The sequence below is a fragment of the Hypanus sabinus genome, chromosome 12, assembly GCF_030144855.1.
Source record: "Hypanus sabinus isolate sHypSab1 chromosome 12, sHypSab1.hap1, whole genome shotgun sequence".
Lineage (NCBI taxonomy): Eukaryota > Metazoa > Chordata > Chondrichthyes > Myliobatiformes > Dasyatidae > Hypanus > Hypanus sabinus.
Genome location: NC_082717.1, coordinates 77,184,021 through 77,256,109, shown reverse-complemented (window position 1 = coordinate 77,256,109; position 72,089 = coordinate 77,184,021).

The window sequence follows — 72,089 nt, the reverse complement described above, 5'->3', positions numbered from 1 at the left end:
GTCACCTTTTTGTCCATATTTCTGATCTGTCTAGGTTCATCTGCAGATTCCCTGCTTCTTCAGCATACCTGCCCCTCCACCCATCTCTGTATCATCTGAAAACATGGCCACAAAGACATCAGTTTTATCATTCAGCTTCTTTCCTTGAAAACTCTGCTACACAGCATGGTAACAGAGTGGTTAACACAACGCTTTACAGTACCCCCAACCTGGGTTCAATTCCCACCACCATCTGTAAAGCGCAAGTACATTCTTCCCCTGACCATGTGGGGCTCCTCCGGGTGCTTCTGTTTCCTCCCACTGTCCGAAGACGTACCAGTTGGTAGGTTAATTGGTCACTGTAAATTTTCCTGTGATTAGGCTAGGATTAATTTAGGGGTTGCTGGACAATGCATCTTGAAGGGGTAGAAGGGTAGACCCACGCTGTAGGTCAATAAAATAAATAAATAAAACAACCTGTTTAGCAACAGAAGGCAACCACAAAGAAAGGATCTGGATTTATTTAGTGGCTCTCCGGACAAGAATAGCTGATGGAACTGACCTCAGGGGTTGAAATATGATATTGACCAGCTGTTCTGTGGTTTTAGTAGCTTAATTTTGCATTGGAAGATTATCCTCACTGCTGCCCTGATAAAATAATCTTGTTTCTGCAAAGTCTGTTTGTAAATGAAGCCTCCGTTGCTTTAAATGAAGTTTAATATATTTATATTGGATTCAGATTTGGGGTGTATGGGGTGCCCAGAGAGGGGTAGCTCCTCTGATGAATGGGCTTGTCTTGTCCATTCCAGGGCAGTTCACTCAACTTTGTCTCCACCGGACGCTCAGCTCTCACCTGTGGCTCTAAGCAACCAAATGCATATGACAGCAGCCTAGTAAACCGCTTTGACAAGCAGGCTAAAACAGCTGAGTGCAGTCGGTGACCTCATATCCCAGTGAGAAAGGGACATGCCTATCCTAGCATGCTGGCTGGATGAGATCTACAGTTAGATCCAATGACCAGTAACGTGGTTTTGTAATGCTTTGTGGAGAGAGCAAACAGTGTAACGAGGCACAGGAGAAGTCACAGTCATCCACTGTAGCCAAGGAAGTTCCCAGTTGTGATGCTTGTTCATATCACTGGATGTGAACTTCCGAGGTTGAGTGGAACAGCCCCAAATGTAATGGTTTTGCCACTTTAAAAGCTCTCCCGCACATTTCCTGTCATCGTTGGACATGATGGATAGCCATAATCATTTGTTTCGAAGCATTCATTTTTGCTTTGATGCCCGCTGCCACTTGGGTGAAATGTATTGCTTGTGGAGAGACTGGATGCAAAATAATGAGTATTCCAAGTGTGATTTATCTGGAGCTTTACAGAGCTACAGCATTACCTATTGGCTCTTGAAATCAGTCCCTTGACTAATGATGGCCAAACCACCATGCACCTTCTTAATCAGACTATAAACTTGCGTGGCAACTTTGAGGGACATGGACCCAAGATGTTGATGATTTCTATCTATTATAAAGCTCGTAGCCCTCCATGATAGAAAAAAAACTGAATTTGTAGATGAGGTCACACTTGGAGTATTGCATACAGTTTTGGTCACCCTTTTATAGGAAATTCATTGTCAAGCTGGAGAAGGAACAGAAGAGATTTATGAAGATACTGTCTGGACTAGAGGGCCCATATTACAAAAGTAAACACACGTATGAAAGTGATGGAATTATTTCTTTCTCATGTGGGATTTTGCAACCTTCAATATTACTTTGTAAACCATGTATCTATATGGGCTTATGAAGTATAATGGTAAATGAATCCTCTGTTTCCTTCTTAGGTAAGAAATTCAGATAGCTCCCTGTAGAGCATTGTTCTGAAAGAGAGTAATGAATCCATGATTAAAACAATATTCACTTTTGTCATTGCAGGAACAACATATTTAATTAATCTTTTCTATTAAGATTACATCAGTGGCCACTTCATTAGGTATACCTGTACAGCTACTCGTTAATGCAAATATCTAATCAGCCAATCATGTGGCAGCAAATCAATGCATAAAAGCATGTGGACATGGTCAAGAGGTTCAGTTGTTGTTCAAACCAAATGTCATAATGGGGAAGAAATGACTTTGACTGTGTAATGATTGTTGGTGCCAGATGGGGTGGTTTGACTGTCTCAGAAAATGCTGATCTCCTGGGATTTTCACAAACAACAGTTTTTCCGAGTTTACAGTGAATGATGCGAGAAACAATAAACACCCAGTGAGCGGAAGTTCTGTGGGTGAAAATGCCTTGTTAATGAGAGAAGTCAGAGGGGAAAGGCCAGACTAATTCAAGCTGAGAGGGAGGTGACAGTAACTCAAATAACCATGCACTACAACAGTGATATGCAGAAGAGAATCTCTGAATACACAAAATGTTGACCTTTTAAGTGGATGGACAACAGCAGCAGAAGACCTCACCTGACTCGACTCCTGTGGACACATTCCTATACATAATAAAGCGGCCACTGAGAGTATAAAAATAATTGTGTGGTTTATATGGAAGCAACTGCTGTGATGCTTTTAAATGAGCCTATTTAATATCACTCTTTAATATTTTAGTAGAGGCAGAACCAATTATTTTCAATGAGTTAACATTTTCTATAAAATAGCAGTAATTGAAATGATACAGGCCATATTCAGGGCTTTATTAGTAAAAGGAATGAAAAGAGTAAATAATTTAGCTGGCCTATCTTTCTTTTCTCCATCTTTTTTAGCCTTGGTTCTACTCTGATTTGAGCTTTGATCCATCAACTTTGTTTCTAAATTGTGCTATATTTATGTTCATTATTAGAATTTCATAGCATATGTGATGGCCATTTGTGGTGCATTCCATGGCACACACATAGACAGTGCAATCACTTGACCAAAAAATGACTTTTCCTATTTAAAAGATTCTATTTAATGTTACAAAAAGAATACCTGCATTATGTAGGCTGAGATCTCAATTGGATTGGAATCTTTTGTTCCATAAACTTTGCACATTGTTAAGAAAATATTTCAATGACTGCTCCATAGCCTTGTAAAAATATTAAACTAAAATTCTTTCTTTTTGCAATCTAGTTGGTATTTTCTCGTCCCTACTATTTTCTAGCCAATGTGAATTTTTTATTTGATAGATTATGGAGTAAAATGTAGTTGGGGAAATTTGGTAAAGATCAAGAGTACTGAGATCCTTTGGGAATTCTCCTGTGGTACTCTAAGACTCCAGTTCATGATGTTTTTACAAGACGTTCTATTGGATGCCAGGTGGTAAATGGTTATATTGTGCTTTCTAAGTGGCTGGGTCACTCTTGGCTGGCTTGCGTGGGAAAGGATTTTCTTGATCCACATATGCTAAATTCATTCCCTGTTAAAATATTATTCTGCTTTTTCAAACTCTTGACCTTGCTGAAATATTTACACATTATTTTCTTCCTTTTCTAGTGTCACCTTCCCTCATTTGGTAACACTCTCACTTCTGTGACTCAGAGTTTAAGTTTAAGTCCTCCCCTCAAAATTTGAGCATTAAAATGCAGAATGATCTGATATCCACCATGGAAAAGAACTGCCAGTAGAAGGTAATGTCTTCCAGAGGAAATATTAAACCCAGGTCATTTCTGCTCTCTCAGGTGGATGAGAGACAATTAAAGGGCAATTGTTTGAGCAAAAACTAACAGGGATGTTTCTGCTCTGGTTTCCTGGCTCTTATTTAAATCTCACTCGAGATTACCATGATAATCATATGCTCTTTTGTCTTATGGACTTGGTCTTCATGACTTTCCTGTTTGTGAGGGCTTGTTGTGCACAAAATGGTTACCAGATTCCCGTGTAATTACAATGACTACACTTCAAAAGTTCTTCATTTTGAGGCAGAATACTTGCAGACAATTGAAAGTACCATGAAAATTGCTATTTATTTGCACAATTTCTGTCGCATCTAGTTCCTCTTTAAGCAAAATTAGAGTAGATTCAGTCCTGATGAAGGGTCTCAGCCCGAAAAGTCGACTATTTACTCTTTTTCACAGACACTTACTGACCTGCTGAGCTCCCTTATCATTTTGTGTGTGTTGCTTAGAGCAGATTGAGATTTGTTCTTGCACCATTGCCAAAATTAGTTTGAATAATTTTACATGGGGACATCTTTAATTAAGCCACGGGTTCCTAGTTATTCTTAGGTTCCTCCTGTTTTCCTTTTAAAGAAGAACATGTGACTAATAGAACATAGAACATAGAACAATACAGCACAGTACAGGCCCTTCTGTGCCATATAACCCTGCTTCCCATATAACCTTCCACCTTAAATTCCTCCATAAACCTGACTAATAGTCTCTTAAATTTCACTCGTGTATCTGTCTCCACCACTGACTCAGGCAGTGCATTCCACACACCAACCACTCTCTGAGTAAGAAACCTTCCTCTAATAGCCCCCTTGAACTTCCCTCCCCTTACCTTAAAGCCATGTCCTCTTGTATTGAGCAGTGGTGTCCTGGGGAAGAGGTGCTGGCTGTCCACTCTGTCTATTCCTCTTAATATCTTGTATACCTCTATCATGTCTCCTCTCATCCTCCTTCTCTCCAGAGAGTAAAGCCCTACCTCCCTTTATCCCTGATCAAACTAGGCAGCATCCTGGTAAATCTCCTCTGTACGCTTTCCAATGCTTCCACATTCTTCCTATAGTGAGGCGACCAGAACTGGACACAGTACTCCAAGTGTGGCGGAACCAGAGTTTTAGAGAGCTGCATCATTACCCCGCAGCTCTTAAACTCTATCCCTCGACTCACGAAAGCTAACACTCCATAAGCTTTCTTAACTATCCTATCTAACTGTGAGGCAACTTTCAGGGATCTGCGGACATGTACCCCCAGATCCCACTGCTCCTCCACATTTCCAAGTATCCTGCCATGTGCCCATGTATCCTAATGTGCCTACATTAATGTAAATGCAGCTGGAAGTGGAACCTGGGAATAAACGAGACTTGAATTTTACCAAATGCAATATGATGGTCAGTATCTGCACTTCCCCTTTTCTCAATGGGACCATTACAGTGAATGCCTATTAAATAGATAACATGGGCAAAGTTTTGGGTCTGCCTGCTGTAGCTTTGAGACCCAAACAAAATAAGTATTCTTCTGCAATATTTTCTGTAATTTCTCCTCTCCTCAATTTTACCTTATTTGTGTTATGCAAATAAATTTATTCCCTTTGAACTGTTCTAATCCATAGATGTTGTAATCCCATTTTATGGCAATCTCAGGAGGCAACAGCATTAGGTATAAATGACATTGAGATAGAAAGATGAGACACCAAATCTAGTTTACCCTTGGATGAACATTGAACGAAGCAAAGTGATCTAAGTTGGAAGTGGTGGAGGTGTAGGTTTCGCAAATAAAATGGAATGAGGCATCCTATGTTTAAGAAAGAACCACAACAACTCATTATTGAACTCCACAAAGCTGAACCTGAAATGCGATAATTATGTAATCATGTCAGACCCACCTGTTAAAGTGAAGCCCAACTCAATGTCGGTGGTTGTAAATTATGTAAGCTTTTATTGCATGCCCCCCCGCCGCCCAGAATTCACTAAGACCAGCATTGTGAACCTGTCTGGAGTTCGGACTTTTGGGTGGCAGCCCCCATCAGGCCTGGGACCATAGAGAGGGGTGAAACCCAGGGGCTATTTGACCAGCATACAACTCCACATCTTTCCATGTTGGCAAACTCAGCGCTTGTGGTTGCCAGCTTTTTAGGGTCCAATCTACGTGTACAGGCATGGACTGGCAGGTCAGTTGTAGGAATGTGGTGCTCAACCCCATGTTTTGGGACTGCAGTGGAGAATGAGTGCTTGGTGAGGTCTGGCAATTTGCCCAGCAGTTGAGTAAACACACTCGTGGTGGTGCATGCTCTTGACAGTGTCATTGTCGGGAACTTACTGGAAGAGCAGGGTCACGACCCAAAGTCTTTGGCATCCATGAGCCAACAGGTTTTTAAATCAACTAACTCTGCAACATGCAGAGGTCTAGCCCATTTAGCCAGGACAAAGTCCCATGTGTAAACTTGCCCTCTGAAGCAGGGCATCACCTGTCCTGTTAGAGGTATTGTTAGAACTCTAGGAAGTTACAAGGGTGCCAGGAAGGAGCCCAAGAATGAAATTAGGAGAGCTAGAAGGGGCCATGAAAAGGCCTTGGTGAGCAGGATTAAGGAAAACCCCAAGTTATTCTACAAGTATGTGAAGAGCAAGAAAATGAGCCGTGTGACAATAGGACCAATCAGGTGCGAGTGTGGAAACATGCGAGTGGAGCTGGAGGAGGTAGCAAAGGAACTTAATGAATATTTTGCTACAGTATTCACCAGTGAAAAGGACCTTGGAAATTGTGGGGATAACTCAAAGTGGACTGAAACGCTTGAGTGTATAGACATTAAGAAAGAGGAAAAAAACAAAAAGTTTAGACATTAAGCTGGAGCTTTTGAAAGGTACTAAGTTAGATAGGTCATCAGGACCGGACAAGATATACCCCGGGCTACGGTGGGAGGTGAGCAAGGAGATTGCTGAACCTTTGGAATCATCAATAGGGACGGGAGAAGTACCAGAGAATTGGAAAATTGCAAATGTTTTTCAAGAAAGGGAGTAGAGATAACCGAGGAAATTATATACCAGTGAGTCTTACTTCAGTGGTCGGCAAGTTGTTGGAGAAGATCCTGAAAGGCTGGATTTATGAGCATTTGGAGAGATATAACCTGCTTACGGATAGTCAGCATGGCTTTGTTAAGGGCAGGTCATGCCTTAAAATCCTGATTGAATTCTTTGAGGATGTAACAAAACACATTGATGAAGCAGTGGATGTAATGTATATAGATTTCAGTAAGGCATTTGATAAGGTTTCCCTATGCGATACTCATTCAGAAAGTAAGGAGGCATGGGATCCAAGGAGACCATGCTTTGTGGATCCAGAATAGGCTTGAGCACAGAATGCAAAGAGTGGCTGTGGATGGTTCATATTCTGCACTGAGGTCGGAGACCAGTGGTGTTCCACAGTGATCTGTTCTGGGAACCCTCATCTTTGTGCTTTTTATAAATGACCTGGATAAAGAAGTAGAATGGTTGGTTAGTAAGTTTGCTGATGATACAAAAGTTGGGGATGTTGTGGCTAGTCTGGAGGGTTGTCAGAGGTAACCACGAGAAATTGATAGGATGCAAAACTGGGCTGAGAAGTGGTAGATGGAATTCATCCCAGGTAAGTGTGAGGTGGTTCATTTTGGTAAGTCAAATATGATGGCAGAATATAGTATTAATGGTAAGACTCTTGGCGGTGTGAAGGATCAGAGGGATCTTGGGATCCAAGTCCATAGGACACTCAAAGTTGCTGCACAGGTTGACTCTGTGGTTAAGAAGGCATACAGTGCATTGGCCTTCATCAATCGTGAGATTGAGTTTAAGAGCTGAGAGGTAATGTTACAGCTATATAGGACCCTGGTCAAACCCCACTTGGAGTACTGTGCTCAGATCTGGTCATTTCACTACAGAAATGATGTGGAAACTATAGAAGGGGTGCAGAGATTTACAAGGACGTTGCCTGGATTAGGGAACATGCCTTATGAGAATAGATTGAGTGAACTTGGCCTTTTCTCCTTGGAGCGACGGAGGATGAGAGGTGACCTGCTAGAGGTGTATAAGATGAGGAGGGGCATTGATCGTGACCATGTGGATAGCCAGAGACTTTTTCCCAGGGCTGTGTATAATTGAGGAGATTGCTGAGCCTCTGGTGAGGATCTTTGCATCATGAATGGGGATGGGAAAGGCTCTGGAGGATTGGAGGGCTGCAGATGTTGTTCCCTTATTCACGAAAGGGAGTAGAGATAGCCCAGGAAATTATAGACCAGTGTGTCTTACTTCAGTGGTTGGTAAGTTGATGGAGAAGATCCTGAGAGCCAGGATTTAAGAACACTTGGAGAGGCATAATATGATTAGGAATAGTCAGCATGGCTTTGTCAAAGGCAGGTTGTGCCTTACGAGCCTAATAGAATTTTTTGAGGATGTGACTAAACACGTTGATGAAGGTAGAGCCGTAGATGTAGTGTATATGGATTTCAGCAAGGCATTTGACAAGGTACCGCATGCAAGCCTTATTGATAAAGTAAGAAGGCATGGGATCTAAGGGGACCTTGCTTTGTGGATCCAGAACTAGCTTGCCCACAGAAGGCAAAGAGTGGTTGTAGACGGGTCATATTCTGCATGGAGGTCGGTGACCAGTGGTGTGCCTCAGGGATCTGTTCTAGGACCCCTTCGTGTTTTTCATAAATGACCTGGATGAGGAAGTGGAGGGATGGATTGGTAAATTTGCTGATGACACAAAGGTTGGAGGTGTTGTGGATAGTGTGGAAGGCTGTCAGAGGTTACAACGGGACATTGATAGATGCAAAATTGGGCTGAGTAGTAGTAGATGAAATTCAACCCAGAGAAGTGTGAAGTGGTTCGTTTCGGTAGGTCAAATTTGAAGTCAGAATATAATATTAATGATAAGACTTGGCAGTGTGGAGGATCAGTGCGATTTTGGGGTCCATGTCCATAGGACACTCAAAGCTGCTGTGCAACTTGGCAGCATTGTTAAGAAATTGTATGGTGTGTTGGCCTTCAATTGTGGGATTGAGTTCAAAAGCTGTGAAGTAATGTTACAGCTATATAAGACCTTAGTTAGACCCCCCCTTGGAAGAGTACAGTGTTCAATTCTGGTCACCTCTTTACAGGAAGGATGTGAATGCTATAGAGAGAGTGTGGAGGAGATTTACGAGGATGTTGCATGGATTGGAGAGCATGCCATATGGGAACAGGTTGAGTGAACTTGGCCCTTTCTCCTTGGAGCGACAGAGGATGGGAGGTGACCTGATAGAGGTATATAAGAAGATGAGAGGCATTGATTGTGTGGATAGCCAGAGGCTTTTTCCCAGGGCTGAAATGGCTAGCACAAGGGGGCATAGTTTTAAGATGCGTGGAAGTAGGTACAAGGGGGAAGTCAGAGGTAAGTTTTTCACACAGAGAGTGGTGGGTGCGTGGAATGCACTGCTAGCGAAGATGGTAGAGGTGGATGCGATGGGGTCTTTTAAGAGACTCTTAGATAGGTACACCAAGCTTAGAAAAATAGAGTACTATGTGGAAGATAAATTCTAGGCAGCTTCTAGAGTAGGTTACTTGTTCTAGGCAGCTTCTAGATTAAGTTACATGGTCAGCCCAATATTGTGGGCTGAAGGGCCTATAATGTGCTGTAGATTTTCTATGTTCTGCAGAGGTTTGAAGGAACTGGGAATGGTTCAGTTCTATGTGGCTTAGTTGCAGACAGTGCAGCAATATAATTTTTAAAAAAATATTCTGGAAATAGTAAAATAAAACTCTGATAATCTAGCATCCGATTGTTCAGAAATTCTGATGGTTTCACATTTGATTCACTCATAGCGCAGACTGTGAACTGGGTGGAGCCAGAAGTGCAGAGTTCTGCTGAATTCAGGTACAGTACCATGGGTATATGGCCAGGGCCAAGGTTAGAGTCAGAAACGCTGAGGGGGGGGGGGGGGGGGGTCATCTGAAACGTGCAAGCTAAAGATTGCAACTTGAAATTCATTATGTTCTACTTTCTGCTGTCCCTAAACTCACCGCTTTTATTGGGAAATTTATTCCACTACTGCATAATATGTAATGAAAAATCACAAAATAAAATTTTGTTGGGTATTATTAGAAGTAAAATTGTGTAGTCCAGGAAAATTTCTAGTCCAACATTTTGTAGACTCAAGCATGCCAGATTATCTGAGTTTTAATCTATACGTTAACGGTACAGTCACAGACTGCCTATTGCAATTGTCTGTGTTCATAGGTGGAAGGAAATAATTAAATTAGGGGTGTTTGTCGAGGTAGTAGGTCTTGAGTGTGATCCAAAGAATGATGAAGCCCATGACATTTGTTCTCCAGAGAATTCTGATGTTTTCATTCTAAATTGAGTTTAGGATTGGAATTCAGTAGACTGCAAATAAAAAATATTATCAAGGGAATAATCGTAAGCTATGATTTCATAAGGTGAACATTTCTCTCACATTTTATCCACCAGTCTTTTATTGGATATTAAAAATTAAAATTTTGATATCAACTCAAGCCGAGATCCAAATAAGCTCTTAACATTAAAATTATTACTGCTTTAAACCAGCTATATTTAGCAAATATTGGTCCACACATTTCTGTAAAAGTAACTACTTTTACCACGAGAGCTTGCCAAAATCCATTTTTTTTAAAAGAGCTAATGGCTGGATTTATTGTAAGTTCTTCAGAATCTCCTTTCCAAATGTTGTTCTCTTCAGAAGCCTGCTTAATGCTCAGGTCATGAAGAAATATGGGTTGCATTTTATATTGTTTTTGAAGTAGGACCTTAGTTAAAATCAAATGACTGAAAAAGATGTCAGCTGAAAATTTCCATTATCATTGTTGATGGGCACACAGTTATATGTATTCCAGTGACATTCTTCTGCTGGCTGCTAATAGTGGCATGCTAGTCAAATATGTTAAGTCCCCCAAAAGTACTTTTAACAGTCGTTTCCTGTTTTGTGCCTCCTGTAACTAAGGAGCAAATTCCTACTCAAAATACTGAATTCAGTTTATTGCATAATCAAAATACGTGTATTTTTATAGCACTTTCCACAGCTTCATGAAGTCTTAAAGTGCTTTGCAATCAATGAGCCACTTTGAAAATGTAGTCACTTGTTATTAAGATGGTCTCTTAAATCCTTTATTCAATACTGGTAGAATTACAGCGGATTCCAGTTAATTGGGACACATTGGGACCAATACATTTTGCCCCAATTAAGCAACTGCCAAAGTTTCAAGGAAATAGTAAAAAAGATATAAAAAATACAAACTACAGTTTAACTGGGTTACAAATTATGTAATTAAATGAAATACAGAACAAATTAGAACATTGCCAGTACTACTACAGTACTATAAAGCTGTATCAGTTCCTGATTGTTATCGACAGAGGAATTCAGCTAGTGTACCTGAATGCTGCCACGTATTTTTGATTGACTGTAACTGAACAAAATTAGTACAGACACCTAGTGTAGATAATGGATTGCCTTCATAGAATGCTATCGATGATTGCATCCCAAAATCTTTAGTTTCATGGTAACATTCAAGATGATTATCAATACCTTCAAATTCTTCGTAGGTCATAACTTGTTAAAGGAGTAAAATCGTTTCATTTTTCACTCCCGGCCATTTCTGGCATCTCCAAGCAACTGCAGTAAGCAAATCCATTCAGAATTGCCTTACTGGTTATTTCTCGCCAACTTTCGAGGAGAGAAAACACTGCTTTTTGAGCACAAGCACACACAATTGACAACATTTTAAAACTATTTGCTCGCAGCAAGATGTAGTGTCTAATGGCCACACAAGTGTACATGTCTGACACTAGTTATAAACTGTTTGGCAACAATCCCCAGTCCCAGTTGAGCAGCATTGTGTCCCAAATAAATGACAATAATCCTGGCTTCTTTCTAACTTGTTCTTTAAGAGTTTTCCAAAGTAACCAGCTGCCCTGATTAGCCATTAGCTAAATTAACCAGAATCCACAATATATTTAATTATTCTAGGGATGGAGGTCTTGAATATCAATGCCCCAGTTACTGGTTAGCCTATTCAGCTGCATGGTTTCAACAGTCTTCATCTTCTGGTGTTTCTAGCTCTCAGATGATGCAAATTTGGAACCAATCCCGAATTTGCCTCAAGCAAGCTTCCCAATTTCAAGCACATTTTGTTAAGTGCTTAGTTATTGGATTCCTTCCATGAGCTCAATTTAATTAGTTTTGTAGGACATTCTGCACTTGCCAGAATTAAAATCTTAGTAAGACAAAGTAGCTAATGCTTTGTCACAATATCACCAAATCACAATATGGGTAAATATTGTGTGTAGGGAGTGGCTTCTTGTGTCTCCAGTTATATTTCTATATACTAATGGAAACTTTATAAATTATGCACAGTATGTGGGATTAAATCAAAAATGTTTTGAAGTATAATTTGAACAAAATCAAAAAAGGGAGAATAACTATTAATGGCAATCTGAATCTTTAATTGTTTTCACAATTGCTTAATTTAGTACAGTCTATTTTGCAACTGACTGGAATTTTGCTTTGTTTCTAGGTTATGGTCACATTGTAGAAGCTAATGATTCTATTGATCTTCTCTTAGGGATCACTGTGGTCTATAACACTTACTTATCCTGTAAAAGTAGATTAAAGCATTCCACTGCAGTTGCTTATCCGACAACGATAGATTAAAACAATTTGTAATACTTTTGTGTTACTGTGCCAGAGAGCTGCAGTACAAAATACTTTAAGATTGCTGTGATTTCACACTTTGACACTTCAGGTAAGTATTAACTCTTTACAATGTACTGTGCTATGCAGCAGGGAGTAAGCACAAAAAGAAAATGGTGGTTGTAATCTTGGTAGCTGTTTAGATATCTGGTACTTAAGGGGTGAAGTTAACAGAGAACAAAACTCACGAAGACTCCAGATAAGAAAACTGTCCACACAGTGTTTCATGGGCCTTACTGTAGTCTACAGTTCTCCACGTGAGCAGTCTCCTTCCCAGTCAGCTCAGCTCTTTGATTTCAGTAACTACAGTTCATAGACAGGAAAGGTTAAGAGTGATATCGGCCGAAGCCTAGAAGAACAGGCCTAGCTTAAATGGTGCAGACAAGTTGGGCCAAAAGGCCTGTTTCCATGCTGAATTACTCTAAGTAAATTGTGTACTTTCATTTCAGTCCAAGTTGAATAAGAAGAACCAGGGGTGAGTGGAAGCAGTGCAGCAAGCTTAGGATTTGTAATTCTAATGAAGCTGGCTGAAATTAAATCTTACGTATATTTTGTGCAGGTAGCAGAGGTAACATTTCTCCTGTCTGTTCGTGCTCGGTTTCCAACAAGATGACCGAGTGATTTTATCCCAACGAAAGCTATGAAGTGGACTTTATAGCTAAATATGTTTAGAAGCAAATAATAAGCCGAATGGTCCATATAGTTAACCATTGGTCCATACATATATATGCCAAGACAAAACAGAATGACAAAGCAGAAACTCCGTTTTGAAATAGTAATTGGTACAAATGATCCAGAGATCATTCTAAATACAGAATTGGTGAACAAAAATATATTTTAAGAGGCCAGATAAGTTATAGTTGTTAGCCAATAGGTGTGCTCTTTCAGCAGTGATTTGAGTTGGCATCCTGTTGAACGGATCAATAAAGATAGACTCAGAACGGATTTGGCATCTAAAAACATTTATGTTTCTGTGGGCCATCAGCAGCAGCAGATATATGCAATGCCAGAATCTGTGACCTCAAAGTCTAAAATATCGTGCACACCACCAATACAATTAAGCAACACTTATTTGTGATGAGTGTAACAGGGCATAGCAGGAGCTGCACCAGGCATACATGAAAATGAGGTACGGACTACATCCAGGCTAAGTAGCACAAAGAATATGCAATAGAGTAAGATAAGCAATTCCACAATGAGCAGATCGGATCAAAGCTCTGCTCTCCTGCTACATTTAGTGGTGGGCAATTTACCAGCTAATGGAAGGAAGAGGCTCCTCACTGATAACGTGAGTGCTAGAGAAAAGTCTGAAGTGTTTGCTGCTATGTTCAGCCCAGCGAATTAAGCAATTCAGCCCTCCTCTAAAACTCTCACCAACACTTAGGTCAGGGAACAGAATATAAATGTTGGGATGTTAAATTGCTACTTTGTGAAATACAAGTTCGGCCTCACTCGGAGGGTGTGATTGCACTGAAGAGAATACAGCGAAGAGTCAATGGGATGCTGCTTGGACTGCAGTCTTTTGAGACTGCAAGAGATTAGATAGACTGGATATGCTTTCCCTATTATGAACAAGAACTGAGGATCTGATGGTGCTATAAAATTGTACCACACAGAAACAGGTCCTTTGACTCACCTCAGCTATGCTGTGTGATACCTATCTATACCAACCCCATTAGGTCCACATCACTTTATGCCCTTGTTAAAGTGCTTTTTAAACATTACAGTTATGTCTGCCTCTACCACTTCCTCTGACAGCTAGTTCTTTGTGTGAACTGCCATTTTCATTTTTATTTAGGGAGATACAGCCCGGAATAGCCATGCCACCCAGCAATCCTCCTACTTAATCCTAGCATAATCATGGGACAGCTTACAGTGACCAATTAACCTGCCAAATGGTATGTCTTTGGACCCACACGGCCCTCAGAGGTTATTCTGTAAACCTCTATCAAGTCACCCTCGCAGTGTCCTGTGTTCCAGTGAAGATGAACCCAGCCTTTCCTTTGGCATAGAGAGGTTAGATGCTCAGACTCTTTTGCCCATGGTAGAGATATCAAAAGCAAAAAGAGTGAATCTAGTCCTGGCACCATTCTTATTTGATTTACTTCATGTCCTCTGCCAATTTAGGAGTACATCGCCTCAGTTCTTACCATGCTATTAAATCCATCAGCCACATGCTCACTAGTAAAACATTCACCACTAACCATCTATCTGATGGGTCTTTAGAACCACTAAGTAAATACCAGGCAATAATGTCAACAGGCTCAGGAAATGGAGAAAGTGGAACAGTAACATATCCAAGCCCCTTGAAGACATAGTTTCTTCCTGTGAAAAATCAGTATATTCCCACCTCACTCCAGAACTGTATTGAAGGACAGATTCTGAATCCTATACTTAGTCTTGCTTAAATTAAGGTGTCCGCCTCTGTCTGCCTATTCAGACAGGACCTGCCAAATGATATGACCCTCAAATCAATGCCATCATGGAATTACACAACAAGAAATAGATCCTTTCTTTTTCAATCTTTTTATTAATATCAACATCTTGAGGTAACAAAAATTAATACATAATTAGTGGGATTACAAAATTAAAATGAACATAGAAGGGTACATAAACAATAAGTACAATAAAATTAAGTCTCCCAAGATCATACATGATACGAACATAATATGAGCAAGACAAAAAAAAAACAAGCTAGGTATAACAATATGAAAAAAAACAGAAAAAGAAGGGAAAAAAATTTACCCCCAAAAAAAGAACTAATCTAACAAACTAACCACTAACTAAAAGAAAAGAAACATGGGCTGTTTATAATATCTAGCAAGAAATAGATCCTTTGGCCCACAATGTCTGGACTAACAATCTAAAATTCATTGTGCAATAATCCAATGCCAATCTGATTTTATTCTCCTCTATTGCCCCTCACTCCTTTCACCTACACATTCGGGGCAATTTACTGTGGCTGGTCAGCCTAATAACCGTCACACCTTTGCGATGTGGAGAAGAACAGAGCACTCGGAGGAAATTCCACAATCACGGGTATAACATGAAAAACTCCAGAGAGCAGGACTAAATACAGGTGATCAGAGCCATGAAGGAATGGCCCCGCTGGCTGGCCACTGTCTTGTAGTCAATCAATAACAACCACGAATCCCCTCATTGTTCCATCAATTTCCAGATAACATCCTTTAAATTGGCCTCACTGGAAGCCAGAAAACCCTTTGCTTGTATTGGTTGAGGCAGTTCCCATCTGGATGAAGCTCTGCCTGCTTTCTGTCTTCTAGCTTATTGGCAATGCACAAAGTGAATGGGCTTATAGACACACAGACTTACCGTGTGCAAGTTGGAATTTTGCGTTTAGGAGTACAAAGTATATGCACATTGGGAGAATATTTCCCCTTAAAAGAGAATTTTCTTCTGTTAACTATTTCATTTATATTCCTAAGAAAACATAGTATGATTGTTGATGATGTGCTGTGTTAGGAAACCAGCCTCGTGATTTATTGCCCCCGCAATTATAATGTGTAAGTTGTGCATTGTTTCAGATGGGTAAGCAAGGCTGTTTTGATGGGTGGTTATGTGTGATCTGGTATTAAACAGACCAGGATCTGGAACTTAGCATATTCTCTTCAGTTGAAGGAGACAGCAATCAGAATATTTCAAAGCCCACATTTATTTATCATTAATAACGAAGCTAAACTACTCAGGGTGTGACATAAAAGAGGTGGGCAAGCAGTATCTAACCATACTTTGTAGAGTGAGCAAATGCTTACTCAAGCTGTCGGTTGTAATAAGTATCTAAATAGAAGGGGGAGAAAAGGTGTAGAGGTGGACAATCATGTGTTTTGGAACACCAGGTCCAGGCTGCTGAAAGCATACGAGCCAGTGATTGACCGTGTAATTAAAATCATTGATGTTCTGACTTGTCCTGCTCCTAGTCTGAAAGAAGCCAGACTTCAGTCAATGCCTTGTCATTGCCAATCCCACCAAAGGGTTCGTCCATTTGGTTCCTGTCAGCCTGGAATTTTGAACAATATCCTCCCAGTGTGCACAAAAAAGGTTACTCAATAAATTAAATGGCAAGCATTGTTAACAGCTTTGATTTGTGTTTTCCCAATATATTTGCCAATCCACTGCTGCCTCTGGAAGTCTTGAACTTTGACCTCAAATAAGCATGTTTCACAACTCTGGCTCTGGAGAAGAATTGTAACTCTTTTCCCACAGCTTTTGGGGATATATTTTAGTAATCTCCATCTCCTTAAAGTTGACATGCATACCGTTTTCACTACTATTGCAGTGTTAGCTCCCTCCTGTTTATACAGACATGCACAACAGCTGGAAAGCTTGAAGTGGTAGTTCTCATCGAGAATGGCTGCCCTTCCTAGTGTGCCAGCTTGAGCTGGGATTTGGTAAGGTGGGCCATGCTGTTCTCAGGATGTGCTTCTCTGATGCCAGGTATGGCAATCAGGATGGGGTCAACTCCAACGAAAATCCAGCAGGCCTCGTCAACCTAATGTCCAAATAAATATAAGTGTAATAAAAATATGAAATATCCTGATTGCTCTCTCCTTCTCCATGCTGAATTCTAAGAGGTACATCCTGTCTGATCCAGTTAATCCCAAAGTCACCCATCAAAAAAGTCTGGTTTACTCACGTGAAACAAAGTACACTTTCTGCATTGCTATATGGAATCGGAATCTATTGATATCATCTTCAGTGGTAGCCCCCAGAATAATGGTTAGGTTTATCATTTCAAGCTACAGTCAGACAGGCTTGCTTCTTTCTGCTGGGGCCTGTTTTTCAGCCTCTGACCCACACCGTGTCTTCATTGCATTCTTGCATTCCATTGTTGTAGAAATAACATTGAACAGACATTGCACAATGATCAGCAAGCACTGCCTCACCGCCTCATACTGAGGCAGTACGATGCTCAGAAGCAGTATTCTAAAATGACATTATGTACTCTGCAGGTCAAGCAGCATCCACGGAAATGGAGTTGAAGCTTCTGGAGGAAGATGCTTTGTCCGAACCTTCAGTAACTCTAAGGTATTTATTTATTGAGATAGAGCAGACTAGGCCTTTCCAGCCCTTTGAGCCATGCTGCCCAGCAACCCCCTGCCCCCCAACCAATTTAATCCCAGCCTAATCACGGGACAATTTACCATTACCAGTTAACCTACCAATTAGTACGCCTTTGGACTGTGAGAGGAAACCGGAGTACCTGGAGGAAATCCACACGGTCACGGGGAGAAGGTACAAACTGTTTACAGGCAGGGGTGGGAATTGATCCGCAGTCGCCTCTACTGAAAAAGCATTGTGCTAACCACTATGCTGTTAGTGCTGACAAAGAGTTGTAGATCCAAAACTTTGTTTCCTTTTCTTTCCACAGATAACGTGGAAGGGAACGTGCTTAGTTATTTTATAGTTTCTGTTTATATTTCAGATGTCCAGCATTCTGTACATTTGTTTGACTTTCACTCTATGATTAAATCAAAATGCACATAATGAAGAAACATGGGTTATGTGACTGAAGTTATAGCCCATCATCTTTACTAGCTAAATCAAGTAATACTTTAATGCGTCAATTCTGCAGGCACAGATGCAGAGCATCAACACTTTGCAGGTGCTAGAATGGATGTATCAAAACTAAATTATACTAGAAATACAATTAAAAAATAGGCAACCGTTAGTCTCGAGTGACCATGGATTTGCGCCTTGGAAAGTTTCCAGGCAACAGACCTGGTCAAGGTTATATGGGAGACCAGCAGCTGCCCAAGCTGCAAGTCTCCCCTCTCCACGCCACTGATATTGTCCAAGGGAAGGGCAAGGACCGATATAGCTTGGCACCGGTGTTGTCGCAGAGCAATGTGTGGTTAAGTGCCTTGCTCAAGGACACAACATGTTGCTTTAGCTGAGGCTCGCACTAGCATCCTTCAGATCACTAGACCAATGCTTTAACCACTTGGCCACGCACTAACACTATTAGAAATATAAATTCTAATAAAAAAGAATGCTGAATAAGGAATGACACAAAAAAACAGAATGGAATAGATGGATTAAGCCTTCAATTGACTTTACCTGTCAGTACTGTGTGATGCAACAGTGTGGTGGGTTGGAGGTCCCTAGGTCAGCAGTTGTGGCACTCCATCCTCACCAGCTCTAACTACATCAATACCCTCTGCAAGCTTTCTAGAAGTGACCACCCTAAACCACACGGCACATTCTCAAACCCAGAATTGCCATGATGGGGAAATTAGAAGGGCATCTGTGCAGTGGGGAGCAAACATTACACAACTGGGCATCACACTAATGCAGCGTTAGCCAACAATGCCCAATTTCCTGCTTGCTCTACAAAGGCATGCCGATTTAGGTGCAGGATTTCCCTGTTTCCTTGCACTAGTTCGATGGAGTCCTGTTTCTACTCCATTAAGCAGTAGTGCAATGCCTACAACTCACCCCCAGTCATGTTTTCAAGCACAGTGGCGCTGCTCACTCATACACCCGCAGATGCAGAAGGGCCACCCCAAGGCAATCTATTTAATGGGCTAATCACATTCGCCCTGCATTCACAGTCCCTGTGCAGCACAGCACTCTACACGCTCATAGCTTACCTTGCACAACTGCTCACACTCAACACTGACCCTTCCTGGGATATCCCAACATTTCGCTGCAATAAAAACCCGCCTTCCAATGACCATTTCAAAATACACCCTGTACCTAACATTCCTCTTCATGGGTTATGTGGGCATGCGGTAGGAGAGTCCCAGATAACACAGGCATCCAAGGGGTTCAAATCACCTCAGTTCTCTGCCTCTCAGTCATGGGATTATTCCAGCCTGAATCAGCCATTGTATTCCACAATCCCACAGTTAATTGATCCGTTGCTCTAGGGAACTCATTGGTGTTTCACCAGACCCCACTTCAGGCATTTCCTTGTCCGATGGCAATTTCTTCACACACAAGGTTTGTGTATACAGTGAATGAGCTCCACAAGGAAGTGGTTGGGGCAGGTGCGGTAACAACATGTAAGAGACACTGAAACGGGTACATGGTTAGGAAAGATGTAGAAGGCTATGGGTCAGAGTGGGACCTGGTTAGATGGACATCCTGCTTGGAGTGTGCAAGGAGGGCTGAAGGCCCTGGTTATGTGCTGTTTTCTCTGTGACTCTGTGACAAAGTACAGGAGCAGGCAGGGTAGAATTGGACACTTGCAGGCATTCAGAGATTGCTTATTTGTCATTAAAGTCACTCCTCTGGTAACTTACTGATAGAGGCACCATATTGAGTCCTCGGAGACTGGGAACCAGAACTGCTACTGGGTGCTATACTTGACAGGATTTCCATGCTCCAGTGGAAAATTGTCTGCCCTAAAACAAATTCCATTTCCTGCCCTTTATCTTTGATTTACTATTTTGAAAGCTGACCCACCGCCTTTCTCCTCTCATAACCCCCACCTTGAGCAGAGGACATCCCTCCTGCAGGTTTTGTGGTCCTTCAGCCTCTCAGGGTCATATAACCTTGGGAAGATTGCCCCTGCCATTGGAAATCGCGAGAGCGTGAATGGTGAAGTGAACAACTATCTGCAGCATCTGGAAGAACGCTGATAGCATTGACGCCTAGATCCAAATGGTCTAGCTGATGAGCAGTGTGTCTAAGCTCTGGCAGCATTTGGAAATGCCACTAGCAATGTCTACTATTTCTGATGCAATATAGAGACACCAAATCCTGTTTGTCACCCAAGTCCGGTGAATTTTGCATTCTTTTTTATCCTTTAAAAACAGCTTTAGAGAGCCAATATGGAAGCCTTAAATCCAAAACATGCCACCAATGGACTCCTAGTCCCAGTTGTTCTACTCCTTGGGAGGAATGGGCAAAGACCGGAGATCCTAACAACCTTAGGCTATCTTTATGCATTTCCTAAGCAGCTCAGGATTGAGTCGGAAGCCTGACCTTCTCATTTAGGGTTTGGTCCTTCAAGAAAAAGGATGAGGAGGTTCTACAAATGGATATCTTACAAGAAAACAATCCACCTCTTTCTGCCAAGACAGAATAAGACAGTAACGTCCATTGATGGAAGGCTAGATAGAAAAGTTTAGAACCAATAAGAAAGGAAAGCGAATCTTTAAGTTATTATTCATGCAGCATTATATCAAATTACAGCCAGTTTCCTGTCCTTTTTTTTTTCAGTAAGCTGACTATACACTATGATTAAACCAAAACCTGATGTTGGATGGCCCACGGCTTCACATCACAGTGATAATGGACTCTGAGAACACATCGCTGGTGAATAAAGCACAATTTTCCATCATTGCTCAACTGGTGTCTAAAGCAACTTTATTAAAAATGTTTACAATGTGCATTCAAAAAAATCCCCAGAGTTTATTGGAAGTTGCACAATAACAGATGGTGGCCAGTGTTCTGACTTTTAATGATATGAAATACGCTCCGACACATTTTGCTCATTAAAGCTCTGCTTGGACCAAGTCTCTGTTGTATTTTGCCTGCTGGAAGTCATTTTGCCATATGATCTTTACACAGGAGCAAGCCACTGTATTGCACTTTTTCGAACACTTCTGTGTTTTTTTAGGGCTCAGTATTATTATTCTGATGGATTCCTGAAGCAATTATGGCCATGTTCATTCTATTGGGTGACATCTATTCTGGAGAGTTCATGGTCAACTGTCTAATAGTATTCTTTGCATAGTGCAAGTGCACCCCACAGCCAGGTTATTTTAGAACAAAACCTTTCTTCATGTGAATGTAAATATTGCACAAAACATTGCTACTCCAATATCTGATTAGAAATGATTAATAACTGCACCTCTTGCTCTGCCACTCTCAGATGTGCTTGAAATCCAATGCCATGATATTATATTACAAATGTCAGAAAGATTGCTCCAAAAAAGGGAAAACAGCCAAATATTATATTTATTATCATAATTGTGGTTAACTTAAAAATTGTTCAGGTCCAGTCTGCTTTGAAAAATATCAGCTTTTATCAGGTTTTATATCAGTAATTACAGCTTCCAAAAAGGGAATATAAGTGGCTATTATAAATGTAATACATAATGTAGCTTTGACCACCAGTCCCGCCTTTATGCTGCACAAGTTGGTTTGCACAGAGAAGCACCATAATATGTGTGTGTGTGCGGATGGAGGAAGAGAGGCTTGGCACGAGGAGACAACTCAGTATATTTATACTGTTTGTTATTTTAAAAGCATTTTAAATACAGTTCAACACACACACAAGGTTTCATTGTATTGAACTAGGAAGAGAGGAGGAACAGGAAACAAAAAATGTGAAATCCATCTGCAGGGTGCACGACTGTTGGCTTTTCCTGCACCCTGAGGGTAACTTCTCTGTGTATGACCATTAAGCAACAAATAATATTTATGAGTTCTCTGGCCGCCGCTTTCTAATAGTATGAACTGGATTCAAACATGTTCTGCCCCTAATCCACAGTCTCTGCTTTCTCTGCATCAAGGTTCAAACCAAGCAACAATTACAACAGTATCAACAGCCCTTTAATCCCCTTATTCTAAGTGGTATAAACCCGCAAAGAGGAAATAAAATATTTAGATGAATATTGCACCCTTCACAATTTCATGCCCCTTTCACAATTTTCTAAAGCCCTTTCTCCAGATGGCAGCTCTCTGCCTGAAAGGTTGACCATCTACTTTCCTCCACAGATGCTGCCTGATGCATTGAGATCCTTCAGCATCATGTTTGCTGCTCCAGTTTCCATCATCTGCAGTCTCTCGTTTCTTGCAAAGCCAAGGAAGTATTATTGAAACAGGCACAGTGGGCTGGCATGGATGTTCAGCTAGCAGAGCCTCTACCTCAAAGTCCCAGAAGCCCAGGTTCAATCACGGCCTCAGATGCTACCTGTGTGGAATGTGCATATTCTCCCTGTGAATTGGAGGCTCTAGTTTCCCTCCAAACGTGCGTGGGTTCGTATGTTGTTAATCACGGTAAACTGCCTCAAAAACCTGGCTGAGCGGTAGAACCTGGACGCAATTGGTGAAATTGTGGGGAAAATTAAATAAATGGAGTCCATCAGTTAATGCAAATAAGTAGGGCAGCAGTTAGCATAACGCTATTTCAGTACCAGTGATTACTGATTGCGATTCAATTCCCCCTGATGCCTGCAAGGAGTTTGTAGTTTGTAAGATCTCCCTGTGACCACTTGGGTTTCCTCCAATCTGCCCCCACATTTCACAGATGTATGGTTAGAGTTAGTGAGTTGTGGGCATGCTACACTGGCGTCGGAAACATGCAACACTTGTAGGCTGCCCAATACATTCCTGGGATTCAAAGCAAACGAGGTATTTACTGTATGCTTCCATGTACATGTGACATATAAAACTAACCTTTAATGTAAGTGGCAGATGTTCAGCTCCGACTCAGTGGGCCAAAGGGCCTGCTTTCATGATCAGAGTTGCAAAAGCCACAAATAGCAATTCCCAGAAACAGCAGTTTGACGAGGGCCAGATAAACTGTATTTTTTGGGGGGTGGGGGTGGATATATCACATTAGCAGCAAAAAATTGATACCACTCTTGCTCTTTTTCAAAATAGAATATTTTATGTGCATTCCACCTAAAAGGCGGACTTTGAAACAATACAGGACTCTCATTACTGTACTGGAGTGTCAGCCTAGATCGCACAGCCTCTGACTCAGAAACAAGCAAACCTACTGAGCCACTTTTCATCAAATTGGCTAGCTAATGGACACTTCACACAAGACTGCTTCTGTACTTGCCAGGCATCAGTAATTGTGTCTTTTAGTGGGAATCTATAGATAGCAATCAGAAGGAAAAGTCTGAGGTAACAATATTCAGGATATCTGAGGCATGGATATACTGATCCACACCCACTGTTACCAGATCAGTATCAGCAGAGAACCGAGATTTCACCTACAACTCCCTTACTCCAAAGGATGCTTAATGCATCACCAACAGCCTATTGAAACACTTTGAGCAAAATTTCTGATACTGGACTACAAGTTGAGATATGAAAATCTGCCGGTATTTCAATATCAGAAATGAATTTGAATTGAATGGCAGAAAGCTGCAGATGCTGGAATCTGGACTAAAACACCAAAAGTGCTGGAGATGCTTAATGGGTTAGGCAGCATCTGTAAGAAGAGAAACAGAATTAATATTTCAAGTCAATGTGCTTTCATCAGAAAAGCCACTGAACTTTCTTTTAATTACTTGCAAACCCTGCTACTTAATGTTTCCTGCTAGGTGTTTTGGTTCATCCCAGGTGGTGTGTAGAGATGGCTGTCAACCTTTCTCTAAGATTAGGGCACCAGAATTAGAATGAATCACAACCAACCCTCCTCATCTGGAGCACCCTTTTCCCCTCACAACTGGCATCTCACCATAGCAACAAACCTCAGACAGAGTATCCAGCAACCTGGGGTAAGCTATGGGATCCGACTTACAAGCCAGAGAGTAATTCAGCACCAATACAGATCGTACAGCCCAACAAGTCCATGCCAACCACCATGGCCATATCCCTCTAATCCCTGCCCTTCTATGTACTATTCCAAGTACTTCTTGTGTGATACCTGCCTCAAACACTTCCTCCAGCATTTCACTCCATATACTCACCGCCCTCTACCGCATAAAAAAGTTGCAACTCAGGTTCCTTTTGAATGTCTCCCACCTCATCCTAACCTATGTTCCCTAGTTCTGGACTCCTCTACCCTGGCGAAAAGATTGTTTGCATCCTCCTTATTGAGTTCCCTCATAATCTTACACATAATTTTAAAGTCCTGCTGGCCTTCTGTTACTCAGGCTTAAGCACAAGTCCCCTTTGAAGCGAAGAGAACAGAATTTCTTCCCCTATCCTGATTAATGTTGATCTTTAATTCATCAGCAAAGAACCAGATTATCTGGTCATCATCACATCACTGCTCACAAGAAACTTGCTGGACACAAATTTGGCTGGTGCATTATCTACATTCCAGCAGGGAATACACTTCAAAAGTACTTCACTGCCAGTAAAGCATTTTGGACAACCTGCCATTGAGAAAGGCACTCAAGTTTTCTTTCTCAGTACATTGATTATTATGTTAAAGAGACACAGAAAATATTGCTTTTAAACAAATGTGTCAAAGTTTTGTGTAGATAGCAACAAATTAAATCATTAAAGTATACTGTATGTTTCTATAGGTGCAGTAATGCCATGAATTAACTTGCATGATATCTATTTTATTGCTACGCTCATTTTTTTTTAAGCACCTAAATCAAAGATGGGAGGCAATAACATAAAAATAGTCTAGGAATCTCTAGTCACTGAAAGATGCTGGGTGTTCAACTTTATCAGTTAATTTTTCCAGTCAGATAGGCAAAGCTTTGGCTGTTTAGTCCAACCTCCCACACTTTATTTGGTCAGAGATAAGGCAATTAGCTATGTACTCCCCTGAACACTGAGGCATTTGGGGAGGTTGACTCCCTCGAAAGTCAGAGAACCATGTAATAATCTTTCAATTTTACAAGACAGTGTCGAACATTACAGATTTACCTCTAAAAGGTCACTATTCGTTGATTTATTGGCACAAAATCCATTAATTAAGGTTGATGGGAAACTGATATGCTTAAAACTACAGGACACAAGAAGCATTCAGCATTACAGGGTATAAGACAAAATGGACTGTGTTATCTTGTTAGGAAGCACAGAGAATGACCTTGCTGCCTTGTAATTCATTGTTTTTACATTTGTAACTGAAAGCTGTAATAAATACAGAAAATGGGAAATAAATTAAATGCGCTGCCAACTATAACAGTTAAAGAATTTCTAGCATTGACCAAGCGTATCCTGTTGCTTTATATGTTAGACACATCCTGTCTGTCAAGTCAAATCAATCTTCAAATAGTGTATGATGCAACCAAAAGAAAGGTATGCAAATAATCGTGAATTCAAATCAACGCAAAATATATTTTTCAAGGCAATGGCACTCTTGGAACCTGAACCATTCTGAATACCTCAGTTAAATACTTGCTTTTGAGGAAAAAATACAAACAATTAGATGTAAAATACAGACAACACATCTAATATATTTATTTAGAGATACAGCACAGAACAGGCCCTTCCGGCCCAATTAACTCATGCCGCCCAGAAATCCGCGTTTTTAAACTTAGTCTAATCACAGGACAATTTACGATGACCAATTAACTTACTAAATGGTATGTCTTTGCACTCTGGGAGGAAACTGGAAAACCTGGAGTAAACCCATTGTATGGGGAGAGCATACAGCCTCCTTATAGTCGGCATCAGAAATAGACTCAAGAGCTGTAATACTGTCGTGCTAATCACTACACTACCAATGGCTTAGAAGTATTTTAGAAATATTCTGGAAAAACCCTATCAACTGGTCATAATTTATTATGCTGTGGAAAAACATGCAAATCCAATTTTAATATGTTGCTCTGTGGGCTTAGCAGCAGGAGATGTGTGTAGCACAAGCCAACTTTTACTAAACCCACCTGCGCTGATCCTTCAATTTATTGTCTCAGTTTTCATCTTGATAACTGTGAAGAATTCTTCCCCTTTTACAGAACTCCCATGCAGTGCACTGCATGTATCCTCTTTGCCTTGGAAATGTCCTGCCATCTGGTGGAGATATTTGTTTCAGTGCGCTCACCTTTAATAATTAACTAAATTTTAATCTTTGATTAAAAGTTACTCTAATTATTGCTGGAGGTTATGGGGCATCTTTTTATCCTATTTATTAATCTCAGCTTCTGTTGTATATGTTTATACTGCTTGTGCTATTTATGTTGCAAGATTTAACATATATAGAGCAACACCCACAAAATGAAGGGTCAGGCAGCATCTATGGAAATAAATAAACAGTTGACGTTTCAGGCCAAGACCTTTCATCAGGTCTGCAAAGGAAGGAGGAAGATGCTGGAATAAATAGATGCAGGTAGGGGAAGGAGGCCAAGCTAAAAGGTGATAGGTGAAGCCAGGTTGTTGGAGGAAAGAGCAGTTGAAGTAAGAAACTGGGAGGTGACAGGTGGAAAAGGCAAAGGGCTGGAGAAGAAGGAATCTGATAAGAAAGGAGAGTAGATTATGGAAGAAAGAGAAGGAGGATGTGCAGCAGGAGATTGTGATAGGCAGGTGAGGAGAAGAGGTAAGAGGCCAGACTGGGGAATAGAAGAAGAGAAAAAATACCAGACAGAGGAGGGAAAAATGTCACAAGGGAAAATTAATGCTCAATCTATCAGGTAGGAGGCTGTTCAGGCAGAATACGAGGTGTTGCTTCTCCAACCTGAGAGTGGCCTCATCGTGGCAGAAGAGGAGGCTTTGGATCTGCATACATATTGCAACAGGAATAGGGAAAGCATTAGAACGGTTGGCCACCAGGAAACACTGCTTTTTTGTGGGATGGAATGCAGGTGCTCGACAAAGCAGTCCCCAGTTTACGTTGGATGTTATCAATGTAGAGGAGGCCACATCAGGTTGTGTTGCTTTGGATTTCCCAGCATCTGCAGAATCTCTTGTGTTAACAAATAGAGAACGCAGGAACGCAGACCTAAAAGATTCTGCAGATTTTAAAAATCTTTAACTACACTGCACAAAATGCTGAAGGAACTCAGCAGGTCAGAGAGGAACTACGAAGGGGAAAAAAATAGTTGACATTTTTGGCCGAGACCCTTCCTCAGAAGCAGTCAGAAGCCAGAATATGATGGTGTGGAGAAGGGGAAGAGTACAAGCTGCCAGGTGCTAGGTGAGTCAAGGGGGGAGGTGGATGTATGGGGGAAGGGGTGATGAGGTGAGGAGCTGGGAGGTGATAAGTGGAAGAGATAAAGAAAGGGCTGAAGAATGTTTCCAATTATTTTATATTATACTTCTCCTTTCCTTACTGATTTAAATAATGCATGAAGTGTAGAACTGTTTCAGCACCTAGAAGTGTTTGTTTAAATTCATACAACATGAGTCAGGGGGCATATGCAAATATTGCACAACGTATCACCCCATGCCCCACAGCATTTGCACACAAATCCCAAAGAGAGTATAATAGAATAAACTTCACCAAAACAAAATAAGTATAAAGGATAACTCTTGTTTGTTCCCCCATTCACAAAGTCCCACAGGTTTAAAATTTTCTCATCCAACCTCTGTACATTTCTCTTCTCCTTTAAGAGACTACTTAAAGCCTACCTTTAGTTAAACTTTTGCTCCTTAATCTTGCCCAATTTTGTTCTGCAACATAAAAAGTAGTATAAAAGTAAGTTGTTGTTCTGACTTGACATTACCTGAGATTTTATCATGGCATTGAAAAGTAAACTTTAAAGTACTGGAAAGAGAAAAAACACTGAGTAGTCAGGGAACTAGGGCCAGGTGTATCGCTCTTGCATTGAGTCAGCATGGAATTGAAAGGCTTAATAGCCTCACTATAAGCTGTATGTACCCTTTCCATCATTGGGCCAGAAAAATATTAAGCTGAAAGAAATCAATGGTTGGACGACAGATTGTGGTTACTTCCTTCCTTTGCCCCCGTTCTCCTTGCTATCATTATTGTTGACAAAGGTGACAATTTGTCTATTACCTATTGCCTCTTGTCCTGTCATATCACCATCTCTCTGGCTCTAACATTTATCTGCTGCAAATGATCTGCAGAAAATGAAGGAGACAAACAAAGGAAGTGGAGAATTAAGGCAATGTGGTGCCTTAATTCAGCACAGGAAAAGAGTTATGTATACAAGGAATCAGAGTCGTGGAGTTATACCACACAGAAATGTGCCCTTCAGCATAACATATCTATGTCAACCTCTTTGATTATCTATGCTAATCCTACTCATCGATATTAGGACCGTATCCTTCTGTGCCTTGTCTATTTACGAGTTTGTGGAAATGCATCCTTATTGTAGTAATTGATTCCACTACCTCCTTTGTCATGCGTGAACAAGTTGATTGAATTGAATTGACTTTATTTCTTATATCCTTCACGTACATGAGGAGTAAAAATCTTTACATTACGTTTCCATCTAAATGTGCAATCATAGTAATTTATAATAATTTATAATAAATAGAGCAGTCAATGTAACATAGAATACACTCAAATCAGCGTGAATTAGTCAGTCTGATGGCCTGGTAGAAGAAGCTGTCCTGGAGCCTATTGGTAGCCTATATGCAACGGTACCATTTCCTGGATGGTAGCAGCTGGAATAGATTGTAGTTGGAGCGACTCCTTAATGGGTCCCCAATGATCCTACCGGCCCTTTTTACACAGCTGTCTTTGTAAATGTCCTGAATTATGAGAAGTTCACATCTACAGATGCGCTGGGCTGTCCTCATCACTCTCTGCAAAGTCCCGCGAATAAGGGAGGTGCAGTTCCCATATCAGGCACTGATGCTCTCAATTGTACCTCTGTAGATATTTCTTAGGATTTGGGGGCCCATTCCAAACTTCCTCAACCATCTGAGGTGAAAGAGGTGCTGTTGTGTCTTTTTAACCACACAACTGGTGCGTACAGACCATGTGAGATCCTCGGTGATGTGGATGCCGAGGAATTTAAAGTTCTTTACCCTCTCAACCCTAGATCCATTGATGTCAATATGGGTTAGCCCGTCTCCACTCTTCCTGTAATCCACAACCAGCTCCTTTGTTTTTGCAACATTGAGGGAGAGGTTGTTCTCTTGACACCACTGTGTCAGAGAGATGACTTCTTCCCTGTAGACCACCTCATTATTGTTTGAGATTGGGAATGGTATTGGGACTAACTAGACCTTACCCGTATTCTTCTTGAGGTCCAAAGGCACTTGATCAGTGGGCTCAAGGATGCAAAACTGATGAAGCTTCTCCTATCCCTCTTTTTCCCTGTCTTTGGTAGTCACAGTAAATAACAATACAGCAGTTTGGTGTCCATAGGAGGTGAGGACCGAGATGAGGAGTGCTACTCTTTCACTGGAAGGTGGACATTTAGGACTGTCCCAACAAACACCTGCTGCTGTGTGTGCTAGGTCACTATTCTACAACCCAACCACTTTCCTTTCCCATAGCCAGAACACATTTTGGAGCTTTAGTGACTTAGGTCTTGTGACAATTGTGTTAGAGATGCCGCTCGACCAGCTGAGTTCCGCCATCAAATTGCTTATTGCAACCAACAATCCAGTCACTTATCATAATAGCTCTTTATGTGTTTTGGTGTTAAGTGTCTGTGACCCTTTTGTGATATTTTATTGTGATTTTCTTCTTTATATTAATCATGTGATACTTCCAATGTGTTGTATATTTCATAGGACATGCCAAACCTTAACAATAGAACACAATCACTGGGAGTGAACTGCTGTAGCAGCAACATTTATTCTAAAGTACTTGATGAAATACTGCTAGTCCTTAGTTTACCACTAAAGGATTTAGCTCTGACTACATATCTAGACTTCAGTTGCACTTCCACTCTTGCCTTCAAGCAGCAGGGGGATTTCTGATACATGTAGCTCATGTGTACAATAGTAGATAAAAGGCTTAGCCCAATTGCATATACCCATGCACATTGATATAGCTATTGTAGAACAATACGCATTTTTGTTTCTATGTTATCTTTATTTGTACGTGATAGCAAAGTAAGGGAAAACAATCAGAATATATGTAAGCTGGTTACACCACAATCAGATCTGTTCTCATCCCTAAGCCAAAATAGACTACTGGCCACTTAACCAGAAATCCTGTAAACAGTACTCAAATTAAGCTAATGTAGACCAAACATCGAATAATTAGTAACTTTGCGGCTGCATTTCTTATAGCAGATTTTTGATAATTAGAGTAAAATATTTTTGACTTTTGATAAGAATGTAGAGTATGTAAACATGAGGTCAATATGTAGAGGACAGAGTAATCACCTGTCAAATTGATGTAGTTTGAAGTACACTTCATTAACTCTTTTGCTAAAGATATCTTATCTTTACCTCATAGATATTTTTAAATAGGAGTTAAAGACAGTGATGAGATTTTTGAAATGATCAAATTTCCATGAGGTAGTGCTCAGTAAAATGAAATCAAAAATAAGTTTGAATAAATAATAGTATTTGCATTATTCATCATAGTTTAAATAAGCTACACAATAATAGTTAGATCACAGTTATATAAATTATTCAAAGCCTTTTACATGTTATCTGTAGAGCTCCTTTGTAATCAGATAATTAGGTCCTCCTCAAACAATCAAAAATAATTATAATTTGGAGGGTTTTTTTCATTCTTATATAAACTGTGGGAAATTATGCATATCTGAGTACAGAAAATAAATAATCTTACTTATTTTTCCCCTTCAAAAATTGCCATGAAACAACTGAGAATACATTGGTATCGGGGAAAATAAGGTAATCAAGAAATATGTGAGAGTCTAGAGCAAATATTTCTCAGTAATAGTAATCTTTACAGTTTACTATTATGGTCCTGAAATGACAGACGTGCTGAGCGACCATCAAGTATGTTATCTGCTGATATGAAAGAACGTTCAATGGCCACTTTATTAGGTACCACCTATACCTAATAAAGTGGTCACTCTGTGTATGTTCATGGTCTTCTACTGCTGTAGCCCATCCACTTCAAGGTTCAATGTGTTGTGCATTCAGCACCCCACAGTTATTTGAGTTTATGTCGCCTTCCTGTCATCCTGTCCCTGTCTGGCCATTCTCCTCTAACCTCTCTCATTAATAAGCCATTTTCACCCATACGACTACTGTTCACTGGATATTTTTCCTAGGTCAGAGGTGTTGGAGCAACTCCAACAATCATTCCACAGTCAATGTCACTCAGATCACATTTCTTCCCATCCTGATGTCTGGTCTGAACAACAGCTGAACCTCTTGACCACTCTGCATGCTTTTATGCATTGAGTTGCTGCCAAATGATTGGCTAATGAGATATTTGCATTAATGAGCAGGTGTACAGATATACCTAATAAAGTGGCCACTATTATAAATGTTATAAGAATACAAAATAATTAGTTACAAATTATCACTGAAGGTGCTTCTACTACCTTTGCAGATTTCTATATTGTAACACTGGTCTATGTAATAACATGTTTTTCTCATGTTTCCCCTAGTTCTAGAACCAAACTTCATAGATCCCTGGCCTTTTCTACTGATCATTTGGCCATGAAATCATTTCACATTTCGTCATTTAGAGCAAGCAATGAAATATCCACAAAATATCCACCTCATCATTAAAAGCTCTAATACCCATTTTAATTGACCCAGAAAAAGATCCTATTAATTTACCAATTATCTGAAGCAGACACAGATCAAAGCCAATGGTACAGTTTTTGGAAAGCTCTCAAATCTGGTTTCTTATTCCTTGTCAATGAGAGAGGTCAGAGGAGAATAGCCAGACTGGCTCAAAGTGACAGGAAGGAGACCATAACTCAAATAATAACACATTACAACAGTGGTGTGAGGAAGAGCACTTCTGAATGAACAACACATTGAACCATGAATTGGTTGGTCAATAGCCGCAGGAGACCATGAACATATAGTAATACACTCAGTGGCCACTTTATTATATACCTCTTGTACATAATAAAGTGGCCACTAAGTATACAGTATACTCCCTTAGTCTGAATGTTCCAACTGATAACTGACTTATTATTGGCTAACTTTCCTTTAATTTTTTTTTCGATAAAACCACTCCTAATCTACTAATTACTGTCAAATGAAACTCCAGTTTGCATATGGTGCCTCATAATTTAACTCTTGCAGTACTGGTATCATTTTTTTTGTAATTTGACACTGCATTCCTTTCAATAGGCTATATACTTTTCTTGAGGTGTGATGTCCCAGAACCGCATGCACCATACTAGCTGCAATACAACTATGGCCTTATGAAACTACAGTATAATTTCTAACCTCTTGCATTCGGGTACATGGATATAAAGGCTACCATATCATTAGCCTCTTTTAAATTAGATCTTGTACCTGCCCATGACATTTTCATGATCTATGTGCATGTCTAGTCTCTATGGATTTCCATAGCTTCTAGTTTTTCACAATTTAAAACTATCTTGATATATCTTTTTCAGGGCCTAAGGGAATAACCTCACATTTGCCTCTAATGCAATCCATTTGTTTTCAGTTTTCCATAACACATACAATGGCATATTTATTATTTAATGCTTCTATTAAGACAGCATGTGATGATCACATAATTTTGTGACATTTGCAGACTTTGGTAGTGGTTTTCTATTCCATCATCAAAGTCCTTGATAAATACAGTGATTAATTGGACCTCTAGAAGAGATTCCTATGAGACACCACTAGTCACATCCTGCCAATGAGATTTCCAGCCCACCATCACTACTTCCTCTATCCTGCTGTTCATCCAATTTCCTAACTAGGTCACCAATTTGCTCTCAGTTCCATGATCTTAAGGGAGACTTTATCACATGTCTTCTGTAATTCCTCATAAATGATATCTGTAGACATTCTTCTGTGCACTGTATTAATATGTTCTTCAAACTATGTTTAATGTCATACTTTCAGCAAATTGGAAGTGATTTAGAGAGAAAACTGTTTAACATATCAGTGTCACTTATCTCCCTCTCCCACAGATCTAAAACAGACAGACTTCCAGTATCCAATAAAAGAGACTTCCAGTATATTGTGAGGAGAGCGATCAGAAAAAGTATTGTTTGCACCTTGAGCCACTTGACTGCTAGGATGACACCTGTTAATAAATAACTATTGTCCAGAATTTGAGATGATTCAAAAGTACCCACTTTAGCAGAGCCCCATTTTATGCTTATAATATGCTTTCCCCTTTGTGTCTCATTAATTTCTAATTTCAGCATCCTCCTATTTTGTAATTTTTCTGAAGAACATTCAAGGTAAGTTACACACAATACAGGTGATTATTTGTATCTTTATTGTTAGTCATCAAAGGCAGGGCAAAATGCTGCACTGAGTATGTAAAATGTTAAAATTATGTTTTATTACATAATGTACGTGACCTCCAGATGTCTTCACAACTATCTCTTCCAAAGAAATTTTAAGACTCCCATTCATACTGGAGCCTTCAGACATCTTCAAATCTTACATTGTATTGTTTTAAGTTTGCAGGGCAAACTTTCACAGATTAACCAAGGCCAACATAAAAAATACAATCCCCCTGAGTTCAAGGTCTGCAGAAATTTAGAATTAGCACAAGGAGATCAGTACCAGCGTAAGGGGCAATCATGCTGTGTGTCTTGATATGTACCCTACTGTTTGCTTTTGCTGGATATACAAAAAGCACCAGGAACTTAAAGCACAAATGGGAGGACTTTAACTGAATCCATTAGTAGGTGAAGCTTTGCAAAACAATAGCTTTTGACATTCTAGTGCAATTTCAATTCTGTTTCATTTATTTTTATTTGTTTTTTTTAACATTAAACTGATTATCATTATATTTTAGTAGAATTCATGAAATAACATTCCGGGTCTGAAGAATGCTGAAAATTAACAATGGAGCATGTTTTACCCTTATAAAGCACTCCTCTGCAAAGTATTCAAAAGGCTAGAGAAATAAAAACCAAAAGGAGGCTGCTTAACTTGGCAAAGTCCTTATTAAAGATAATCAATTACAGATTCATGCAATGGCATATTTAGATCCAAACCAGTGCAGTTAACAACTGCATTCTAGAGGCATTCTAGAGGCCATCTTTAACATTACTTGCCAACTGCAAAATTGGAGCATTAGATTAGCTGCCCATTTAACACACAAACCAATTTTCCTTTGCATTAACCACTGCTGCCTAGCGGGAACTGTGGCAAAGGGCTTCCTGGAGCTTAGCTACCTTCATATTTAGCACAGATCCATTCAGGGCATGCTTTCACAGAAATATGCCTATTGAACTATTAAATCTGCCTATTAAATTCCAATATGTTGGGTTTAAAATAGCTGATGGAAGTAGAGGTACAGAGCAAGAATGGAAAGCTAAAAGCTCAATTTGAGTATGCCTGATGGAATGCAGCAAAGCACTTCTGTTCAAGTACTGAGGTACTTAGCGTTAGCTTCATCCTATGCATTTAATCAATGATGGAGACAACCAAGGGGGTCAGGAGAAGGAATCTGCACCAGAAGGCATAAGGTAAGGTGTCAAATTAAAGATCATTGAGGAAGGTAATCATTCAGAGTGTAGAAGGTAGCGTATTGAATCAGATAGAAGATTGCATGACTAACAGAGAGAGAGAGAGTAGGCAGATATGGGTACGTACATGTTTGTAATAGGTAGAGTGCCAAATAGATCAGGACTGGGGAATTGCAAATTATTTGGATGAAGTTATGATTGGAAAGTTTGCGGAGAACAGAAAGATGGGTAGGAAAGTAAGTTGCAGTTAGAATGTAAGTTGTCTACAAGGCAATATCAACAGACGAAGCGAATGGGAAAAGATCTGATAAGAAATATTAAATAATCCATTTTGGTATGAAAAATGAAGTGGAATGTATTATCTAAACAGTGAGAGACTGCAGAGATCTGGGATGCACATGGATCTAAGCGTCCTCCTGCATGATTCGCAAATGGCCAATCAGCAAGTAATTAGGAAATCTCACTTAGTGTAATTGTTTATTTCTAGGAGGGTTGAAAGCAGGGAGGTTATGTTTCAGTAAACACAGGGCATTGATGAAATCACATCTGGTGTACAGGAGGGATGTAAAAGCATTGAATGTAACTCCAAAACGTTTGCTTGACTGATGTCTGGAATGGGTAGGTTATCTTACAAAGAATGGTTAAACATGCTAGGCTTGTATCTGCTAATGTTTAGAAGAGTGAGAATGGACTTTAACATATAAGATTCCAAGGGGTGTTGATGATGTTTCCTTTTGAGAGAGAATCCAGAACTAGGGGTCACTGCTTATAATAAGGGGTTTGCCAATTTAGAACAGAGCTAAAATGACTTTTGTTCTAACTCAGAGAGTTGCAAATATTTCATCTTTCCTCATCAAAAGGGAATTGACGTTGAACTATTGAATATTTTTAAGATAAAGGGACTCATGATAAGCAAGAGGCATAGGAGGAATGTAGAAAGTACCATTAAATCAGCTTTAGTTTTGTTGAATGGCAGAGGCAAACCTAGTGGCTGAAAGGCTCCCAATTCATATGAAGTGCTGGATAAAGTGGGAACAGTTGATGAAGAAGAGCATAATGAGTTTGGGAATAGTCCCTGGGATTTTTCTGTGCATGGGACAATAGGTGTCAGAATAGATGCCTTGAAAATAAAGAAAGAAAGTACATAAATGCCTATGGCAATTTGTTAATTTGTGAAATAACAGTAATGTTACTGGACAAGTAATCCAAATGCCCAGACCTGGAGTCATGAGTTCAAAATTTAACATAGCAACTGGGCAATTAAATAATTAAATATATCCGGAATTAAAAACCAGAGTAGGTAATGATAGCCAGGAAACCATTGGTCTCTCATGAAAACACATGTGGTTTACATGTCCTTTAGGACAGCTCTATTTTTATATGTCCTGGACCTCTAGCCATGTGGTTGACATTTACTTGCCCTTCCGAAGTAGCCTAGTAAATTATATGAAGTATTCAAAAACATGATCTCCCAAATTTCAACAAGGTAATTCACCAGTGTTTTCTCAAGTTTTTTTTTAATGATAGGTGACAAAGGCTGGTACTACCTGGAAGACCAAGCTCCCATGATAGGGCCCAGTACCATACTTGGTCAAATTTCTGCATTATATTCAATAGAATTATAACATGGACCACAACTTTTTTCTGTAACTCACCTGATTGTTCAAGAAATATATACAGAACTTTGTATCAGTCCAATTTATTGTAATACTACATGCCACACCAGAGAGAAATTTTTCAATCTCCCCCAGAGATCAACCTTTTGATGCCTGTCTATATATTACAAGCATCTGCTAAACTCATATTTCTAGCACTCACCTGAGAGATCCAGAGTATGGGTTTTCCAGATGTTTGGTATACATATACATTATGATGAATCTTGTAAAACCATACAATTAGTGTCTGGTCATGATGATGAGAGCATTGTCCAATTGCTGTTGATATGTGGTAAGACAATCCAAGTATTTGCCATTAAGCTTATCGATATAAGTGGCCAGGACCACCACTACATTGCTATAGCTTGCCTCTGGAGAAGCAAATAAATTTTCCAGAGGTTTTGTTCAGGGAAGAGGTCTATAATATATACTGTTTCCAACAAAGTAACAGCGTTAAAAATATGGTTTTTATACTACTATGCTCTCCCATTGGAAACACCTAGTTGCTAATAAAATTTTATCTTTTCAGGCTAGCACAGTCACTTTACAGTGCCTGGGTTCACCTATCGGCTTTGATTCCTACCATTGTCTGTAAAGATTTGTGCGTTTTCCGTGTGACCATGTGGGCTTCCTCCCACGTACTAAAGACATACAGTTAGGGTTAGTGAGTTGCAGGCACGCCTTGTTTGTGCCAGAAGTGTGGCTTGCAGGCTGCCCTCAGCGCAATCCTTAGACCACATTGGCTGTTAATGCAAAAATGACTTATTTCACTGTATATTTTGATGTTTTGATGTACATGTGAAAAATAAAGTTAGTCTCAAAAAATCTTAATTCTTCCATGGTTTGATCTCAATAAGCATCCACTTTTGCTGTGTTTTGATAGTTTATTCATCATCTTCAATGAGCTCTCTTATGTGAGATTATCGGTTAACTGTGAACTAGGCTCAGCCCTGGATCCTGGTCACTTGGAATTGGACTGAGAAATGCCAGACTCTTTTCAAGCGGCCGGTAACCATATCATTTTATATATTAGTCTGGGTCAGACTTTACACCCAGCTGTTGGACGTAAAAAGCTAACTGATCAACATTCTAATTTTCAATCCTACCGTGCCACATGAAAAACTGATGCAACATTTTAACCAGACCAACTCTGTTATCTGGCTAAGTTGCCTTCATAGTCAATAAGTCAAATTCTGCTGTTAAAGACAAAAAATCTGTATGTGGCTAAAATGAACTCAGAGAACTTGCTAGCACCATGTATAGAATCTTAAGTAGAATATTATTTATTTACAAGCTGGCATCTTTATTATTCTTAAGCTAATGCTGACTGCAAATCTACTATTTCTTTTACCATGGATTGCATTAAATTTTACAATCCTTAAGTGGAAAAATTGGAAATGCTTGTTAATCAGGACATATTTTTCCTTTCTTTTTTCTTCCACAGCTAATGTGTCTGTAACTCTAAATCTTTATCTTGCATTACATCAGTCTAATCTTCTGACCTTCCATTTATTTCTTTAATGTTTTAATATTGTGTACTTATTCATGTTGTTTTTTTCCTTTGATAACTGTTATGGAACTGGTGGCTACGGCCAGAGATCTATTCATACATTTTGTCATCATCAACAATGAAAGACAACAACAGCAGAAATGGAAGTAAACAAATAAAACCAAAAAATATGCCCGAAGCACTCAGCAGCACAGATGCCATTGAATGAGGAGGGAAACAGGATTAAAATTTTCAAGTCAAAGACCCTTCAACAGAACTGGGAATATTTTCTCCATTTTTCTCTGAAGAAAGAAAGAAATTTTATCAAATGATTCCAATTAATCTTTTTGGCATTATTGCACTGTTCAGTGATTTTCTTCTAAACCTTTGGTAAGCAGGGTCAAGGAGTGGAGGTTTAGAAATCAGGAAGTCAAAAAAATAGGAAGCAAAATGTTTAAGTATGTGCAATAGGATTCTTCGTTCTTTTACAACTCTTGAGAGACTTGCTATTAACAGAACTGTTAATTTGATGATGAAGTTTCCTCTAACTGCCAGTGAAGGCTTTAAGTTGGACTAAGATCTAAAATGTTGCTATGTGTGCCAGTAGTGAAAAATATTCTTACATAGTGAGGAATTAGAGGATTTTTTAAAGAAAGACTAAATGGTCTAATTTGTTTGCCTTTTCAATCAAATGATTCCAATTTTTGCTGTCTTATATTGTACGCTAACATGTTTCATTTCTTATGTAAGCACATAACTTCAAGAACAGAACACTCTGTGAAATTCCTGCTCCGTCCCTAAGGAAATTAAATATAAAATTATGGAATAGAAGTCCAAAATTAATTCCTCTGATTTTTTGTTGTACACATGTTTCTATGAAGACCGTGACAACCGTGGTATATTCGTTCAGATCAACTGATGGATCCTTGAACGCGGCCCAGCCCACTGACTTGAAGCAATCCTGTAGTCACCCCTCTGCTACCCATGACCACCTCTTTGTTGTTCTTATCCCGGGAATCCTGCTTTCTAGCTTCTGCCTGTATGCAGGTAGAGGATGACAGGCAGCTGATCAGGTTTCCCGAAATGTGGACCAGGGATGGAACGGTAGGCATTCCTAATCATAGTATAACAGAAGCTTGTTCCTTTTGGCTTCAGGTTCCAGCATCAGTAGCCTCTCGTGTCTCCAGATAATTTTTTTTTGGTTGATCGAGAAATAAGTCTTTGGGATTAGCAATTTGAGACAGAGATATTAATGCTGCACTGGACTAAAACTGTAGCTAGTGTCAAGACTTATACATGAAGCTCCTGTATGGTCTCTTAAAGACAGCACATTACCTCAGGTGAAGATATTATGCTCAGAACCATTAGAGATCGGTGCTTGGTCTTCTGCATTCTGACGAACAGACCGCAGCCTTTATCTGTGAAGGAGACTTGGATTTGCTGAAGGAAGTCCAGTAATATACTGTCACAGTGAAGTATTGCCCTCTTCCTCCTTCCCTTTCTCACTTGGATTCACCCATTACCTGCCATCTCTTGCTCCTACCCCTCCCCCACCATTTTATTCTGGCTTTAGCCCCCTTCTTTTCCAGTCCTGATGAAGGGTTTTGATCCAAAATGTCGTCTGTTTATTTTCTTCCAAGAATGCTGCCTGACCTGTTGTGTTCGTCCCTGCTTAGTATACAGTACTTTGCTCTAGATTTCTAACATCTGCAGAATCTTTGTTTGAATTTGTGTGGGTACATTTTAGTATGGCTTGAAGGTAAAAGTAATGATTGAGAAGGGTGAATCCACCAACTTTATCAGAGGAATTTTAAATGTGAGTCATTGGCACTTGGCTCCCTCCTACATCAAAATAACGAAGGACTTGATGTTCGGGACAGGAAGCAGTTTGTAATGAGCTGGTGTCTAGAGCTGACAGATAATGGGTTGCTGACCAGGAAGACATTGAACTGAACAGAGGGGGTAGCTGAGCATTTCCATGTCCAAAATGCAGAAGTAGGACCATTATTAGCAAGGCTGAACGGGTTATCAACAAGAATTTGTTTGGCCAGTGTATCATGTTTTACAGTAGCCAATGATTGGTTTATGGGATGATGGTAGAACCACAATAGCTGGGCAATTCAGAAGACATGGGATAGATGAATCCCTTCTTTAATCCTTTTCGCTCCTTATGGGGCATAGGGCCTCAACAGAAGTCCTCCACTTCCTGCAATCTCTAGCAGATGTTTTTGTAGTCTCCCAAGTTTGGCCGGCGGCTTTCAGTTCATCCAAAAGCCTACGCCTCCGGGTTTGCTTTGGGCGTCCTCTTCTTCTCTTCCCTTGTGGACTCCATTCGCCTGATTGTCGAGTGACATTTGACTGGCTCTTCCTCAGGGTGTGGCCGACCCACCTCCACTTCCTCCTCCTTATCTGGAATAAATGGGCTCTTGGTTTGCTCTCTTCCATAGGTCTAGGTTTGACACTCTGTCGTACCACTTGAGGTAGAGGATCTGCCGGAGGCATTTGTTGAGAAAGGTCTGGATCTTGTTGCAGCTGGTTAGTGATTCTCCATGTTTCAGATCCATATAACAGGATGGCTTTCACATTGGAGCTGAATATTGGAGCTTAGTTTTGACAGAGATGACCGTAGATCTCCAAACAGTTTGCAGGGTTGTGAAGTCATGTTGGGCTTTTCCGATCCTTGCTCTGATGCCCTCATCTGTACCTCCTGATTTACTGATTTTGTTTCCGAGGTAGGTGAATTTGCCTACATCTTCAACTATTTGTCCTTCAATCCATAATGGCTCCTCTTGTTTGTTAGTAATGCGTAGCACTTTGGTCTTCTCCTGACTGATCTTAAGGTCTACTGGCTGTGAGGTCTCTCCCAAGGAATCTACTTTCTTCTGCATATCTTGAAGCTGGTGTGAGAGAAGAGTGGGATCATCTGCGAATGCCAGGTCTTCCAATTCAATTGTTAATGTCCACTGGATGCCTCTCTCTGAGCCAGCATAGGCTGTTCTTGTAACCCAGTCGAGTACCACAAGAAAAAATAGAGGCGACAGCAGGCATCCCTGTCTGACTCCAGTAGTGACCAAGAACTCTTCGGACAGTCTCCCATCGTGGATGACCCTGCATGAGAAGCCATCATAAAGCTGCTTGATGATATTCACCACCTCTTCCGGTATACCATAGTGTCATAAGATGCTCCACATTGACTTTCTGTCCAGGCTGTTAAATGCCTTCTCAAAATCGATAAAACACACATATAGTGGAGTTTGCCATTCTATTGTCTGCTCCACAATGACTCTAAGTGTAGCTATCTGGTCAATGCATGATCTCTCTTTCCTGAACCCCGCCTGCTCATCTCTAAGTCTCTGGTCAATGGCATCTTTCATCCGCTCCAAAATGACTCTGGTGAGAACTTTGCTAGGAATGGACAACAAGGTGATCCCCCTCCACTTGCCACACAGTGAAAGATCTCCAGATTTTGGCAGCTTCACAAGGAGGCCCTTCTTCCAATCTGATGGAATCTCTCCTGTTCTCCATATCAAATTCAGCAGTATATGCAAATGGTCCACCATAACCTCTCCACCCTCTTTCAATGCTTCTGCAGGAATGTTGTCTTCTCCAGCAGCCTTGCCGTTCTTCAGGCTTTTCAGGGCTTTTCAAATTTCTTGCTTGGTGACTTCACCTATATTGATGTTGAGTGGGTCTCCAGGCTCCAGGTCAGGTGGGTTCTGTGGTGGTGGCCTATTCAATACTTCCTGGAAGTGTTCCTTCCATCTCGCCAGCTGATCTTCAACCGAAGTGAGCAGATGGCCTGTCTTGTCTCTAACAGGTCTGTTGAAATTGCTTTTCTTCCCTCTCAAAAGTTTAGTTGTCGTGTAGAGTGCCTTGAGGTCCCCTTTACTGGCCGCTGTTTCTGCTTGCTCTGCCATTTCATTGAAGTATGACCTCTTGTCCTTTCTGAGCTGTTTCTTCACCTCCTTGGCCATCATGCTGTACCTGCTGGCAGTGACTTGTTTCTGTTGCCGGGTTCTGGCCTGATTCAACTCCTGTTTGAGCTTTTTCCTCTCCTCCACCTTCTGCCATGTCTTGTCCCTGATCCAAGGTTTACTGTTGACTGGTGGTCTTCCCAGTACTTCTTCACAGGCTCCTACAGTGGCCTGCTTGAAGGTAATCCAGGCGTGTTCTGCTGTTCTCTCATTTTGTTCCTCTATTTGAAGAGCCCCAAAGCAGTTTTGCAAGGCGATGTGGAAATCTTTCTTGTTCTCTTCCGTCTGTAGTTTCCTAACATCAAACTTTATTTGCGTGTTCTGTTGCTTCTTCTTGGCTGACAGCTTCATCTTCAGCTTTGCAACAACCAAATGGTGGTCAGATCCAATATCTGCTCCTCTTTTGGCTCTCACATTTTGCAATGAACTTCTCCAGCGCTGGCGGACTATGACGTGATCAATCTGGTTCTCTGTTTGATGGTCAGGTGAGACCCAGGTTATCTTGTGGCAGCGTCGGTGGGGAAAGAGGGTACCTCCAATGGTCAGTTCATTGAAGGCACAGAAGTCGGTAAGGAGTTCTCCATTTTCATTCATATTCCCCAAACCATTCTGGCCCATCTCTCTCTCCCTGCCAGTGTTATCGCTGCCTACTTGGGCATTCAGATCTCCCATGACGATCAACATATCTTGCTTAGGTAGCTTTCCAACTACTGCTTGAAGCTGGGTGTAGAAGAGATCTTTTTCTTCTTCCTCTGTGTTGTTAGTTGGGGTATAGCACAGGATAATGGATACCATCTGGAATCTGGACGCGAACCTGGCTGTGATAATACAGTCGGATACTGGTTCCCATTCTATCAAACTTCTGGCTGCTTCTTTGGACAACATCAGAGTCACACCAGGCTCATGCGGGTCTTCCTCTTTTTCTTTGCTGGAATAGAGCAGAGTTTCTTCCGTCTGCAGTTTGGTCTCACCAAAAGTATTCCACCTTGCTTCGCACATGCCCAGGAGTGTGAGGTGGTATCGGTTCATTTCCTTCACTGCCTGTGCGCACCTACCTGTCTCCCAAAGTGATCTCACATTCTATGTTCCGATTAGGATAGATTTCTTCTGTGAGAGCAGCTTTGGAACCTCCATTATGGTTTTCCTCGGGTGAAGGAAGGTTGTCAGCCCTGCAGCTTCCTGATGGGTTTGGTTCAGCGCATCATCAGCCTCCTGAATAGGGCCCTGCTTTTCCTGAGATCTGGGTTAGTGGTTGACTATCTGTTGACGGTTTCTGTAACAAATGCTAGTTTTACGTGAATGGGTTGTTAGCCCTTTGCACAACCCCCAACCTGGAGGACCAGGGGTTTTCTGTCAGGGTCACCTTCCCCTAGGCGATGGCATTTCCATGCTAACGAGCTCCACCTGCCCAGGTTTGAAATCAGAGTTTACCCTCTCCTAGATAGGCTGCCATCCAAGGCTAATGAGTCCTATCTACCCGGGTTTGGAATTAGAGTTCCTTCTCCTAGGCTATGTTGGTTCGCGGCACCTTCTTCCATATTATCCGGTGCACCCCTCACACGAGGGATCCCCCATCCACCACCCAGGGGACACGCCTCAATGCTGTATAGCCCCAGCGTGAGGATAGATGAATCCCAAAGGTGAAGAAATATTCCAAAGGACAATGAGGCACCTATGGCTGACAAGAGAATCCAAGACAGCATAAAAGCAAAAGAAAGGACATATAGCAAACATTAGTGGGAAGTTGGGAGGATTGAGAAGCTTTTAGAAACCAACAGAAGGTAACTAAAAAACCATAGGAGAGAAAAGCTGAAGTATGAAGGTAAACTAACCAGTAATATAAAAAAAGGATATCAGAAGTTCTTTTTAGATATATAATGTGTAAATGAGATGCAAGAGTGGATATTGGACTGTGAAAAATGACGTTGAAGAGGTAGCAATGGGCAAATGTGTAATCCTTGTGTGTCGAAAGTGTAAGGAATGCTTGGTTTGAAGAATTCACACTTGTTGCATTGTGTTCTGAGCCCATAATCTTATAATCTTTTTAACACTGCCCTGAGATTTCGGAGATGCTCCTTGTCATTCTTACTGGTTACAATAATGTCATCCAGGTAATACTGAGTGCCTGGGCAGCCTTATAACACCCCAGAAAATAAGCCTACTATAATGGTACAGCCCTTTGTGAGTAAATATGTTGAGAAAAAAATTAGATTCTCCTTCCATCTCCATCTGTTGTGTATTAAATGCACAAAAGAGTGGATGTTTCCTATAGTAGGGGTATCTAGGACCAGAGGTCTCAGCCTCAGAATAGAAGGCCACACATTTAGAACTGAGATGAGGAGGATTTTGTTCAGCCGGAGGGTGGTGAATCTATAGAATTTATTGCTATGGATAGCTGTGGAGGCCAAATCACTGAGTATATTTAAAGAGGTGGTTTTCGAGCAGTCAGGGCACCAGAAGTCATGGGCAGAAGACAGGAAAATAGGGTTGAGAGGAATAATAAATCAGCCACAATGGAATGCCGGAGCAGATTGGATGGGCCAATTGGCCTAACTCTGCTCCTATATCTTATAGTCTTATAACTCTGCTCCTATATCTTATAGTCTTATAACTCCTATATCTTAGGAACAGGGAATCTATCAAGGAACCTACTCATCGCTGTGTTTTTGTATTGTGGAGGAAACCACACATTTCACAGGGAGGAGGGACAAACTCCTTTCAGAGGACACTGGAGTTGAATTCTGAACTCTGACTCCTCGAGCTGTAACAGTGTTGCACCAACTGCAATGCTACTGTGGTGCCTATAACACCTGATTTCTTCTGAAACCAGTTCTTTTTTAAGTACATGTGACAACACAGTTAAAAATAACAACACATTTTCCATTCCTATACTTACATAAAGTTTACTAATTCCTGCAGTACCATATGTTTAAATAGACTACTCAGTATGCCTTTTAGCTGACTAGTGGCACTCTGTCCACTAGGAAAAATTGCAGGTTCAAATCTCCCTCCTAGATGCAGCAACAAAGTGCCTCTTGTGGTAAACCATGTATATCTGTCTGGACACGCCCCTCTGCTGACTGCTCATGTGGCTCCTCCCACAGACCCCTGGATAAAGGTGATTGCGTCACTGCTCCTCCCACAGTCATCCAGCATGGACGTATTCCATTTTACTGCTAATAAAAGCCTTTCAGTAATTACTCTGCTTCCAGTCTTTTGGAGTTATTGACAGTGCATCACCTCTATGTTCTAAATACTTAATATGATACACTGTAGGATGCCAAGAGATCAGAAGAAGTGAGAAGTGTAGGTTTTAGTTGCAATATCCAATCGGATTAAATCATTTTGTGTCATCATATGCTTAACCACCTTCAATTTAAGAGTTCGCAGAAGCATGAATAACAAAAAATTACACATGATATTCTAAATATGGCATTAATTAAGTTTTAAATTGTTGACAATAACTCTCTTGATTGAGAGTTGAATTTACCTGAGATGCATCTCAGATCCATGTTGATCTTGTTTAGAAAGATTTGCACTGGCTGGATATTTTTTGGTGCATAATGGGAAATTATATTAATTGTTTCTGTGGTCCTTTGTTGGATCAAAGTATATTATCAAGATTCTTTCCACTTTTGGTTTCTCAGTTGATAAAGTGGGGAATACCGTGCACATTTCATGTGTACAGTGCAATGGACTGAATTGCCTTTGTTTATGAATCAACAATCCTGAATTCTCCTAAATGGTAAGGGCAAACAATGTGGTAATCTAAAACAGTGAATATATGTCAACAGCCGGTTCATTCCAGCCAGTGAACTTGACTTTTGTCCATAAAACTGTGCTCTCTAGAACCATTCATTGACTCCTCCATAATTTGTTGTGGTCAGATGATTAAGTTCTGCAGTGGTGTTCTCCAGGCTACTAAGCTTTCTATCTTGGCACACACATTCTCTGGGAGAATGTGTTTACAAGCGTCTGAGAAATTATCTGTGAGGGATTGGAATAACTTTGAAAAGAAGAAAAGACAAGCTTGAGATGGACAACTTTGATATCCGTCAGAGAGACCAATGTCCAGTATGTTATAAATGCTTGTCCATATAATCACTGGTAGAAGTACTTTGTGCATCCCAGACCTTATACAAGAAGTCCATCAAAAGTGTGAAGTAATATTAAAGTATATTGGTAAGTGAAGGCAGAATATACTTTACTCAATGTGTTCCACAGTGGAGATATTATGCTTTAAAAAAATCCTCTTTGTGATAACTCATAAAACCTTTAAGTTAGATCCCTCCTTCTTTCTCTCTCTCTCTTTCTCTTTCCCTCTCTCTATCTATTTCCACCCCTCCCCCTCTCTCCTTAGCCCCTCTCTTCCTCTGCCTCTCCTTTTCTCTCTCTCTCTCTCTCTCTCTCACACACACACACACACACACACACACACACACACACACATATTCTTTTTTAAATAAAGGAACTAGAACTGTACAATCATCTGCCCCTCTAAAAACATACTCTTCTACTTCATTAGAATTTCAAGAAATGTCCTTGACTTTAGGTAAAGCATACAGATTTCTTATAAGACAGTTTATCATTAGCCCTATTTTATGTCAAAATAAGAGACATATTCGTTGCATGCTAATATTGCTCCAGCATTTTGTGTCTTATTCTGGATTTCCAGCATCTGTAGAATCTCTTGTGTTTATTCAACTAGTCAGCACAGGCAAAGTAATTCCCTCTACATGTTCTATAGTTACTGAATGACTAAATCTTGCCTGTCAAAAATGACATACCATTTGATTTACTATTGCCATTTGTTGATTTAAATTTTCTCCAGACCTAGTTCTTACCAGTCTCACTATAATCATATTAAGATCTTAACCATATTTTCCCAAGGTCATCTTGTAAAATAGCCTTACCCAACCAAATTTAAACTTCTTTAGGCTCTTGTGCCTCAGTTCTGCAATTACTTAGTCGGAAAATAACTTGCTCTATTTAGAATCCATATGCCGACAGACAAGGGAAGGAACCAAACCCAGGGTTCTAGTGTGCTGGCCCATGGTACCAATCAGAAGACTGCCTTTTACCTTCATTTTTGAAAATCAACCAATTTCCTGGACCTTGCACAGAATTCCTGCCAGTGTAAATCTGATGAATGAAAATCAAACCAAAGAAAATGCATAACTTCTCTTTCAATATTTTTATTAATATTATATAAATTGCATGAATACAAATACAAAATTCATAAGGGTACAAGTAATATGAATTATATTACACTTAAATCACAAAAATGCATAACTTAAAGCAGACAATACTTGAAAAGCTCATTGAAGTGGGAAGCATCTGTGGAGAGTGAAACAGTTAACATTTCGAGTCTGGGACCCTTCAATGTCTTTAGTCTGCTGCGTGACACCTGTTGGAAGCTGAGTTAAGACAAACTTGCTTCACACAGGGAGCACTACACTCATCAGCAAACCAAACTGGATTTTAACCCATTTCCTGATATAGTAGGATAGTGCAAATTCAACTATTACTGAATCATGGAATTTCAGAAAACTTGTGCAGCTTTCTTACCAAAGATTATAATATAATAATCTTCAATTCAGCCACATGATCTTCTTTACCACCAGAACAAGAGACTATAATCTTTCAAAAAGATAAAAAGAAAAGAGGTTGCATTGTTTGAGCAGAGAAGTTCAGGAGAACCAGCAGACATTCTCTTCACTTGTCCGATGCATGTTCTTCCCAGATTTTGATCAGTGGAGCATACAGTGTGCAGTCATCCCCCGGATGCCCATTGTCCCACATGTTATGGCCATCATAAAAGAAGAACTTGCTGGCAAGATCCTGCTAGACTGATTGATGAGGTGTTGTCTGGCACCCAGAAGAACCCTACGCAGGCACAGGGAGAACATGCAAACACCACACAGACAGCAAAATTGAAATCATGTCACTGGATCTGAGAGGGAACAACCCCACTAGCTGCATCACTCTGCAGCCAAAGTGTTTTGGTTCTCTCTGAGCTCATTGGAGTATGCTTTTGGCCATTTTCTGGCACTGTGAACCATGAACTGTCCTGTGCAGCAATTCTATCAGCTACCAAGCTCTGTTAATGGAGACACAGTTAGCCAGTATCTCCAAGAGGACCTTAACCTTGCTGTGATTTTGAGGCTTGCATGTCTCAAAGACCGAGAGTTGGCTGGAGTCAAGGCTTTATGCTTTAGCTCTTTGAAGTGTCACCCATGCCAAACAGGTCAATGGGTTAGTGGACAGACTAAGGAAGGTCCACCAGTCCTCCAGGTTTGGGGGTTCAGCTCAGGGATAACAACCCTGAATGGTAAACCAAAATTGTTACAGAAACAGCAATGAAGAATCCTTCTACATCTGAGTGCATCTGTATTCCTGAATCTCCACTTGGGACTTACATGACTGACAGTAGTGAAAACCGAGAGGAAGCTACTGACATGATGAAAGAAGTCAGAGATGGAGGACTCTCTTTGCTGCTCTAAACACCAGCAGCATAACAAGCAGTAAGTAAGCAGCAAGTAGTAAGCCAGCAGGTATTTTCACAACTGATATATCATCAAAATGTAGAAACATCTTCTTTTCCAGGACCAACAGTTGATCACAAACCCTAAGGAGATCCTTGTTACAAATTTACAGTACATTTCACCTGTATTTCAAAATACTTTTACCTAATAGATGTGCTTTTAGACCATATGATATAGGAGCAGATTTAGGCCATTTGGCCCATCAAGTCTGCTCTGCCATTTCACCATGGCTGATCCATTTTCCCTCAGCCCCAATCTCCTGTCTTCTCCCTGTATCCCTTCATGCCCTGACCAATCAAGAATCCATCAACCTCTTTGTGTTTCTGTGTTTGTATGTCCACTTCTTTTCTGTTTGTATGTATCTATATATATATATGTTTCTGTGTGTGAATGGGAGTAGGAGCTCATATGATCATTTATATGTTTACATGTTAATTTGCAATTGTTGGGTACATGTTTGAATGTGTTAATTTATCTCTGTGCCTGTGGGTGTTTATAACTTCCAGCAGCAAGAAAAATAGCTTTCTGTAAAAAATTTTATCACACAATATAATGGTTCCTTTAGATAAGCATCTGTGTACTTACGCAGTTGCAATATTTTGGTAATGAATTAGTAATTTGTTCTTTTGAATGACTTTCAAAGTAGAATTCAGCAGATAATCTACAACATTTTTAACACCAGATCTCATGCCAATAAACTGAGTAAAGGCTTTGAACTATTCATACAAGTAAACTATATAGTTTCCATGCAAAAATTGCAAAACTAATTTGACAAAGGAAAGATTAATAGTAATAGGCATTATGCAATAAGTCAAGTGTATTCGCTCAAATGCTATAAAACAATGGCAGTACACAAACTGCTTATGTTCCAAAGTTTAATTATATGACAGGAACTCTAATATCCTTGGCCTTGCTTCAGTAACAATATTTCTTCCAAACGTTACTACTATTCCTTCAGGCTCTAGATTGCATAAACTTTGACACCTCACTTCAAGTACCACATGTTTCTTCCCCTTCATATATCCTCCACATCTCAGATTTCTATTCCCAGCTCGATATCTCTGTGCTTGTTAGGAGACACCTCTAACCTTCAACTAAATCAAACATCACTTCCCGACACTCAAACATTTATTTTAATAGCTGTGATTTTTGCCGATGAAAGATTATTTTGACTAACAGAAAATAGACAAAATCACTTTTGCTTTCCCAGTGGATGGAACACTCAATCCTTGAGTAACTAGGTTTTGATTTACAATATATCCACATGACTTTTAATTCAATTTGGGCAGTTCCTTCTGGACCCCATCAGACTTCCATGGAACCTATCACTAATAAATTAGGCCATTTTATGTTAACTTGCAGCCTTTAAACACCAGATTTTAAATTGTTTTTTTACAGTGAAGTACCAAGAATTATTTGGTTAAAACTATCACCATCAGGCAGCAGCTTTTCAACCAAAGGTGGTAGAGAGCTGGATTGACTTCACAAAAGACTGCAAATATGAGACCGACTGAAATTTTCCAAGATTGGTTTGTATTAGGTTAGGTATCAAGGGATCTAAAGCAAAAGCAGGTAAATGGTGTTGAGGTACAAATTATTCATGATTTAATTGAGTGGCGGAACAAGCCTGAGGGGATCAGTGGCTCACTCCTGTTTCTATTAGAAATAATGGCACTAATTTTGAGTGTGTTGTTCATAGTATCCAGCAAACTAAACTACAGATCATTTGACGTGTCCTAAAGCAGTCAAAACTTAGTATTACCAGTATGGTAGTATTTGTCTCTAAAATAGATTATTCTATATAAAACAATATTAAAGTTTACTTAATATTCATTTTTCATTATCCTCCTTATCATCCTTCTTAAATTGCTGATTTTTGTTGACATGAATGGTTTTATAATATCTTTTTTATCATTTTCTTTTGTGAAGGTCAGTAATGAATGCTAGCATATTATTAGACATAGAAGCCAACCTCCATTCCATTCTTACTAAAGGTCTTCTTGGGACCACTACTTTACAATGATTTGTAAGAGAATCTCTCTAAAACAAGAGATACCTCAACTTAGGCAAAGGCCAGCCTCTTCATAAAAACATTCAGGAACACCGGTCTGATAACAACCCCTGCGTTTGTAGCTCGGCATCAAGGGCATTACTGACTACGTAAGGAAAAACAGTGTCAATTGTACCTGTGATTTCTTCCTCCCTGACACTCTAAAACCTTTGTGCATGCTTCAAGGCATGCAACACAACGCAGGCCATGAAAGCTACCCTCCTCTCAGGTGAGCAGATACTGTGACAGCAGCAGGTGTGAGAGGGACTCTGTAGAGAGTCCCCGTAAGGTGGCTGGCCCAGACAACATCCCAGACTGATTATAAGGGAGTGTACACACCAGCCCAGTGAAGTCTTCATGGACACTTTCAAAACGTCACTCATCCAGGCTGCTGTCCCCACATGCTTTAAATCAGCAACCATCATCCCTGTACAAAAGAACTCTATCCCTTTAGAACTAAACGACTACCATCTGGGGGCACTGACACCAATCATCATGAAGTGCTTTGAATGGCTGGTAATGGCACTTATCAAAAACTCCATTCCTGCTTCACTGAACACTCACCAATAAGCTTACCAACAGAACTGCTCTATGATAGATGCCACAGTATCATTATGCATCTGGCCCTGACACGCCTAGAAAACAAGGACACCCATCTCAGAATGTTGTTTCTGGATTCCAGTTCAGCATTCAACACTATGGTCCCACAGACATTGCTAAACAAACTTCTACTCCTAAATACCCCATTCTGCAACTGGCTGTTGGACTTCCTAAACCGATCTAGTGCTGTAACAGTGTTACTAACCACTACCCTACCGTACCGTTGTACTGTACAAAGGGGCTGGAAGGACTCAGCTGGTGAGGCGGCATCTATGGAGGGAAATTAAAAGTCCATGTTTCAGTTTGAGACATTATTTGCCATTGGTAAACAGGTTTGGAATGAACGTTTAGCCATGTGTAGGATTCTACTTTGGCAACAGAGATGGTGGAAAGATCAACATGGCAGGCAGCTATTGACTCACTCAAAAGATATAACCACTTCCTATGAGGAATACATTTGGGAAAACTCCGTTTCCTGGAGATAAACTGGAGAACCATTATTAAAGGGTATTGGGAGGTGGATCCAGGAAAGAAATCAGTTGACTATCATCACCAGAATGAAGTTTATTATAAGTACTGGTACTGCAATCCTAATGGGATGAAAACCCAGGCTACAATCCCATTTATGTAGAGTGTTAAATGTCTTTAATGCTCCAAAGTGCAGATATCCACGTGTTTTACAATGTTTTTGTTCAACATATTTTGCTGTTTTTTTTAAATTCCTTCATCATTTATTTCCATGCTGTGTTTCTATCTATGAGCATTAACTTGTCAGCTCAGTAACTTAAATGCTTATATACTGTCTGATCTCAGTCACAGCCCATAAAACTAGGGAGGCTTTTACAGCTCTGTCATGTGACACAGAGTCAGCTCTCAAACTCACAAGCTAATTTAATGCAGCTGGTAACAGCACTGATAGAATAAAGGTCAATAAGAGAAGAAAGTGGAAAGAATTGAAAAAAAATATATGAGCAACAAGAAAAAAAATCAAAATAACAACTTGCTTCATTAACTGCAAAAATCATTTGAGCAGAAGGAAGAACATGAAGTAAAGAAAGGCTAGTGCAGAGGTGAGGTAGTGGCATCAGCACTAGACTTTGAGGTAGATAGTCCTGAGTTCGAATCCAGCTGAGTCCAAACCTGTGCAGCAGCAGTATCTGTGTGAAAGAAAACCTGGCAATCTGCTTCCGTATCTTGCCACAAAAACCCTATGGACAACTGCACTATCCATAGGGCTGCCATGAGTCGACAGTGACTCGATGGCACTCAAGAAGAGCAACTAGGACCACCTCAGTTTTTTTAATATTAAAAGAAATAAGGAAAGAAATCAACTAAAGCTGCATCACACGCAAAATGCTGGTAGAACACAGCAGGCCAGGCAGCATCGATAGGGAGAAGCGCTGTAGACGTTTCGGGCCGAGACCTTTCGTCAGGACTAAAGCTGCATGCTTTTATTCTCATTTTCCAGAACAGAATATTGTTAATACAATATTAATAATTTAAATTTTCTTGAATATTCAACAGTACTGTTTTAATGACTCATTTACATGCTTTCTTGGCATGTTTTGAGAAAGATCTCCCCTGCATCCATCAGCTCTGGGATGGGACAGTATAGTGATTCAGTCCAGAAGCTGATACACAGACACAGCCAAGTCACATTTGGAAAGTATGGAAATTACAGTGGTGATCATGAAACCACTGGATGATTGTACAGGACCAAATGGTTCACTAAAGTTCTTTCAGGAAGGGAATGTGCCAATTAACCCATTGTGACCAGACCCACAGCAATATGGTTAACTCCTACAGCCTTTAGAATTGCTTAGTGAGCCTTCTAATTCATGGGTAAATTAGAGATGGGCATTAAATACTGACCCTTGAACAAGTAAATGTAGAAGATTCATTAAGACACTTATAACTTTGTATCTCAAATTGGAAGAGAAAATCTTGCCTCTGAACACTGCTATACCAAACTTATTCAGTTTTTTATGCATGTTCCACTCTGATATGTATGTACTAGGTTCTAAGCCAATCATTTTATACCCTGTAAGTTCCATAGTTTAAAGTGAAGTTATTTTTTTCCTTTTGCTGCATCTCAACAACACCCAGATTGCTGAGTTCAATATGTTAGTTGACATATTTCCAATCATACACGCTATCCTCAAACCACAGTTCTGACACATGGTAAATGTGAGCTCTACAAAGTGAAATCATTTTGAGTTAAATGGTGATGTACAACTCTAACTTGTAAACATTCTCATACTAAAAGTATCTACTTCACCTTTGAGTCAATGTGTCTGAGCAATTGATTCAAAAACTCCTAAGATTTCTGATAAAATAAAGAATGTAAGGAACCTTGGTTCTCAAGAGATATTGAGGTTAAGAGAAAAAAAAAGGTGTATAGCAGGTATAGGCAAGTAGGAACAAATTAGGAACTTATGAAGTACAAGAAATGCAAGACAACACTAAAGAAAGAAATCAGGAAGACTAAAGAAAGACATGAAGTTGCTCTAGCAGCCGAGATGAAAGAGAATCCTAAGGGATTCTACAGGGATGCTAAGAGCAAAAGGATTGCAAGGGACAAAATTGGTCCACTGGAAGATCAGAATGGTAATCCATGTGTGAAGCCAAAACAGATGGGGGAGATCTTAAATGCATTTGTTGCATCTGGCTTTACTTGGGAGTCTTTAGAGTTGAGGGAAACCAGGATCAACTTCATGGACCCCATACAGAGGAGGAGGTGTTAGCTACCTTGAGATAAACCAGGGTGGATAATTCCTCAAGGCCTGACAAAGTGTTCCCTTAGACCCTTTGAGAGGAGAGTGCAGAAATTGCTGGGCCCTAGCAGAGACACCAGAGGATTAGAGGATAGCCAACGTTGTTCCGCTGTTTAAAATAGACTCTAAACAGAAACCAGGAAATTATAGGCTGGTGAGTCTGATATCATTTGTGGGAGAGTTATTGAAAGGTATTCTAAGGGACCGGATATATCAATATTTGGACAGATATGTACTGATTAAGGATAGTCAACATGGTTTTGTCTAACCAATATTATAGAGTTTTTTGAAGAAGTTACCAGGAAAGTGGATGAAGGCAAGACAGTGGATGTTGTCTACATGGACAAGGTCCCGCATGAGAAGCTGTTCAAGAACCTTCAGTCGCTCGGCATTCAGGATGAGGTAATAAATTGGATTAGACATTGGCTCTGTGGGGGAAGCCAAATACTGGTCATAGAGGGTTTGCCTCTGACTAGAGGCCTGTAACTAGTGATGTGACGCAGAAATCGTTACTGGGGGCTTTGTTGCTTATCATCTATGTCAATGATCTGAATGATAATGTGGTGAACTGGATTAGCAAGTTTGCAGTTGATGCCAAGTTTGGAGGTGTAGTGGATGGTGAGGAAGGCTATCATGAGAGGGATCAACATCAGCTGGAAAAATAGCGGATGGAATTTAATGTAGACAAGTGCAAGCTTTTGCACTTTGGTAGGACCATCCGGAATAGGCCTTACACAGGGTGCTGAGGAGTGTGGTAGAACAAAGGGATCTGGGAATACAGGTACATAATTCTTTGAAAGTGGCGTCGCAGGTGGATAGGGTTATAAAAAAGTCTTTGGCACATTGGCCTTCATAAATCAATGTATTGAGTACAGAAGATGGGATGTTATGTTGAAGTTGTTTAAGACATTGGTGAGGCCTAATTTGGAGTATTGTGTGCAGTTTTGGTCACCTACCTACAGGAAAGATGTAAACAAGGTTGAAAGTGTGCAGAGAACATTTACAAGGATGTTTCTGGGTCTGAAAGATCTGAGTTTTGAGGAAAAATTGAATAAGTTAGGACTGTATTCTTTAGAATGTAGATTGAGAAGGGATTTGATAGAGGTATACAAGATTATGAGAGGTATAGCTAGGGAAAATGCAAGTAGGCTTTTTCCACTGAGGTTGGGTGGTGCTACAACCAGAGGTCATGGCTTAAGGGCGAAAAGTGAGAAGTTTAAGCCGAACATAAGTGGAAATTTCTTCACTCAGAGGGTCATGAGAGTGTGGAATGAACTGCCAGCACAAGTGCTCCATGCAAGCTCGATTTCAATGTTTAAGAGAAGTTTGGATTGGTACATGGATAGATGGACTGAAGGACCTACTCTGTGCTGTACTTCTCTGTGACTCCAATGTTCAAATGTATTCTATTGAACAAAATCATGTCTCTAATATTATTTTAAATGGTCTTCAGCATTTATAGATCAGTCATATATAAATATATTTTCAAAAACCATAATCTCAAAAATAATTGGTAGTTCTATTCAATTACTATAACTGAAATATCCCTCATAAAGAATTCCACATTATAATTCCATTGGTCTTAAATACATAAGGAAATACAATGCTGTTGTAATATATGATATTAAGCTGATTTGTTCTCACTGGTTCTAAGTGGGGTTCAATTGCTGTTGAACCATTGTGCATAAATTGTCTAATGTATCCATCCCTTTCCAGTATAGAAACAACTATCCTTTGTACAGTTCCAATAACATTATTCAATGTTTCAAGGCACTACGCCAGACTTTTATTATACAAAAATTCTTCGAGCACATGAGGACAGAAGACCAAATTTTGGTCAAATTATTAGGATTCAAAAACATCAGAAGAGAGGAAGGAGAAAGGAGAAACAGAGAGTCTTAGGGAGGGTATTTATAGACTTAAGTGTCTGAAGGGTAAAAGAGAATGAATTTAAAAGGTGAAGTGATTGAAACTGGAACTGCAAGTTTAGAGCATTAAAAAACTAGATGAGCTTGTCCCACCAGTTTCCCTCCCCACCTCCCTCACATTATTCCATGCTTCATCATGCTCTCCTATGATCATCTTCAGCCCTTTGTTGTTTCCACTTATCAGGTCCCAGCTTCTGACAACATTTCCATTCCCCGCACCCCCCCCCCACCCTCCCTCACCTGGATCCACAAATCACCTGCTGCTTCTTGCTCCTCCCCTTCTCTCTATCTTTGTATGAGTTATCTCCCTCTTTCTTTGCATCCAGATGAAGAGCCTCAGCCTAAAGTATCAACTGTCTATCTCCCTCCATTGATGCTGCCCGACCTATTGAGTTCCTCCAGCTTATAGGGTGCTGCTCCAGATTCCTGCATCTGTGGACTCTTGTGACTCTGAGGTAAAAAGGTTAAGACAGAATATCACTATGAAAGAATTTCAAAGCAATGATAAAATTATTAAAATGGAACTACTACTGAACTGAGAATCGGCATATGCCATTGGGCATTTGGAAATGAGTTTGATTGACTTTCGCAAACAAGAAAAAAATCTGCAGATGCTGGAAATCCTAGTAACACACAGAAAACACTGGAGGAACTCAGCAGGCCAGGCAACATCCAGGAAAAGTGTACAGTCGACATTTTGGGTTGAAACCCTTTGGCAGGATTGGAGAAAAAAGCTGAGGTGTAGAATTAAAAGATGGGGGTTTCTCTCTTGCCCCTCCCCCCTTTTTAAATCTATGCCTCAGCTTTTGTCTCCAGTCCTGCTTAAGACTTTCGGTCTGAAATGTCAACTGTACTCTTTTCCTGAGATGCTGCCTGGCCTGCTGAGTTCCTCCAGCATTTTGTACGTGTTAATTGACTTCCGATTGGGTTCCAGGTTATGTGAAGTGAAAGGTGGAATGTTTACCGAAAGTGGGGTTGGAACAAGGAAAAGATCTTCAGCAAGTAAGGATGGGGTCACGTGACATCATGGTGGTGAAAGTAGGCATTATTGATGTCAGCTCAGATAATTGGTTGGGATTGAGTGGCAGGGTCAAATATAGTGCCAAGGTACCAAACAGGATGTTGGTAGCCAGATAGATGGAATCAGTGCCCCATATGCACCCAGAGGAAAGTTCTGCTCATTCAGTGCTGGTGTTGAGAAAGCTGTCTGAAAATGTTGAGTCGATGGAAAGGCTGCTGATAAAGAGTTGACGCAGAGACCTAGATTCAGAACCTTTTGGACGAATTGGACAAGAAGAAGCAATCAGGGAATATGGATCATCCATTTTAATTTTCACTGTAACAACTCAATGCTTCAGAACATTGGCCATTACAAGAGGGTCAGGAGGGAATGCTGGAGTGGAGGAGGAGACTAGAGCATGAAAGCAGAAATATTAAAAGAGGAGGTGTACCAGATGAAACCTCTGTACATACTTAGTCCTGACAAAGGGTCTCGGCCCGAAACGTCGACAGCGCTTCTCCCTATAGATGCTGCCTGGCCTACTGCATTCCAACAGCATTTTTTGTGTGCATTGCTTGAATTTCCAGCATCTGCAGATTTCCTCGTGTTTATATACTTAGTGTTGAGAGTGGGGAGAGAGTGGCCCTGAAAGAAAGTACATCTCTAAGTTGGAAGCATAAATAGAAAATGATGAAAGCGTCCGGCATGGATCAGGCATCTGATTAAAGAAAAGCAGGGAAAGTTTCAGATCGAAGATCCTTCATTGGAATCAGGGAAGGGAGAACATAAATTTCAGAGAAACTAGAGGGGTGACATAGAAGAAAGGGTGTAAGTTTTACAGGCTGAGCCCGGGCTTCTTTTGGGGATGAAATGTACAGCAAATACAGGAAACATCAGCAATTAGGCAACTTCTATGGAAACAGATACAGAGTTAGCATTCAAGGTCAAGGAGCATTCATCAGAGTTTCTCCAAAGAAACTCTGGCCATGCCCTGCCTGAGATATACCCTTTATCCTTCCAACCCTTCTCCACCTTATTTGCATCTTAAAAACTACAGTAATGTGTTTCCCTTTCTCAGTTCAAATAAAGTGCATTCAACCTCAAATGTTAACCTTTTCCTCAGATGCCATGTGACCTGCTGGCACTTGCAGCTACTTATGCTTCTACATTAGATGCCCAGCATCTCCAGTCTCCTCATATTTCATGTTTTCTTATACATAGGAGACCATTCAGCCCATTATTTCTATGCAAGCTCTCAGAACAATCCTATCAATCCTATTCCCCACCTATTTCCCATTAATCTATTTTCTCGCACACATACATCCGGGGCACCCTAACTCTGCTACTATACACATGCATTAGCTGTAATTATACAATTAATGGGTCTACGGGATTTTGGAGGAAACCGGAGCACCTGGCGGAAAACCATACTGCTTGCCTCAGGCAGAAAGAGCAAACTCTGTACAGACTGCAACTAAGGGCAGGGTTGAGCCCATGTTTCTGGAGCTAAAAGGCAGCAGCACTAACCTGAGGGGCACCAGCATGCCACCTTCATTAATATCAACTCACTTTGAACTGAGGCCAGCACTTTTAAATCACAAAATATACTATCTACTCAATCTGTTTCACTATAGGTTCACTGGATCTAAATCTCCATATCCAACGATATTGTGGGGATGCATTTGCTGGTAGAACGATGGTGGTTCAAGATGGCTCAAAAAGGTGATGGAAACACCTTCTCACAGGCACTTAGTAACAGGCAATAAACGATGGTCTTGCCAGAGACACTAACGTATAAACTCTGAATGACAGTAAAGTTTAAAAGCACTAATCTTATCGATTTATTGTGCCTCTTTTTTAATGTCCTCTCTCATACTGTTTTAAAAAAACTCTAGTGGCTATTATTTTAACAGTGATATGCATTTCATATTAATTCCACTCTTTCATGAACATGTAAATAATAACTTATATTTGTTATTATAAACCTTGGAACATGTAGGATGAATTCCAAGCATGTTTGAGCAGCAGGAAGCATATTCTGAACTCACTCTTGTGTATTTCAGTAAAAGAAGCATTACATTACAATGCAGGGACAGGAAACAGAGAGGATATAATATTACAATGGTCTTTGCTTTCAATAAGATTTACTCTTCTGGTGGCCTGGCAATGCAACATACATAGGACATATGGTCAAGAACAGAAGGTTCGGCAGACAACCCACAACTTTAAACTGTGCAGCTTCAGTAGATAATGACTGAAGTTCACTAATTAAATTAGGCTGAGAACTCTACCAATTCACTCCACATTGTCTTTCAATATTTCCCTTCTGCAGTACTAAGCAACTGAAGCTAAATTTAATTTAAAGCCCTTTTTAAAATTACTTTTACATCAAGCCGGGGATTATTTTACACTCCAGTGGAGTGAAGCAGTGACCTTCACTCAACTGAATAAAGCCTATATAATCATCCTATTTGACCTGTAATCATAATAGAATTATACATCTCATAGAGAAACTTGTTAAAAAATCAAACTCAGTTATTTCATACAACATCGAAGTACATGCCAATCTTTAATTCTGTTAAAGATATTCACAATTACATGTAATCTCCTGAAGAAAATTAGTGGAACACAAATTGTATTTGCAACAATGCTTGAAATGGAAAAGAAGAGCATGAAGAAATCTTACTGAAAATGTTCAAAGTATTCTTTTGATTCAGTGACAAATGAAATATAAACTATATGTGGGATAATTCCCGTGAAAGACATTGTAAGAAGATGGCTCATTGGAGAGTGTCTTCAGCCAATGAGGATAGTAATAATGAAATGTTTCAACCATCTGTTACCCAAGTCTCCAAATGGAAGAATCAGAAGAAAAGAGTAGAATCAGGAATGAAATTAGACAAATGGATGATCTTAAATTGCTCTCTTTATGCTAGTCAGAATTACTCCCAGTTCTTCTCATCAATATCCATGCATGTGCACTTTCAAATGAGGTTAGGAATTAATAATTAAAGAAAGTATAATTTGTATTTATACAGTACCTTTCACAATCTCAGCTGAACCAAAGCCACTTTAGAGTCAACGAAGCAGTTTTTATGTGTTCTGATAATAGCAGACTGAGAAATTGAGACTAGAATAGAGGTTTATGTTGTTTTCAAATATTGTTTGCCCTGCTAATATACTGTGCAAAATTAACCAACTTATCACAGAGCAAGAACTGAACGTACAAATTTTCATAAGCTAAATTTACTTGCTTATCCTGAACAAATTTACAACAATTTTTATTGGACTATTTCTATCATTTGCCCGTTGTAATGAAGAATAATGCTGAACTCAACAAAACCTTTCTCTAAGGATCATTTGGAAAATGGATAGCGATCAGCAAAAACAGTATTGCTTTAATTTGATGTGTGTGGATGTACACACATGCATGGTGCAATTGTACTGTATATCCATTTAACATGCATTAGTTTACTCTGAAATAATGTACCCCTGTATTATAACATCCAATAGTAATATTACTAGAGAGTTGTCACTAGTGCATTTTAATTTAAACATGATTTAAAATTAGTGTTGATCACATCAGCAGCAATTAAATGCATTTAAATACTTTATCTCTTAAATAGTTCACGATTTATGTTGCAGAAGATTAGTAGGGTCCAAAAGTAACTAAGAAAGTTGAGATTAATGATGAGTTAATACTATGGTAATGACTGGATTATATTTTAATGACACAACAGGCTGAATCACTTATATCGAAAAGCAAAACACTACATTTTCTTGAAGTACAAAATGAAAACAGGATTTTAGAAACACTCTGCAGGTCAGGCAGCATCAATGAAGATAGAAACAGAGCTAATATTTCAGGAACATAGAGCTGTACAGTGCAAGGAAGGCCCCTCAACCCACGATGTCTGAGTCAGCTATTACGTTAATTTAAATTGATCCCAAATGCCAGGACACAATCTATGTCCTTCCATTGCCTGCCTGTTCTTGTATCTGTTTAAATTCTTCTTTAAGATGCATTTAAGAAAACCTTTCATCAGAAATGGGAATTGTCAGAAAAAAGAATCTAAAAGTTACAGATGGAGGAATGAAGAATGAAAGGTTAATGAAAAAACAAAGACCAGGAGAAATTGAATAACACAAGCGGTAGTGATGCTGGCGGAACACGGGTAGTAAATACTAATGAATAACAAAAGAACTGTCTGGAAAGTAGTGTAAAGAGGAGACTATAAAAATAATCCATGACTAGAATAGCTGATTACCTGAAATGGTAAAATTTACTTCTATGTCCTGAAGCCTGTAATGTTCCTAGAAAGTGAAATTCAAGTTTAATTGTCATTCAACCATACATGAATACCCACAAATACAGTTAAAGGAAACCATGTTACTCTGGGGCAAAAGTGCAAAACACAGCACCAATACTCATACACAGCACAAGACATATATAGCACATATAAGATAGCAGTAAACATAGTCACACAAAAAAAAATAGTCCAAGTCCCTGAGTCCTTGTATTTTGTAGCAGTCTGCATTCAAACACAATACAGCCTATCTTCTGCCAAGTCAACACTAGGGGGCAGCACTGACTCCAGCATGGACACCATGCCTCAACACCTCCAGAACTCTGGTGGTGTGCCTGACTCTGATGCCTACCCCAGACATCTGCAAACAGGCAAAACCTTGATTTGCAACCTACGACTGAAATCATGCAGCTCCTCTGCCTTACACCTACACCGTTCACCAATAAACAAATGAATTGGACTTGCAGCATTCCACACGATCAATTTCCAACAGGGTCTTGAAATCACAAGAAAAGTGACTAAGAAAATCACTTGCTGTTAGGCTGCACACCTCCTTCACAGATCCAAACCTCTCTGACACAGGCAACAGCATGCTCCACAGTGTTCAGCTTCTTCAGCTTCTCTGCCAACAAGCAACTCTCTGATGGGGTAGGCCTGCCTGGAGTATTTTATGTTCCTAATGCCCAGCAGATCTTGCAATCATAAAAAGTATGTTTAAAAAGAAAAAATAACACCTTTGGTTAACCCTGTAGAAACTGCTGTGTCCAAGCACGCCACCACCTTACCAGATGTGATGCTGTTCCTCGTTTATATCAGGCTTCATTGTAGGAGGCTGGATGTAGAGAGGTCAGAGTGGGAATAGGATGAAACTTAAAGTGGCAGGCAACCACTAATCAAGAGTTAACCATGTGGATGGAACAGAGGTGTTTTGTGAAATTGGCACCCAATTATATCAAGGATTCCATTATGTAGTCACTGAATGCATATGCATGATGTATCATGTAGTGTTTATGATGCTGATGGAACCTTCATTAAAAGGGGTGCATATTGCAATATATACAATCCATAAAATTATTACTCTTCAACTATCAGGCTCCTAAGCCAATGTGGGTATCTACTCACTTCTCAGTATTATACATTCATCAATTTATTTATTTATTTGTTGGTTTATTTATTCATTCTTTATTATTATTATTATTATTATTATTATTATTATTATTATTATTATTATTATTATTATTATTATTATTATTATTATTATAATATTTTCACAGATTGTCTTCTTTTGAACATCGTTTGCTTGTCTGTCTTTTTGTGTACATTTTTCATTAATTTTGCATAAATTCTTTGCTCTGCAGTGAATGCCTGCAAGAAAATGAATCTTCAAGTTGTGTATGGTAACATAAATGAATTTTGATAATAAATTGACTTCGACATTTGTGCAGAGATATCCAATACTGGCAAAACTGTTAGGCTGGGAAGCCGGTGAGTGTCCTTTTCCATGCACTGCTGAGCCAGGACTCTGGTACATCGTTCTGCCCTACAACATGAAAGAAAGGACTTGGCACGACAAGAATCTCTGACACTCTAAGACAACAGTTAGGTAATTCATGACTGTAATGCAATGAGAATGTACAGAAGAGAAAATCATTGAAGGTGATGTACCCGAGACCCAAGAGGAAAATGAAAGGGGAGATTTGCTATAACATTACAGAAACAATGAGGTACAAGAAAGGTTGTAAAAGAGAGAGAGAGAGATGCCAGAGGTTCGGAATGAGGAAAGGATCACCGATGAAATGACAAGTTACATTGTGTATACTTTCCAAGACACTGGGAATTTGTTACATTGAATTACATTGTGGAGCAGTTCCAAGGGAATAAGAGTAATGACAAATTAATAATTATAATAAGGCAATTACACTGTTATTCTTGGAACTTTGAATACTCAATAAAAATACTAAATTGAAATTACTTCTACCACGGTTTCCTTCTTCCACTCTTGTTACTAAGTTTAAAAATAAATACGTACAATGGAGTGATGTTTAAGCTCAACTTAAAACATAAGTGTTGTTCTTTTTGTACTTTGTAATGGCTTTTAGAAGTTGAGTTTTTTCTGTTTCTTTGCTGAAGGAGGTGATGAGGTGATTCATGTGTGGTTTAGCATTTGCAGGCAACAGATAGCTCCCCAGTGTGACTGCAGATAGTCACTCATCCTTGTTGGCATCTGGACATTTTTCAACATGTCTTGCTATTGTTGTCTTTATCTGACATCTAAACCAGAGTACCTCCAGCAGGAATCATCATACAAAGAGCTAAAGTAAGAAATCTCTCCAATGTGCCTCTCTCATTTAATCCTGTCAGCTCGAGCTGTAATAAGGTCTGAGCAGGGGACCATGGAGCTTTCCTGGCAGGTTGGATTCAGTACTATGCAGCATACAGCCTTTGAAAGAGCTTTAAGAAATATACTTATTAACCTAACCACTCCCTGACATTAAAAGTACATGCACTAAGAAAAGCAGAAAGTCAATCAGCTCCTCAAGTCCATTTTTTTCCATTCTATTACATCACAGCTGTTTAGTAAAACAGTGCATTTATTACCTGCACTTCATATACTGTGACAGTGTCTAAGCCTCAGTTGTACACCATGGAAACAGGCCCTTTGGTCCAACTGATCCACGCCAACCAAGATTCCCATCTAAGCCAGTCTCATTTGTCTGCATTTGATCCATATCCCATATCTTTCCTATTCATATACATGTCCAAGTGCCTTTTAGATTATCTTAATGTCACTGCCTCAACCATTTCTTCTAGCAGCTAATTCAATTTATGAACTATCTTCTTGCTGAAAACGATGCCTTTCAGGTTCCTATTAAATCCTTCCCCCTCACCCAAAAGCCATGTCATCCAGTTCCTTTTATTCCCCAGCCCTAAGGAAACAACAGTGCACATACACTTTATCTATGTCCCTCAAAATGTTATACACCTCTTTAGTGTCACCCCTCATTTTCTTTCTCTTCAGTGAAAGAGGTCCCAACTACTCAAGGTCATTCCATAATTTAGTCCTTCAAGTCCCAGCAACATCTTGTAAGTATTCTCTGCATTCTTTCAGTCTAATGGCATTTTTCATACAGCAGTCTGAACAAAGCTGAATACAATATTCCATACATAGCCTCAAACAATATCCTGTGCAATTGCAACATAACTTTCCAGCTTCCGTACTGAATGAAAGCCAGTGTGCTTAAAACTTTCTTTGCCACACAGCCTACCTAGGATATGACTTCCAAGGAACCATTAGTTTGTACCCCTAGATCCCTCTGTTACATCATCCTTTTTCAGACTTGCTGAAGAAAATCAAACTCAAATCTGAGAACATTCCATAATGTGGTGTAGAGGTCACAGTCACTTGAAGAAGAGTGTTCCAGACTTCCAACTCAAATTGTGTGAAGGAGCTTTTCCTAATTTCTTAACTGGTCCGCCTCTGATTTTACATTGTGCTTCCTTGTTCTGAACCTAGCCTACAGAGGAAATCATTTCACTTTATTTACCTTGTCAAAATGTTTCCCTATTCTAGACTAACAGCAATTAAAAATATGAAACAGTAAAACTGTTCAGCTGATTCTTGCATTCAAAATGCCCAGGAGCCTAGTATGGATCCTACATCACTTTTCAGCTTGCCTGAGAAATTTGCTGTCAAATTCTCTGAACTTCCTCTCACACTAAAGAATAAAGTGAAACTCTGCCATCCAGCCCCTCATGTCCTGCTCGCTTAAGTATTTTACAGCTCCTACAAAACAGGAACTGTGTGCTCCAAGGACCATTTACCATCCAATGCACCCCAAGGCCCAGAGAAGAAGAACAACAATGTGTATGGTTACCTTTAAAATTTCCAATCCTGTTGACAAATATGTAGAGTTAAATTACTTAATTTGTCCGTCTTTCAACATAATAAGCACCTTTCTTCACAACCTTACTGCAAAATGTATTTCAAACGAATATACTGCGTTAAGCTCATTAATTTTATCGCTGTCATCTTCACTTGATTGATTTGGCCTGATTTAAACTTACATAGATACTGTACATTATTCATTTCATATTTGTAAAAAATGTGAAAATATCCTTCAGTTTTACACTGTGTATGCATCTATATACTTGTTTACCCAGAATTGATAGGCTGAATGGTATCCTTCTGTGTCTATCCTCTGGCTTGTTACAAACTTCAATTGCCAGTTCAGACCTCTGATTATGTACATTTTTTTTAAAAAAATTAATTAAAGCTCATGTTTGAGTTTCTGTTTTAGATGCCCCTATTAAGACCCAATGAAACTCTTGTCATTTTCCCCCCAGTTTTGTTGGTCCTCCTTCTGGTAGATAGCCAAAAACGCACCTGACAAGTTATTTTCTTCCATGCTTAAAGGGGCCAGTGTAAATAAGTAGAATCTCCCCAATTCTATCATCTAGCAGTGATGTTTACTCTCATTAAATATCAAAAATAACTCAATTCAAGGGAAGTCAGCCTCTCCACTGTGAAAACTTTGCAGCAAGGACAAATGAAAATCTACAACAAACCCTCAAAAACATTGGCATTAACGCATCAAAGATTATTAAACCTGCATGCCATGTAGTTCTTGTGAAAGTGCTCCTTCACTAACTTTATTGTTAAGTCCTTTCTCAATAAAATCCAGCCTACAAAAGAGATGTGGATCAGAGGAAATACTGTTGGTTAGAAAAGTCTCTAGGATTGAAGAACAACATTTTTATCAATCAGTCCCTTTTTGTCTATTGAGATTCCAGCCTGAGCCATCTCTCTTCCTCATCATTATTTCCTGATTGGTGCAGTTTGAAAGGATATAAGGATTCCAAATGGCTCCTTCATACATCTCTGTGACATAGATGCCAAAATCATCCTTCCTGTGAATGGTCACTGTGTTCCTCAGACTAAAAGAAACAAAAAACCCGCTGAGAGATTAATGAAAAATTGCTCACACATGAAAATGATCTTAATGTAAGGCATTCTAACCCACAGCTGCTGCACTTATTTACTTTGGCATGCAGCACTGTTATACAGATAATGCCCCATAGGTTTTCTTAGATAAGCCTCAGACTATTGAAGCAGAGACTGCTCTCCACATTGAACAGAATGAAAGTTACAGTTGTTGTCAAGTCTTTGCAGATGTTTGTTTATTCTTGTTTAATATTGATGCGGGCACCAACGTGCTTCAATCAACAGCCGCTGTTTGTGGTTCACTTTTCTTTCTGTCGTTACTTAATGCATCAGTTTGCTTGGTGCTGACAATGTCAAGGGATACTAACCACTATTTTTTTGCAAATTTTCTTGAATTTATCTCCAGTACAGCATGTTATGCTACTTTACAGCTGGTGTGTACATACATTGCCAATATGAATTATATATGGAAGAGTCTGGCACCCATCTGGTACACAGATGTAAACTGCTTGTATATCAGTCCTGCAGTTAATGTGTAAAGGAAAGCTCAGTGTACATTCTTTCTATGTGCCTGCCCCTTTTTATCATCACCTATTTTTTTTTTGTCTGGCAGCCTGCCATCCATTCATCGCCTGGCATTTAGGGGTATGCAAAGGGTGCCTACTGGACGCAGCCGACAGATTAGCAAAAGAAACCCAACCTAGAAGAATGCACAACTCCAGTTCCCTTCAGAGAGGCCAATTCTCTTTGTGAGGGCAGTTACAGAAATAGTTTGTAGCACCAAATCACTGGACTGATTTCACATAAAGAGCCATGGGAATTTGGAAACCTCCCCTGAAAAACACTGAATTTGTCTATCTACTGAAAGTTCAAAACACCAATTAGCAATCTTTCTTCAGCGCTCTTTCAAATGCCTGGAGTTAAGATTATGATCTGCTCTGATCTAAATGAATGTGGCACAAGCTCAGCGAGACTAAATGGCACAATCCCTGGATTGTGATGGTCCCAGGCAGTACCAGGATATAATAATAATTAACAATTATAAAAAAGTAGAAATGGCCACCTACATTAGTAAGGTAGATGCATTTGAATGCGCAACAGATAACGGGATGATGTATACTGAATAAATTGAGCAGAATGCCGAAGCAAATGGAATAGCCAATGAAAAGCGAGTGCCAGTTTTACTGAGTGCAATAGGTTGGAAAACATACAGTTTGCTTGGAAGTTCAACGATTCCAATCAAAATAGCTGAAATAAGCTTTGCTGATAACATGAAAGTAATGCCGGAACATTTAGAACTGAACTGAAACCATCGTTGATTGTAGAATGCTTTAGGTTTCGTAAGAGGTATCAAAATGAAGGGGAGTTCATTTCAAATTACGTGGCTGAATTGAAGAAACTGTCCGAGCATTGTCAGTTCAATGATGGGCTTAATAATGCCCAGAGGGACCATTTAGTTTGTGGAATCTTGCAAGAAAGCATTCAAAAATGGTGCCTAACTGAAGCACATCTCTCACTTAAAAGAGCAACTGAAATCACTGTATCAGTGGAAACAGCAGACAGTGGCACAATTGAGTTGCAGTCAGGAACAAAAGTGAGCATGAACAAAATTGCAATGTCTAAAGAGAAACCTGCCTGGCTGAGCAAATTGTGTTATCATTATGGCAGGGATTCACGTACACAAGACCAATGTAGATTAAAAGGTGATACTTACAGGAAATGCAGCAAATTTGGACACGTACAAAGAGCATATCAGACAGACAAAAATAAATGTTCTGCACAGGGAAGAGAAAAAGAAAAAAGTCAAGTTGCATTTTCAAAAAGAGCACTAATCTGCATGCTGTTGATGAAAAATCGGATAATGATGAGAATGACATTGGACTGAGTAGCCTTAAGATTTACATGTGAAAAGTAACAATAGGCTTGCACCAGAAGTGGACAGTAAATTAATTAAAAATGGAATTGGACTAACGACTCAGCTGTTTCAGTCATTACACAAAGTGCAGTTGAACAGCAGTTAGAAGATCCTGAAGTGAAGTTTGCAGATATCCATTTAAGAACATATACTGGGAAAAAAGAATACACTCCTATGGGAATAACATTCAAAACACTAAAATACTACAACCAGCAAGCCACTTTGGATTTGTATGTGGTAAAAAATCAGGAGGGCCAGCATTGTGGGACCATGATAGGCTGAGAAAACTACAACTTGATTGGAGGTTCATAAACCATTTTCATGCCACATCCCTGCAATAGACTCAACTATATCAAGGGTAAAATAGTGTTAAATAAAAATGCCACACCCAAGTTTTGCAAAACCCATCCTGTTCCTTGTACCATCCATGATAAAGTAGACAATGAGCTAAATCGCATGGAGGCTGAAGGAATTCTTTCCAAGTTTGAATAGAGCCATGGGTAACATTAGTGTTCCCTGTAACCAAGATGAATGGGTCAGTCAGGAATTGTGGTGATTTTACTTAAAGTGGAACAACACTCTCTGCCAGAGATAAAGGATACCTTTGCAAACCTTTCTGGAGAGAAACACTTCAGCAAAGTGGACTTACTGCAGCTGAGGCCTACATACAGATGGAGATGGGAAAAAATGTTTCTCATCATAAACATTCACCAAGGGCTTTATCACAATGATAGCCTTATTTTTGGAGTAGCAGCTGCACCTACACTCTGACAGCAAGCTATGGACCAGGTACTGTAAGGCTACCCAGACTCTCAGCATTACCTGGATGACATCATTGTTATCTTACCACTGAGTATGACAGGGAACAGCTCCAAATTCTCAAGACAGTGTTAAAAAGATTAGACGATTTTGGGCTCAGAGAACAACATGACAAGTGTGAATTCTTCCAACCAAACATCACTTACACCAGTCTTACCATTAACCCATAAGGATTACGCTTGTGTGCTGAAAAAATTCAAACATTTGTGGATGCCCCAAGGCCAAAGGACGTGCCACAGTTGTGGTCCTTTTTAGGATTTGTCAATTACTGTAATAATTTCCTGTAAAACTTGGCTCCACTCCTTGAACTCATTATGACAGATCAGGAGGAAATGGCGATGGACAAAGTAATATCAGGTGGATTTCAAAAAGGTAAAAGGAATGGTGACATAAAACACAGTACTCACATGTTATGATCTAATGTCCAGTGAAGCTTGACTCGGATGGCGTGCCTTATGGTATAGGTGCAGTCATATCACATATTATGAGTGATGGAAATGAATGCCCCATAGCTTTGGCAACATGTTCCCTTACCACTGCAGAGAAGAATTACACAGAGATTGACAAAGAGACCTTGAGTCTGGCTTAGGGTGTAAAATGCTTCACTAGAACTTGCATGGAAGAGAGTTTCCCCTTATTACTGATCATCAACCACTAGTGTCCATTTTCAATCCACAGAGGAGTGTTCCATTAATAGCAACAGCACACATGCAGAGAGGGGCTCTGTCTCTTGGGGGCCCTAAGGTGAAGATTGAATTCAAGAGGACATCTATTCATGGAAATGCTGATGGTTTGTTCTATTTAGCCTTGGAAAAGGAAATACCTTAAACATTTACAAAAGTGGACAGTCCTCTTGACGTATTCTCCCTAACGCAAATTAGAAGTATCCCTATTATGACAGAGATGATCCAAATAGAAAGCAGAAAAGATCCCAGATAGTCTCAGGTCTACATGCAACTCAAAATGGTTGTAATGTGCAGCAGGAATTCCAGTTCCTCCATTTTTACCAGGGCAAGGGTGAACTTGCCCTGTGGAGGTTTGCCTTATGAAGGGATTGGGAACTATTGTATCATCCAGCTGAAAGCAGAAGTATTGGGGGAGCTCATGCTGTTCATCGAGACATGATCACAATGAAAACAATAGCTAGACACTTTGTCTACTGGCATGGGATAGATCAGCAGATTGAGCAGCCTGCCATGCACTGTTCAGGATGCCAACACGTCCAGAAGATGCCAAGAGCAGTGACTCTCCATCCTTGAGAATGGCCTGCATTGTCCTGACTGAGGATTCATGTGGATTTTGTTGTACTACTCATGGGCACAAACTGCTTGGAAATAATGGTTGCAGCTACAAAGTGGCCAGAGGTGCTAGAGTCTTGTACACTGTTGATGTGGTTGAGAAACCTACGCTCAAGTACCGGTGTTCCAGAACACTTAGTCAGTGGCAATGGACCACAGTTTCAGTTATTCATGAAAAATGAATGGAATATGACATATGACATCTGCACCGTACCACCCAGCTACAAATGTTTTGGCAAAAAAGTTCGTCCAGAGTCTGAAGGACACACTGAGAGCAACAACAGCAGAACACACTACACCGAATCAGAAGCTTGCCAACTTCCTCCTTGCATAACACAATGCAGCACACTCCTCAACCAAGAACTCACCAGCTAAGCTTTTCCTGGATCCCTTGTGCTCACACTTGGATCTCCTCAAACCCAATCTCAGAAGGAGTATGCAGGATAAATTGAGAGCCCCTCAAGTGAGGAGGTTTGATGTTTTATTCCTGGACAAACAGTCCTGTTAAGGGATTACAGAGGTAATCAAATGTGAGTACTTGGGAAGATTAAGGACCAGAACCGGACCACTCTCCTACACAGTGAAGATTTAGCAACTGATATCATCTGGAGAAGAGACATTTATTAGTTGCAGAGAGCAGAGTCAATTATTAGAGAAGAATGGTGGCCAGAGCTGTCAGAACTACGTCTTGCTGTCCCAGAGTCAATTTCTACAACCACCATGGAGGAGGCCCCACAAGTCTCACCTTCCAAGCAGAGTGACCACTCCCCCTCCCACATGTCAGGAAAGACATTATCCCAAAAGAATAAGAAATCCTCCATAGCAATTAAATTTTTAGGCCCAAATGGGACAATTTACTATGGCGTGGATGTCCATATGGCATTTATATTATATAATTGTATACTATATGATTATATACTATATATATATATATATATATATGTAATGAGTCAAGAGCAATGCATTACATATCTGAGTTGAGATGCATTCTATAATGATAATGAGTCGGAGTTTATAACTAAGCTAGGAGGTGTGCGATGTATTTAATATTACAAAACATAACGGATGGCTCACTTTTTCTCTTGGATCTGCGTTTGGTGTGGCCTTGGGGAAACGAACTAATAAGCTTGCACATGTCATGCTGTGCTTATCCTATCTACCATCTGTTCTTCAGGTCATTGGCTTCTTGCCTGATGTCAGCCTCCAAGATATTGTGTTTCTTTATGGTTGCTAATTAAGGTGGACTTCAGGGTGGTGGGGAAGTGGGAGGTTTATAAGCACTGTGACTCCTGATTGCTGGGAGTCAGCAGTGCTTCTGTGAGGTATTGCACTAAAAATGATAGCTTTTTTGGATCTTTGAGAGCTTCAAGATTAATTTTCTTGTGGCAATCTTTTGAGATACTGGGATTTTGGGGTCAGTTACTTGGAGATCATAGTTTAGCCTGTGATCATAGATCATAGATCTGACCACCTTAGACCCCACCTCCCACACCAACCTACCCAAAGAAGTTACCTCCTTTTGCAGTAGAGTTTTCCTTCCCCCTTATTGGTACAATTTCTGGGTCTCACTTTAGCCTCATCAGTTACCTCAAAACCCATAGAATTAGTGTGGTCGTAAATCATTCTTGATCCCAACAGAATATCTAAAAGAAAGACAAATATGATTGGTGACATTTTCTAACTTAACAGAACTTTATTTATTATGCTCTAATAAGATCCAATGACACTACTCTCTCTATCATGGTACCCCAGAAACACTGGGCAGATAACCCTTTCCACACTCATCATCACTTTCAATGAAACATCATAAATGTATGCAGGAGTCTGGAGCATGAATCCAAAACAAAGTTATCTCTTTCTAAAGAAGGATCAAGATATGAAGCAAAGTCTTTCTATCATAGACATTTTCATATTGCTCTGCTGTGAACAGTCTTAAAACCTTTAAACTGATGCAGTTACAACATCTTAAATTATTATCAGTCTACTCATACCTGGCACAAATATGTGAAGAATGTGAACTAATGGTTTCTGGTTCTCACCACACCAATCTTAAAAGAAGGAGAGATTAAACTTGATCGTGAAACAGGCATGAAGATGGCAGAGCAACCCGTCCATGTCATCCTGAGGCCCTGTCTTAATAGATACAACAGAGTGCTTTGAATAGGCATCCTGCTGCAAATATTGTTAGGCAGAATAGGTCTGGTTCCTACAGTGGGGCAGGCTAGTTGAAACCTGGGACCAGGCATAGAGACAGGCGGGGAGGTGACTCCTCAAATATCCTCCAGTGAACTGACAGTAGGCTAGGAATAATTTATAACAAGTTAGCTTACTGCACCTGCAAAAATAAAATGTGAAAATTTCCCTGAG